Raw genomic sequence first — 72,089 nt, 5'->3', positions numbered from 1 at the left:
ACCCTGCGAATCTCCTTGCGAATGGCTGTGATCTTTGAGGCTGGTAGTCTCAGAGTGCAAGTCGTCGAGTCGATCTCGAAGCCGAGGAATTGTATAGTTTGGGCAGGGATCAGCTCCGACTTCTGTTGGTTTACCACGAAACCCAACGATTCCAGGAGGGACACTGACAGGCGAGTGTGTTGGCGTAGCCTGTGTTCGTCGGAGCAAAAGAGGAGAAGGTCGTCTAAGTAGAGGAGAAGGTCGTCTAAGTAGAGGAGAAGGTCGTCTCACGCCCCTGGATCTTAGGTGGGCCACCACTGGCTTCAGGAGTTTGGTGAAGCACCATGGGGCTGAGCTGAGCCCGAAAGGGAGGCAAGTGAACTGCCAAGGGCGTCCGTGCCAGAGGAAACGTAGGAGTGCTCGACATCCTGGGTGTACCGGGACTGACAGGTAGGCGTCTTTTAGATCGAGCCTGGTGAACCAGTCGTGACTTCGAAGGAGGTCTCGTAGGAGGTGGATGCCTTCCATCTTGAAGTGGTGGTAGACCACATATGCGTTGAGGGCGCGTAGATTGATGACGGGGCGGTATTCTCCTGACTTCTTCCGAACCAGGAAGATGTTGCTGAAGAAACCACCCCTGTCGTGGGCCGGCTGGATAGCCCCTCTGTCTCGGAGCTCGCGTAGCTCCGCGTTGACAAGGTTGTGGTCGGAGGCTGACATGTGGATGGGGCGAGGGGGCTGAACCTGAAAGGGAGTCCCCGCTAGGTCTATGATATAACCCTGTACAGTTTGTAGAATCCATGTGTCTGAGCAAAGGGCGGCCCAATTCTGGAAAGAAAGGGAAATACGGCCCGCAGTGCGGGTACATGGTAACAGTGGAGGAATATGGGTTTTTACCTGCGGCAAAGCGGGAACGTCCGCGTCCGCGGGGTCCGCGACCTCTATCTGAGCCTCTTGAGAAGGGTTGTTGCCGGTAGTCCCTTGTCGGGTAAAATGGTGTTGGCTGGGTGCGGGGGCCTGAAGGCCAAAATCGGCTGGCAGCACGGCCCCGTTGCCGGCCAGCCCTTCCAAAAACCCCTCTGGTGGGGTTGCTTCGGAAAACTTTGTGCATGGATGACTGCGCCTTATTGAGGGAGGTGAACACGTTTACGTGTTTATTGAGTTCCTTGAGGAACGGTTCACCGAAAAGTTTCCCTTGTGCCTGGGGCCCAATCTCCTTTGTGCCAAGGTCTGCCAGTTTGCCGTTAATACGGTACAACGCTGCTTTTCGCCTCTCCGAAGAGAGCGTAACATTGGTGTTTCCGATGAAACAAAAACACCGTTGTGCCCATTCACGAACATCATGTGCCCATTCCCTGATGTCCTCGGAGGAGAAGGAGTCGGCTTTTGCGTAGGCGTCATCCGCCAGATACATAATGCGTGCCAGGGGGCCTACGGAATCCAGCAGGTTATCTTGGGCACCCCATAGGCCTTTCTCTACCCCACGGCGGGGGTCTCTACCACTACGCATCATGAAGGTCGACATGACCTTATCGAATTCCGGGGTCTGAGCGACTTTATCCGGCAGGGAAGGGCGTGGGCATTCAGACCTGAGTCGGCTGCGGACCTCTTTCTCAAGAGGTTTGCGAAGCCACAGGTGCATGAACCTGGCAAGGTGTTCTGGAGGCGACCAATCACCCGATCTGGGGTGCCGTATGTTACGGGGGTCGAACATCGCTTGACCCGAGGGGTCCAAAATAGTGTCTGAGTCACGAGGTTCTGCGTCCGCAGTGTCCTCGGTACCTCCAGACTGGGCAGCACCCAGGAGGGTCTCTCGCATGAAAGCGGAGACAGACTTCTCATCCGAGCCCCAAGCGTCGTAGTCCGAGTCAGAAACATCAGCCTGCCACTCATCCAGGACTGCCATGGACTGGGCAGGGTCCTGCTCTTCATCCGAAGAGTATTCCTGACGCGGGGCCGGGGTGTGTAATTTAGAGGGCTTGCGTTTGGCAGGTGCCTTACCCTTAGTCGATTTTGGTGTGAAACCTTCGCCTTTGTCATGGCGCTTTTTAGGGCGGGGATCGTCCCTTGACTGGTGGTCGGATAATTCAGATTCCGATTCGTGGCGGGAACGTCTGCGTTTTGGCACGTCAGGAGCCGTGGCTCGGGTCTTAGAGAGTGCCTTCTCCACAGAGGCAGCGACAGCTGCGTTAATCATGGCCTGAAAGTCCACAGGGAGGTTCTGGGAATCTTCCATGACAAGGGTAGGCAAGTACGTCACTGAGGGCACAGTAAAAAACGGGCACCCAGGTCTTGGCAATAGGCTTAGGGTCAGATTTGGTATAATGGTGGGAACAAGCCCAGAATAACCCCAGCAGGGTATGATAGTGACCTTATAAACTGGGGCTCACCCAGTTAGAGAGAACTGCGACAGCTAGTCTCCCAGTAAGCAGCGTATTTATAATGGGGGCTCACCCCGGTTGCACAGGGTTGGGACCCTTAAGTGCAGGTCACAGTAATAATAAACAGGCAGCAGCACTGACCTGACTGACCCAGCCACAGTATATCTTGATAGAAGATGATGAGACAGCAAACAAACAGCATATAGAGGTGCTTGAGCAGGTAATCCTTCTGTCAGACACAAAGGGTGTGAAAACCGCAGTGCAGGCTGCAATAGCAGGTGAACACAGGCACACTGAGTCCCTAATGAGGTGCACGAGGCAAGACTAAGATGGCCGCGAAATTCTCGCGAGATTCGCGATCCAAAATGGCGGCCGCGAGGTAGGCCGCAAAGCCGGGGACTAAATTAATAAGGCTGGCCGCTGATGGAAGCGGGCCGGCGCGGAACCGGTCGCGAACGATACCGGCCGCAAGGAGGGAGCCCCTTTAAAACATTAATGCTCTTACGGTGTTCTATGCTTCCGCGTTTTAATGGGCTTTAACCTCTTAAGGACCAAACTTCTGGAATAAAAGGGAATCATGACATGTCACACATGTCATGTGTCCTTAAGGGGTTAAAGCTGTTGCAATGGCATAGAATGCCATAACGGCTTTTGGCCCAGCAGCTCCAGGATACTCCCCTTACCCCTGGTAAATCAGGCCCCCCTGAGCCATATGATAGCTCTAACAAGGCAGAGGGGGGGAGGGGGGGGAGGTAATGTTTTACTTGGTAGACTCCAATGAACACAAATATTAGTGTTTCAAAAAAGTAAAACATATCACAGCGATGATAATGTCAGTGAAAGTTACGTTTTTCGCACACAAATGGCACTTTCACTGATGATATCATGTTGTGTTGTGGACGTTTTACTGGTTTGAAACACTGATATTTGTGTTTAGTTATGTACCGAACTGTTCACTGGCGAATAGTTCCTGGCGAACATAGCGTGTTCGCCACGGCAGGCGAACACATGCGCGGTTCGATCCGCCCCCTATTCGTCATAATTGACTAAACTTTGACCCTGTGCCTCACAGTCAGCAGACACATTCCAGACAATCAGCAGCAGACCCTCCCTTCCAGACCATCCCACCTCCTGTACAGCATCCATTTTAGATTCATTTTGAAGCTGCATTCTTAGATAGAGGAGAGAAAGTGTAGCTGCTGCTCATTTGATAGGGAAATATATAGCTAGGCTAGTGTATTCAGTGTCCACTACAGTCCTGAAGGACTTATCTGATCTCTGCTGTAAGGACAGCACCCCAAAAAGCCCTTTTTAGGGCTAGAACATCAGTCTGCTTTTTTTTTTTGTGTAATCTAATTGCAGTTGCCTTCCTGCCAGCTTCTGTGTCAGGCTCACTGTGGATACTGTGCCCACTTGCCCAGTGCCACCACTCATATCTGGTGTCACAATAGCTTGCATTTAAAAACACTTTTTTTCACTTTTATAGATTGAATAGCAGTTAGTTGTCTGTAAGCGTCTGTGTGTCAGGCCAACAGCGTGTACTCTGCCAGTGCACAGTGCCACTCATATCTGGTGGCACAATAGCGTGCATTTAAAAACCCAAAAACTTTTTTTTCACTGTTATAGATTGAATAGCAGTTCTTGTCTTCAAGCGGGTGTGTCAGGCCTACAGCGTGTACTCTGCCAACCTCTGCAAGTGCACATTGTCACTCATATCTGGTGTCACAATAGCGTGCATTCAAAACCCAAAAACCTTTTTCACTGTTATAGATTGAATAGCAGTTACTTGTCTGCAAGCGGATGTCAGGCCTACAGCGTGTACTCTGCCAACCTCTGCCAGTGCACATTGCCACTCATATCTGGTCTCACAGTAGCTTGCACGCATAGTACCACTAAATGACAGGCAGAGGCAGGCCACCCCGCAGGGGTCGTGGTCGTGGTGCTGTGATTCCCTTTTGCCCTAGAATAATGCCCAATTTTCAGAGGCCACGTACCCTGAACGAAAAGTTCTGAGGACATAGTTGACTGGCTAACACAGGACACCCAATCTTCTACAGCTTCCGCTCGGAACCTTGACGCACCATCCTCCTCCAGCTTAGCTTCGGGCCCCTCTCAAGATACCACTCACCCGCCTGCCGCCACCACCAACACTAGCACCACAGCCGCTTCACTTTATCTGTCAGAGAAGTTATTTACACATCCGTTTGAAGAAATGAGTGATGCACAATCATTATTGCCAGAGGATGTAGATAACAGGGATATGTCTCAGTCAGGCAGCATTACACACATGATGATGTTGTACCCACTGCTGCTTCCTTTGCTGAGTTGTCAGATACAAGTGAAGCGGTTGATGATGACGATGCGTCCATGGATGTCACGTGGGTGCCCGCTCGGCAAGAAGAAGAACAGGGCGAAAGTTCAGATGGGGAGACAGAGAGGAGGAGGAGACGAGTTGGAAGCAGGGGAGGTCGTCGCATGGAGCTAGTGGCACAGTCAGACAGCATGCATCGGCACCCGGGGTCAGCCCGACAGCACGCCAATCAATGCATGCTGTGTCCACCACCAGAATGCCGTCATTGCAGAGCTCAGCAGTGTGGCATTTTTTTGTGTGTCTGCCTCTGACAACAATGATTCCATTTGCAACCTGTGCCAAAAGAAACTGAGTCGTGGGAAGTCCAACACCCACCTAGGTACAACTGCTTTGCGTGGGCACATGATCGCACATCACAAACGCCTATGGGATCAACACATGAGTACAAGCAGCACACAAACTCAAAGCTGCCATCCTCATCCTGGTCCAGCATCTTCAGCCACGTCAACCACTGCTGTCCTCCTTGCCCCCTCTCAACCATCCGCCACTCCGTCTCTCGCCTTGAGCAGTTCCCGCTCATCTGCCCACAGTCAGGTGTCTGTCAAGGACATATTTAAGTGTAAGAAGCCAATGTCAGAAAGTCCCCCCCTTGCCCAGCGTCTGACAGCTGGCTTGTCTGAACTATTAGCCCGCCAGCTTTTACCATACAAGCTGGTGGAGTCTGAGGCGTTCAAAAAATGTGTGGCTATTGGGACACTGCAGTGGAAGGTACCCGGACGAAATTTCTTTTCACCAAAGGCAATCCCCAACCTGTACTCGATTGTGCAAAAGGAAGTAATGGCATGTCTGGCACACAGTGTTGGAGCAAGGGTCCATCTGACCACTGATACCTGGTCTGCAAAGCATGGTCAGGGCAGGTATATCACCTACACTGCGCATTGGGTAAACCTGCTGACGGCTGCGAAGCATGGAATGCGTGGCTCTGCAGAGGAGTTGGTGACACCGCCACGACTTGCAGGCAGGCCTGCTGCCACCTCCTCTACTCCTCCTACTCCATCCTCTTCCATAACCTCCTCGGCTGAGTCCTCTTCTGCTGCTGCGTCTTGCTCCACATCAACGGCACCCCCCCAACTCCCCAGGTCCTATTCCACATCCCGGATATGGCAGTGTCACGCCGTCTTGGGTTTGTCTTGCTTGAAAGCAGAGAGTCACACTGGACAAGCACTCCTGTCCGCCCTGAACGCACAGGGGGAAAAGTGGCTGACTCCGCAGCAACTGGATATCGGCAAAGTGGTTTGTGACAACGGAACAAATTTGTTGGCGGCATTGAAGTTGGGCAAGTTGACACATGTGTCGTGCATGGCACATGTGTGTAATCTGATCATACAACGCTTTATGCATAAGTTTACAGGACGTCCCGAAGCAGGCCAGGAAGGTGTGTGGCCATTTCAGGCGTTCCTACACGGCCATGGCGCACTTTGCAGATATCCAGTGGCGAAACAACATGCCTGTGAGGCGTTTGATTTGCGACAGCCCGACACGTTGGAATTCAACACTCCTAATGTTCGACCGCCTGCTCCAACAAGAAAAAGCCATTAATGAATATTTGTATGACAGGGGTGCTAGGACAGCCTCTGGGGAGCTGGGAATTGTTTTGCCACGTTACTGGATGCTCATGCACAATGGCTGTAGGCTCATGCATCCTTTTGAGGAGGTGACAAACCTAGTCAGTCGCACCGAAGGCACCATCAGCGACATCATACCATTTGTTTTCTTCCTGGAGCGTGCCCTGCGAAGAGTGCTGGATCAGGCCGTAGATGAGCGTGAAGAGGAAGAGTTGTGGTCACCATCACCACCAGAAACAGCCTTATCAGCATTGCTTGCTGGACCTGCGGCAACGCTGGAAGAGGATTGTGAGGAAGAGGAGTCAGAGGAGGAATGTGGCTTTGAGGAGGAGGAGGAAGACCAACCACAACAGGCATCCCAGGGTGCTCGTTGTCACCTATCTGGTACCCGTGGTGTTGTACGTGGCTGGGGGGAAGAACATACCTTCATTGAGATCACTGAGGAGGAGGAATGGGAAATGAGTAGCTCGGCATCCAACCTTGTGCAAATGGGGTCTTCATGCTGTCGTGCCTGTTGAGGGACCCTCGTATAAAAAGGCTGAAGGAGAACGACCTGTACTGGGTGTCCCCTGTCCTGTACTAGACCCCCGGTATAAGCAGAAAGTGGCTGAAATGTTACCAAATTACAACAAGTCGGAAAGGATGCAGCATTTGAAAAATAAATTAAAAAGTATGCTTTACACAGCATATAAGGGTGATGTCACAGCACAACGGGAATCTAAAAGGGGAAGAGGTGAAAGTAATACTCCTCCTCCCACGACCATGACGGCAAGGACAGGACGCTTTAAAGACGTGTTGTTGATGGAGGACATGCGGAGCATTTTAAGTCCTATGCATCGCCACAGCCCTTCGGGATCCACCCTCAGAGAACGACTCGACCGACAGGTAGCAGACTACCTCGCCTTAACTGCAGATATCAACACTCTGAAGAGCGATGAACCCCTTGACTACTGGGTGTGCAGGCTTGACCTGTGGCCTGAGCTATCCCAATTTGCGATAGAACTTCTGGCCTGCCCCGCTTCAAGTGTCCTGTCAGAAAGGACCTTCAGTGCAGCAGGAGGTATTGTCACTGAGAAGAGAAGTTGCCTAGGTCAAAAAAGTCTAGATTACCTCACATTTATTAAGATGAATGAGGGATGGATCCCGAAGGGACTGACAGTGGGCGATACATTCGACTAAAAAAGGCCTGATGAGATGAGCTGCCTTGGGCTAAAAATGGTGACCCTATGTAGGAGGAACAGTCCCTATTCTGCTCTGTGTCAGTGTGTATCAGGGTCCCTGAGGACAGGTGTCAATCCATATCTGCCAAGTGACCCTATGTAAGGGGAACAGTCCCTATTCTGCTGTGTGTCAGTGTGTATCAGGGTCTCTGAGGACCGGTGTCAATCCATATGTCAAGGTGTCAATATGTCATATGTCAGGTGTCAATCCATATCCATTGTGATTTAGGAATGTTAGGTGATTTATGCCCTTTATGGATTAAAACCAGACTCTGCATCAACTGTGTAATTTTCCATGGGAGTTTTGCCATGGATCCCCTTCCGGCATGCCACAGTCCAGGTGTTAGTCCCCTTGAAACAACTTTTCCATCACTATTGTGGCCGGAAAGAGTCCCTGTGGTTTTTCAAAATTCGCCTGCCCATTGAAGTCTATGGCGGTTCGCCTGGTTCGCCGGTTCGCGAACGTTTGCGGAAGTTGCTGTTCGCGAACCGAAAATGTTATGTTCGCGACATCACTACGTCTACATGACCACAGGCACAGGGTTCCATCCATCAGTAGCTCTTACATCAGTCTCCAGAGCATTAAAGATTTGGATGGAAAATTTGGAGGAAGACATTTAAAAGGGCAGAAGTCGATCCTCTCTTCTTGTCAGCCTTAGAGACATGAAGTTAGCAGTGGACTTTACTTTTGAATCCTCAGTAGACATGGTTAGAGCCTTGGCTAGAAACATGGCTCTCTCCGTTTCAGCTACTAGAGCACTGTGGCTCAGATCCTTGTCAGGCCGATGCATCATCCAAATATAGTCTGTGTGTACTACCTTTCCATGGAGATATATTATTTGGAAATAATCTAGATCAATGCATAAAAAGGCTGCGGAAGGAAGAAGAGCTTTTCTTCCACAAGACCATAAACTGAGAGGATCCTTTTGTTTCAAAAGATATTTAGATTATTCATCCTTTTGGGACACAAGATCATACAGACAAGGAAGAGATTATGGGAAAACCCAGCCATGGAGAGGCGGACAGTCCTCCATCAGAGGTGGAAATTCTAGAGGCTCTTCATTCTGCAAGAATCCACGATCATTCTGATGAGTTTCCTTCCCAGTCAGGAGGAGCACGCTTACTACTATTCAAAAAGGCATAGGAGCAATCCACAAGAGACAAATGGGTACTGGATATTATTGGAAGAAGATATTGTATAGAATTCTCCAGAATTCCTCCAAGTCACTCTTTTCAAAAGACAAAATGGCCAGAAAGAGAAACATGAAAAAGCCTTAAAAACATGTATTACAACCCCCCAGGAAGAAGGTGTTATCACTCAAGTCCCTTGGGATCAACAAACTCTTGGACTCTATTCCCATTTATTCCTCACCAAAAAAGCCTCAGGAGGATGGAGACCGATACTAGACTTACACAGATTAAACAAGTTACTGAACATCTGCAGGTTCAAGATGGAATTCATACAGTCTATCATAAAGGCAGTGTTTTCACACCAATGGTTAATATCAATAGACTTTTCAGATGCCTATTTTCACATCCCCATTGCCACAGAACATCAAAAGTACCTCAGATTTGTGGTGGAAGGAGGACATTTTCAATTTCTGGCCCTTCCATTTGGCCTCAGTACGGCACCACGAACATTCTCCAAAGTCTTGATTGTTCCAATAGCAGAACTCAGAAAAAAGGGTATAGCCATTTACCACTATCTAGAGGACATCTTAATTGTGGCAGAAAACAAAGATACCCTACTGATTCATGGTCAGATCTGCATACAATACCTTCAATGTCATGGATGTAAGATCAACAGAGCCAAAAGTCAACCAACTCCATCTCAGAACATGATTTACGTGGGAGCCATGTTCAACACCTTCAATGGCACAGTTCAACTGTCACCAGATAGAGGTACAAGACTTATCAAGAAGGTCAGAGAGATGTTGGCATCCAGTGTAACCTCGGCAGAAAAGAGCTTACATTTTATGGGTTCCATTTCCTCCGCTTTAGGTCTGGCAAGGTGGGCACAGTGGAGAATGAGAAATTTTCAGGACAATTTCCTGCGCCAATTTAGATCAAGAGATCTACTACAACCCATCAACATTCCTCCTCAGGTTCACCAGTCCCTGTTGTGGTGGCTACACAAAAAGTTTCTATTCAGAGGATTTCCCCTGGGAAACATTCATTGGACTGTGATAACCATAGATGCCAGCCAACGGGGATGGGGAGCCCATCTTCAAAGCAATTTTGTTCAAGGGAAATGGACATTTTCAGCAGAAAACACTCCTTCCAACCACCTGGAACCGATGGCAGTATACAAAGGTCTGAAGTATTTCCAACCAGCAGTATTTCCAACATCTTCTCCACAAATGGGTCAAAATAAGAAAAGACAACGCAACAGTAGTAGCGTATATATCTGTCACCCAAACCTCCTGCTAGATTTTAACCTCACAAGAAGAGGGACCTTTGTAGTTCTATAGCACTATGTAGCATTGTGTATTTAATTTTCTATGGTATGCATTTTGATAAGCCTCAGCTCGTCAATAGCCTTGTTATATAGTACAGAGCTGCATTACTAAATAAAAAATAAAAAAACACGTAAAGAGAGTAAAGATAAAATAAGCTTATTGGTAATGTAGTTCTGTCTCATTGTCCTAATTTTAAACTGTTTGCTGAAACAAGGTTTATGATAAGCATGGACCTAGTGTTACTGTCACATGCAGAGAAGACATTGAAATCTGACAAGCTTTTTATCCATCTGCTTAAATTGCTTTGTAGAAGCCGCTCTGACTCCCCATCCAGATGTCTTTCAGCACCACTGAGCTGAACAGCAACTTCTGCACATGGCAAGCCAATGAGAGGGAACCCCTCCTCCCCCTCTCCCAATTCTCACCCCCTCCTGTCTTCATGGATCTGATGAAACCTTTTTAAGACAGGCTTGCAGCAAGGAGCGAGCATCTGGGCAGTGTTTAATAAGAAAGTGGAAAGAGTAAACAGGAGCAGTGATCAGATTAAAATGTTAACACTACATTTATTAAAAAGTCTGCACAGGAAGGGGAAATAGTATTGATGTTAAAAAAGGGTGCTGTAGGTGAAGAGAACAACAGACATTTGTTATGCAGTGAGCGCAGAGAGAGGGTTAGAAAAGGCAAAGAAAGAAAGGAGAGGCACTGGTGTAGTAGATAGGAGAGAGGGCTGTCAAGGTTAATACTCCCCAACACGCAAACTAGAGAACAATAAAGGCAAGCACAGGCAGACGTATTACCGGACCTTAAAGTGGCCGGACTTAACATAGGAATAAGAGATAAGAATGGTCAGGAAAATAGAGGTACGGGTAAGCGAAATAGACAGAGCCAAAAGTTGAGGGAGCCAGAAACGAGAATAACCAAATAACAAGCTGAAGTCGGAAACCAAAGAAAGACAACTAATCAGAACGCACTCTCTGGCTATAATAAATCATGACAGGGCAAGGAAGTGATGTCAGAAGGAGGTTAATATAGGGCAAGGTGTTCTATATTATTCTGATAGGCACGGACAGAAATGAGGCAGGATATAAATAGATAGTAGCAATAGGCTACTATCACTTTAAATGCTAAGGTCACGTCACCCCTGTTGGCTACCGCGTGCGCGCATGCACGTCCTCGCATGCCTTCCTAGACGCGCCCCTGGAGGCATGCTTGTGCGACGCCAGCCAGAGATCAGCGCCGCCTGGCAGGAGAGGACGGACGGCGGGACGGGACGCCACGGGACACGAGGTATGACAAGGGCATACAGCACCTAGTCAAGCCTGACCATGAGTAACCTGTACACAAATATGGAGAAGAGGAGTAGAGTTATAATCAATAAGCTTCAGAGAATTAGGAAAAAATATGCAGGCGTACAGTTAGATAAGTGACAAAATAATGTGTAAGACTGTGTAACAAATTAAACTCCTTTCGCTACAATACAAGAATATACAGAGCCATTGTAAGTTTTTTTTATTGTAAATCCATTAAAAGCCATTTAAACATGATGCAGACAAGCAAAAAAAATAAATAAAAATAAAGCAGCCATTATCTAATGTTTTTCACCCTACAGAGTTTAACCATAGACAGTCTTTGAGTCCAGAAGCGTGAAACGCATTAGGGTAATATGGCATAGTCCCTATGTCTATGTTGTTTACTGATGCAACTTCACATCACATTGTAGGTTATTTTTTTATTTTAATGTGTAAGACTGTGCCTGGATGGAAGCGTGAATGTGTAAGTAAAGTGTTGGTAAAGTGCATCAAAGTGGGTGTGGAGAAAGAGTTTGTCCATGGCAGGCTCACGGAAACTGAGCAGGCTTCAGAAAATAAATGAAAACATAAACTGCAGAGACAGTAGGAAAATTAACATGCATTAGTGGGTGAGTGAATGTGCAAAGACTATGTATGAGATAATACGAGTGGGTGTAAAATATGCTCATGCATGTTCAGTGAGAGAATGAGAGAACAATTTAGCATTTCTGAGAATGAAAATGAGTTGTGAATGTCTGACAGCACCAATATGTAAATATATGTGTGTGCCTGAGAAAGAATACAAAGACGAGGAATGTGTGTGAGTATAACGGCCATCAGTTTTTGTGGGCGAGAAAATGAGGCATCATTGAAAAGGACTGCTGGACGATGGAATCATGGGAAAAATTAATGTCTTAGATTGAAATGGAAGCATTGGTGAGACCACTAAATACATATATAAATATATATGTTATATCTACTGTTTTGAGCTCTAATTGATATATGGATCATAAATCTAGCCATAGAGAAACCAGCGCGCACTCCGTTCACATCACATAACTACAGGCACATGTATGTAATGCAATCTTTAATAATTATATTGCCATTTGTTTTTGGATTGCGGATGAGTTCCTTAAATCTATTTCTCCTAAATCCACAGTTATGATCCTGGGGACAGTGAAAGATACCATTGTATTCAATGCAAGAAAGAATAACAGGAATTTGATTTTATTTGAAGACCGGGCCGTAGAAAATGAAGGAATAAGGAGTGACGCTGAAACACAGTGAATGCTCACATGAACTCTGCTGACTTCTGCTTAATAGTTCGTTATGGTAACGAGGGAGTTTCCAGGGAGAATGTGAAGACAGCTCACGCAGCATGATTTTCCTGATGCTTCACACACATTGCAGACTCTGATCTCCTTAGTTAGAACACAGATGCCTAGATAAGGCTTAAAACTTGCTTGGATGTAGCTGCTGTTTATTCTACAGGTCATGCAGCAACACAGATCATTGTAAAGCTTTTGGCTTTATTTGGCAAAAGGATTTGCTCTGCTCACCTGTAACCACTTATACTCCACTGCAGTAGGCTGATGCTAAATCCATAAAACACTTATTTACAGGTACACGAGTACCCAGTAGTAAAGTGGGTCCACAATACTTCAGCAATCCAGATCATAAAATAATTTGTAGATTAACATGCGCCTTTGCCGCATTACTTTTGAGGAAGCATTTGAAAGAAAAATCGAATCTCTCATTACCTGGGAAGAGCATGAAACCACATTTTGCAGTTTCTTCATTGGGTCATGTAGAACTAAATTTTTTAATTCTGTCCTCAATTCATTACAGTTTATTATTTAATAGAAGAGATCACAAGGTCCATAAACAATACCATATAAGACTCAAATATGAGATCATGTTTTATTTGGAATGGCAACAAAGTGACACTAAGTAGTTCATAATAAATGCAATTAAACTCTTATTTAGATGTAAACTACAGCCTCAACATTAAAATCACTGGCAGGTGAAGTGGCCCAACATGGCTTAAATTGTTACAATGGCACATGCCAAAGGGTGGGATGTCTTGGGCAACAAGTGAACACTCAGTGGCCACCCTTTTACCCCGCCCATTGACTTCCTGCTTCACTGGACACCTCTGTTAGGGGGTATGGATTTACCTGAAAGATGAAAGCATGAATTAGAGAGAGATTAGCATATTTTAAGAGAATTTGAGTTTTCTTATAGCTGCATCCTATGGGTTTTGCTCTGGAAACATCTCCACCAGATACATAACACTTGAGAGGTATGTTGAGTGCCCTAATTTAATTAATACATAACCTTTAATATTACACTTAAAATAGATGTGGAAATCGCCACCATAAAGGTGAATAAACTTCTCAAATGCTATCTATTAGATGAACCGGTGTTTCAAGGTAAAGCCCATATCTATAGACAACAAAAAAGTATCAAAAAAATGAAAAGTTTCCCTGGTAGGGTGAATAAAAGAGGACCTGTTCAAAAGTTTTCAGTGTCCTCAATACAGAAATCTATTGCGCAAAAAAAATTTTTTTGCCCAATTGAGAGATATAAGTAAGATTGTATGCTAGAGCCTCCTAGATAACGGCAGCAATACAGTTACTTATTCATACTGACATATAGGCTAATATAGTGCACAAGTGCAGCTTCAATCTAAATGACTAGGTGATGGTGAAAGGCTGAGACCTCCTAAATGGAGATCGCTAATCTTCCCAGAGCTTAGTGTAACACCTAATCAACAATGTATCAATGCTAACATAGTTAGTAATAGGCAGCCTTGAATGGTGCCTAGTGAGAGCCTTATATGTAAATATATGACGGGGTTCCGTCACGATCAACAGTAAACCCCAACAAGAACATTATTTGTACATGAAAAATAAAAGACTAACAGCTAAATAGCAAGGACGTGTACACAGAACCGGCAGGATAGCCAATAAACGGTGAAGTGATGTGGCTAGTTCATAACAGGGAGAACTCAGCCGTTGGTCCTTGCCCCTCCAAGAGGAAACTGGAAGTCAGCTCGAGATCCGAAGTGCCACATAAACCGTAGTACGGGAGAGTTTGGTGTAGCAGCAAATAGCGGTAGCAGAGGATCATCGAGAAGCCCCTGACACGCGCGTTTCGCCCGCAGCTCATCAGAGGGGAGCCGATGTGCGGGAACTGAACCGATATTTAAAGGTAGGTGACGTGAAATCATTGGTGGAGTTCACGGAAACGTCATACGTTATTAGCATATCATGGTCAGGCTGAAGAATGATGTAACTGAAAGGGATTAGAATGGAACCAATTAACCCCTTGTGGGTGTAAAAATTCGGAGACTCAGATCACGGAACGAGAATACTTATAAGCCTGACGGTGAAGTAAACCCGGTCATGTCATTACTGCAGGTGATGTGCAAGCGGGAATTAAAATATTATGGCCCGTCCTGGGTATAGGTGTGATACAGAATGGGCAATATTAAACAACTGCTATTGTGCAGTAAAGGACGAGTACACTGATAGAGACTTTAGTGGACACAACAAGTAAGAACACTGAGATGCTTATATGTTGAAAGGGTCCAATCATAGCAAAGAAATATGCCAATTTAAGCTGGGTGGATGTCTGAATAAGTCGGGCATGTCGTAGATATGTAAAAGTCTCAATGAGAGAGTGCCGGACAGACTTTTGATGATGTAGTCACTGGTATTATCCTGTCCTGTGAGTAAGTGTCACCTCCATTGATCGAACAGACCGTGAATGACCTCAACACGGAACAAGATGTGTAGGGTGTGGAGAATCAAGCAGACTAGTGGATAAATGGGGTGAAGTTGAATTCTTCATTCATACCCCCTGGGGTTAGAGTTCTGAACTCATAGATCCATTTGGACTCTTTTTGGAGGAGGGTTAAGTTGAAGTTAGCTTTCCTAGAGTTCAAAGTGACTTTCTCTAAGGCTTGGAAGGATAAGTGGTTAGAATTGCCATCGTGAAAGTGGCGAACATGATTCGCTACAGGAGTACTTACATAGTTACATAGTTACATAGTTACATAGCTGAAAAGAGACTTGCGTCCATCAAGTTCAGCCTTCCTCACATATGTTTTTTGCTGTTGATCCAAAAGAAGGCAAAAAAAAAAAGTTTACTTAAATTAAGATTGGTAACAGAGTTGACATGCTGGAGAATACGTCTCCTAAATTCCTGATACGTTTTCCCAATGTATTGGGTACCATATGAACATGTTATCACATAGATGACTCGGGTAGTGCTACAGTTAATAATGTGGTTCACTTTAAATTCTTTTGAAGTTTGACTGCATCTCACCATTTTCGAGGTTTTGATGAATTGGCAAGCCTTACAATGGCCGCATTTGTGAGTCCCCATTGGTGCAGTCAGACAATTTTTTGTGGGTGTCTTTCTTTCCAAATGGCTGTGTACCAATAGGTCTCTAAGGTTTCTTGATCTACGTGCCGTGATGTTTGGATAAGGAACTAAGTTGGTATCTAGATCCTTGTCGTATTGCAAAATTGGCCAGTGTCGAGTAAAGATGTCTTTAATGGGTTGCCAATTGGCATCGAAAGTGCCGATGCATCTGATCATTTGGTTTGTGGAAGTAGGTCTTGTAGACCTGAGGCTGGTGCTTCTTTCTTGTGTTAGAGCTCTTTGGAAAGCTTTTTTAAGGATCCGGTTAGGATATCCTTTGTTTTTAAACCGGATTTGTAGTTTGTTGGCCTCAGATCTGAAAGACTCATCACTAGAGCAATTTCTTCTTGCTCTCAGGTACTGGCCATATGGAATCCCGGCCTTAAGCCGGTGCGGATGGAAACTTTGCCAATGTAAAAGGCTGTTCGATGCAGTACTTTTTCTGAAAAGTTCAGTGTCAACTGTTCCATCGAGGTTGAGTAGGAGCCTAAGGTCTAGGAATTCCAACTGTGTCTCGTGGATCACATATGTCAGTTTGAGTCCAATTCGATTGTCATTGAGCTCATTTACCATGTTAATGAAAGTTGGGATAGAGCCAGTCCAGAACAACAAGATATCGTCGATGTATCTAATCCATTTGTGGATATACTGATGGTACTGACTGATATCTTTAAGTGTTGTTTCTTCCCACCACCCTAGATATAGGTTCGCATAGCTGGGGGCACAAGCTGTGCCCATCGCAGTGCCAACTAGTTGCAAGTAGTAGGTGCCGTCAAAAACAAAATAATTATGGGTTAGGACGAACTCCAAAATTTCTAGTATGAATTCAATTTGATCTGAATTATATTTGCTGGATTTGAGTAAAAAGTAAGATGTAGCACACAGGCCTATTTCGTGTGGGATGTTGTTATACAATGATACAACATCTAAACTTGTGAGTAGAGTGTATGGTGGGACCACTAGGTTTTCCAACATTAGCAGTGCTTGTTTGGTGTCCTGTACGTGTGATTCCAAATTAATGACAAAAGGCTCTCACTAGGCACCATTCAAGGCTGCCTATTACTAACTATGTTAGCATTGATACATTGTTGATTAGGTGTTACACTAAGCTCTGGGAAGATTAGCGATCTCCATTTAGGAGGTCTCAGCCTTTCACCATCACCTAGTCATTTAGATTGAAGCTGCACTTGTGCACTATATAAGCCTATATGTCAGTATGAATAAGTAACTGTATTGCTGCCGTTATCTAGGAGGCTCTAGCATACTATCTTACTTATATCTCTCAATTGGGCAAAAAAATGTTTTTTGCGCAATAGATTTCTGTATTGAGGACACTGAAAACTTTTGAACAGGTCCTCTTTTATTCACCCTACCAGGGAAACTTTTCATTTTTTTGATACTTTTTTGTTGTCTATAGATATGGGCTTTACCGGTACATCTAATAGATAGCATTTGAGAAGTTTATTAACCTTTATGGTGGCGATTTCCACATCTATTTTAAGTGTAATATTAAAGGTTATGTATTAATTAAATTAGGGCACTCAACCTCCTCTCTCCTTCTCATACTACTTTGGTAGTTCCCCTAGGGTTAACCCCTTTCCTTTTGAGTGCTCCTTTCAGGCTTCCAGTTCTCTCCCGTTTGTTCACTTGAGAGGTATGATTCCGTACTTGGGCCCCTCATAATTGTCAGCACCAGGCCCACTGGGCTCTTAATCTGGCCCTGACTGTAAATTGCATTTTCAGTTGCATTTGGGGAAACCTCTTGAAGCATTCATTGTGTTGACCTATTTCAATTCCTTTTGTTTGATTTGTTCATTGCAAACAGCTGAACGTCTGTATATTTTGGCAATAAACCTGATTTTATTAAAGACATGGAGGCTCATTTTATGCATTCTATTTTATTCCCTCAGCAGCAAAACAATTGAGAAAAAATGAAGTAATTTAACAAATAACATTATATCAGGTTACAGGTGTTCATACAAAGGAAGCTGTCACAGTCTGTTCTTCCTCTTTCTTGCTGCTCCCACAGACAGCTAAGTGCCGACACTTTGGGGACCTTCCTGGGTTCCCTTTGCCCCTCTGCTTCCTGGGTTCCCTGACCACGGCTTCGTGGCCGCTTTCAGGAGATGACGGTGAACCTGGCAGTCTCCCCTCACTCAAGAGAGCCGCCGCGTTTGTACTGCTCAGCTACACAGGGTTTTTCCCCTGCATCTGCCTCCCATGGCGTCTGAGCAGCCATGAGCTATGTGCGCTCGCAGCCTTTGTGGGGTGAGGAGCTGGAAACAGCCATTGGAGGTCACACCCCTTGTTTGGTATCTCGCCTTCCCTCGCTGACTGACGGCTCAAGGCTCCTCTGGCAGGGCATACACCGGAGACTAATTAACTGTGAGTCGGGGTTACTCAACCCTGCTTGTTTCCTTTACCACTCACTAGTACTTTGGGTTTCTGTACCTAGTATCACTATGCAGTCTAGAAGTGACAATATAGAAAGGACTGGTATGCCCAGTATTGATCTCGTCCAGCCTCTTGCGGTTGATGACTTGTGCCTTATGGCCTATAATGAATTCCAGGCTATCCTGGACACGACTATGGCCACTTCCATCAACAAAGGGCTGGCCTTGGCCATTGGGGCTATGTCATCATCTTTTCCCAAAACACTGATGCAGGCCCCCTCCACTACTAACACTCAAGCCGCCATTGCAGGCGTTATGGCCCGCAACATGAAGGCTAAGAGTAAAGAACTCAGCCTAATACAATGGATTCGCCCTCGGCGATCACAGATGGCACATTACCCCCACGCAAAAGAGCCACTGGCCGGGCAAAACCGGACAGATTATGGAAGCGTGCCCTAGAAGATTGGTCGGACTCCAACCAGAGTGAGGAGGAGGTTTATGATGCCCCTGACTACCGCTCCTATGATGAGCCAGTTTACGAGTTAGAGGAGTAATTTGACCTTGGAGTCCAGGAGGGTCTGACCTCCACGGCACTGGGGTTGGTGGCTGCTCTATCATGGTGCCCCCGCCCTATAATGCCTGATGCGGCTTGTAAAACTTTGGAAGTTGACCCCCAGATTTCCCAATTTTTATGGAAAACAGGCTGGAAGCCCAAGAAGGGCTTGGAGTTCTCACTTAAGAATTGTCAGGATAAGATCCTGGAAATAACTGGTCCAGCGTCCAAGCTCTACGAGCTCTTAGAGTCCGCCAAGGCAGGGGAGACTGCCATGGACATTGGCATGGCTATCGGGTGGGTACAGTGCCTGATTTGGCTGTTGGGTAATGCCAACACAGCTATGGTGGCAGAACACCGCAAGGCCACATTACTGAAGATTGACCCTAAATTTGTCAATATGGCCATTAACGAGCCTGGCTTGGCTGCAAAGGGCATGCTGTTTGGGGATTTGTTCGTTAGGGACCTAGGCATGTTCATGAAGACTTTCACGGCAATTGACAAGGCACATTCCAAGTTGAAACAGGTGTTCGCACCCGAGGTTTTAGAAAGGGGCTGGGAGATCCAGGAGCCATCCACCCGGCCAAGGCTATCGTGGACAGTTTAGAGCCCCCAGAGGTTCCTCTCACTTCGAGATATTCCCCAGAGTATAACCCATCTCCATTTTTCCCCTCAAGAGGACGGCCATGGCACGGATCTCAAGAGGAGCTACGTCGGTACAAGGGCCCTATGGTAAGTGTAATGTTTACCCCTTCCTCCCAGGTAAGGGTGGGTGGCAGACTGGCTCAGTTTTCCCATGTGTGGCATATAATTACATCAGACCGGTGGATCCTCCAGACTGTACAGGGTTACCAATTAGGCGTAGTGTCCACTCCCATACAACACACGGCCCCAAGGGAGTTATCCCTTCCAGGCAATCACGCTACTCTGATTTTCCTAGAAATCCTAGAACTAGATGCCAAGGATGCAATCCAAGAGGTTCCGTTAAGCCACCAAGGATTTACAAGCACTCTAGTCCTGATGCCCAAGAAAGGGGGCGTCCAGAGATAAATCTCCACCCTTTGAATGCTTTTCTTTGGTATCAGCAGTTCAAAATGGAGGGCATTCGCTGCTTCAGGGATCTACTCCTACAGGCAGGCTGGATGGTCAAATTGAACCTTCGCGACGCGTATCTAACAATACCCATCGCGGAGAGCACAGAGATTTGCTACATTTTACTTGGCAAGAAAGGAGATGGCGCTTCTCATGTCTACCATTAGGCCTCTCATCGGCACCCTGGTGCTTCACCAAAGTTATGAAACCAGTGATAGCCTTTCTCAGATCATGAGGGCTCAGAATGATCATATACCTGGATGACATCCTACTCCTCGCCAGCTCACTGTCCCTGCTACTTACCCATTTAGATTAGACACTACACCGACTACAAAACTTGGGCTTCCTCATCAACTGGGAGAAGACGGTTTTGGACCCCACGCAAGGTCCATTCCATTCAACAGACTCTCTGTCAAGGCCATCAAGATGGAGATCAAGCAAACACTATGGGACCCAGACTTATCAGTGCAGCAACTAGCACAAGTGATAGGCCTGCTCGCTTCATCCATCCAAGCGATTTTTCCAGGGTCGTTACACTATTAAGCACTACAGAAACTCAAAGGTTCCTACCTACTCACGGACCACACATACAAAACGTGCCTCACTCTCGATGTGGACTCCAGGCAGGAATTGTCTTGGTGGCTCGCCCACATGGATGCTTGGAATGGCCGGGCGATATTCGGTGTGGCACAAGTCTTGATTATAGAGTCGGATGCTAGCTAACAATTAGTTAAGGATGGTCTCAATTAATTCCATAAGAAGAAAAACTAAATCTATATATCTAAATAAATACGTCCATATTCAATAATGGCAACCATTGGCCGAAAATCTCCATCAACCATCACTGTCTTGAACAATGGTAATACATTCCCAGAATGCTCTAGTATATCTGAAATTGGATGAAATGTTCATAATAGATTAATTTAGACAGCAAGTAAAATACCCTTTTTTCTATATTCACGTGTTTTTCTTCTCCGTGGAATTAATTGAAAACATCCTTAGCTAATTAATTATATAGTTTGTTTTCATATTTATGTGCAGCTTATGTGAAAATAGTGCGTGTCCATTGTCCATTTCCGTATGATAATGTATATGAATGAATATGGTGGATTCCGAGCTGCTTGTTATAAGCGCTCTATTGGTTTGAATTTAATTTGCGTGTCGCATGCGTGAGTGACAGACCTGAGGTCCGCTGGATGGTGCATGTGCAGACAAGATGATTACAAATCTGCACATAGGCGCTGCTGCGTTATACTGCGCATGTACGGACGTATGCGTGGACTCCATAGTTTATGTATGTGGATTGCGTCTTTGGAATGCCACGCTCATTCCGATTGTCCAAATTTGGCGGTATTAATTCCTCTCAATTACATTCCAACGGTGAGTTACTACCAATTATTTATTTATATTTAATTATTTATTTATCCTTATTTGAAATTTTCCCTTTAAATCTTCCATTGGTTTATGGTTATTCTGCAACAACTGTCACTGCCTTTTTTTAATTACACATTTTTCAATTACACATTTGTTAATGATTGTCTGATTAAATGTATTGCTGTGCCTATAAATTTGCTGTGATATATGTATTTGATAGCTTGACAAAGACCGCAAGGTCGAAACGTTGCTGTGGGTTCTAATAGGTTTGCCTTTTCTGAACCTGGAGTGCCTGAACCATCTTTATACTATATGCGATTGTCATTGGAACCTGGTGCTTGGTCCTGGTTTAGTTGCACACTGGCTCAGATTGATGGAAGTGAGTGCAGTTCCCTATGTATGTTGAAAATGTTTTTTTTAATGACACGGAGGCAAGTGTTATTCCCTCCTGCCCATCCCGTGGAGGGTGTATAAGTCTATTTATTTTCATTGGTCCAGGTATACGGTAAGTCACATATGGATTGGTTGAGTTTATTTCATGTATTGACTAGTTAGGATTTGAAGGGGGATTGGTTGTCTGTAGAAGGTTTATTAAGTAGATCTTTGAATGTAGATGATTTGTGATATTCAGATAGTTTGAAGATGAGATTTTACTATATATTTATTTTTTCTCTAACAGCCTGAATGGCATATATGGATTGTTACATTGCTTCCTCTTGGTTATATTCATTAAGTCTTCGGAAGGTCGCAGGAAGAAAGAGGAAGAACAGGAAGTGACAGCTTCCTTTGTATGAACACCTGTAAACTGATTGGCTGTCCTGTTCACATGCAGATTTATAATGTTATTTGTTAAATTGCTTCGTTTTTTCTCTCAATTGTTTTGCTGCTGAGGGAATAAAATAGAAAGAGAATGCATAATACTCACCTCTGTGTCATTAATAAAATCATGACTTTGTAAATAGTAAAATCTTGGAATTTTCAATGGTGGTTGAATAATTTTTATTACAACTGTATGTCCCTGGACAGCTCGTCACCGAATAGCGCCCTGATTGGTGGTCGGGGACTATGATATATCAAATCAAAGATTCACTGGGTCGCAGCACACTGTTAATAATCATCAGAAACCATTCCTGAAATTTAAAAAGTGAATCAAACGTTAGGTCAATATCCAATTTCAGTGGCAGTTAAATCACATGCAACTAATATCTAAATAAAGGTTTGTAACAAGAAAATCAACAATAACAAACATTTGCCCAAATGAAGTTCAAGATACATATAAAAAACAGGATCTCATGATACCCTGCGACCCCGAGCACGATACCCACCATGCCGGACTAAGGACTACACCGTCTGTATACAAATTAATGGTACCGGGTGACAGTCTGCAGTTAATATTTTATTTTGCCAGCTCCCATCCTGGTGGACAGAGCGGGACTTAATTTGTATACATCCCGTTATTATTTGTTATGCTATACGCACACACTTTGCTGTCCCGATCACTACCTAGGGCACCTCTCACGCCCATATGACACCTGACACTTGAGAGCTGATCACCACTCACTAACTCTCCCGCGCTCAGTACTCTGAGCCAGCCACAGGTGCACTCTACAATCACTCCTGACTTACACTATTCTGACACCCTCACAGCTGTGGGACAAGCTCTGTATTTGAGCGGCACAGTATCACTCGTTGAGACACATAACACACCTGAACTTACTATGATGCTACCTGTCGACCAATATTTTATAAAAAATGTGCATGTTTATTCTTTCCCTTAAATGTAAAGCCTGAAAAGTTGCTAGAAGTCTGCCGTTGGGGTACCTTGAGCCAAAATTTACTCACCTAATGCACTGCAAAAATAAAAAATAAATAAAAAACCAGGATCTCCGTATAAAATACCTGGAATTTCTGATCTGCAACAACAACAACACACTTGATTTGGACATACAACAAGAAATATGTGACAGAACACTATTGGAAACTAGTTCTTTTCACGTTTGCTATCCTCCTGTAGAGGATAACAAAGGTGAAATAACACAAAACTCTACAACACCAACTCTTTCACAAGACATTTTCAAAATGTGCCAAAAAGACAAACTTTTAAAAACTACAGATTTCCCCAAAGTTGGACAAAACCAAGAAAATTCACAAGAATTAGCAGATTTTTGAGTCTTGGATATTTAGAACAGCTGAACTACTGTATTTTCACAAGTAACAAATCATAGTATTGCTTTAAAAAAAATCAAACATTGATTTACCCCAAAGCTTCTTGGAAAATCCATAATAAATCTTGAATCTTGAAAAAATATATATAAAATATTTAAAGATGATTCTTTGCACAAGGAGAAATACATGTCTGTATGGAAAAAGAGAATTAAATATCAAAGCAACTATTCAGGAATAGAGATCACTCTGGAGTAATGTAAAGAAGTCATCCCTATCATCAAGAAAGCTAGAAATATATACTCTAGAATAATTACATTATTTATAATGTCCCAGAATTACTTCCCATAGGAAGACACAGACCACTCTTTCTGCTTTATCAGATGTGTGGATGAAAATGTGGATTATAGGACAATGGAGGAAATGTGACTTGGAGATGTGGGAAGAAATGTGGCTCAGGAAATTATCGATGAAATGTGGCAGGGGAGATGAAGGAGGGATATAACTGAGGAAGGAAATGCATCTCAAATATTAGGAATAAAATCTGTCTTGAAGGGTAAGACAAGAAATGTTTCTAAATGAGGTAAAAATAAATTGCTGAGTGGTAAGTACAGTACATGTACTTGGCAAACTAAGAATGGAAATGGAAGCTAATATATACCACTTGAGGGCTGTTGTTGACTCAGCTATGAGTTACTGAGCACCTTTTGTCTAAATACTGTTCTTTTTTCCCCTTAACCCACAAACTGACTTTGTCCCCTGCTGAGGCCCTCCGTATAATTAGAAGCGTAATTATGCTTCCTCTAATGCAAATTTGACATATTTCACTCATTAACTGACAAAGTAACATCCGTTTTAGACACTTTCAAATAGGCACATCTGTTCTTATCAGAGTAACTTGTAATATTCTAAAGCTCATAAAATATTTGTATCTAACAGAATGATGTGCTCATACTTTTAAATGCCCTGAAACCGACGTTTGCTTTCACGGGAAATGACTAATTTATATCATCCCAAATAACTAAAATCTGTGATCTGACACATCATTGTTTAATTTCTAGCAGGGCTATATAAATCGCTGTTATATCAGTACAACATACTGCACTTTCTACACATAGTCCTTAAATAGATAAACTATACTTGGAATGACCTGTCTAAACTAATCAATATGGTTCCACTTTATCTGATTGCCTCTTTGACCCTTAATCCTGCATCATATCTGCATAAAAGAAGTATTTTTGACAATTCATTATCTGAACATTTATAGAAACAATATGCCTATCTATCACTCAGTATGTGGATAAATAAATCTAAGGATCTAGGATTCCACTGAGTTGTCTGATTTTAGAATGATTTGGGCTCAATAGGTTACCTCCTCCCCACTGTATATCCTATCATCCATATGCAGTTCTGTAGCCTTTATTTCCTCCTGGATTCCCAATATGTAATAAATAATCTACCTTATTTTTGATTATTTTTGCAAGTCTCGTTATTTTAACATAAACATGGAATTATGTTTCATTTTATATACTATATGCCTCTGGAAAAGCAAAATGTATATGAACTGTATTCTTTTTTGTTTTGTGTTTTAAGACTCTGCACTTGTAGATACGATCAATGTGTCTTTATATCTTGTCTTTTTTTATTTCTTCTATTTCAATGTATCAAAAAACCTAACAACTTATTTGACAAATCAAATGAAAATTATTTACATCTTACTGTCTCTTTCCCTTCTCCCTTTCCCTATCCCTTAGTTTGATGGTCCAAACTAAGGTCCACGGTTGCTGATGACGGCACACATGGGCATAATTTAGCATGTGTGCATTCTCAAAAATTCTTAATAGTAATTCGTAATGAAAATAAAAACATTTTATTCATTTGAAAAATTAGGTAGAAGGTAACTTAAATGTGTCACAGCAAATTAATCTAATCTTAGATGAGTAGTTTCCAATCTTTTTTATTGATACATACACTTCAAGTTACTCATTCTCAAAGTCTTGTGTGTGTTGGAGGGTGGAGGTTGAACATGTTGCAAAATGATGCCAGATATGCAATTTACTAGCTGACATACCTTTGCAGCAATGTCAATCAGTACCATGTTCAAACAAGAGCACATAATCTCCACAGAAACTGCAACACCATTTGGTATTTCTAAATAGGGCTACAGCTCTAAAAAGCTAAAAAAAAAAAAATTCTCTCTCTGGTTAAATGCTATGTTTAGTAAGACAATGCATGATGTCCCACTAAGCCATTGATTTCATATATTTGGATACGTTTGGTCAAATCATCACAATCTGTAGCCAAATAATTGATCTACAAAAATCCCCATAGATATTTTTTTTTTAAATTCTTTATTTATCTTTACATTTGTAAACGTGCACGCAAGCTGCCCACAGATCTTTATGTAAGCTTTAAAACTAGGATGGATCACATGACACAAACAGTAATCATTAATGTATATAACGGTCAATGACCCAGTAAAACATATTAAGAACTGTGAGTACATATATGCTGTACATATGGCATTGCTGGTTACGTGATCACCATTTTCAGTTCATGCTGTCTGGCTAGAGGTGGACACATTGTCCGTAAACATATTTAAGTGGGCAATTGTAAAGGGTGTGGGAAAGGGTACATCTGTTGTGGCTAGTGAGCAACCCAACTTTGGTGCCTGTGTGAAGGGGAACGAGGGTAGGGGAGGTTATACTGTGTTAAACTTTATGTAACTATGTACAACCCACGGAACGGTAAGGCGACTTGTGAGGGTGAGTGTGAGATAGCATTAAGACAAAAAATGTGCATAAATTATTTGAATGATTGTGATCATTTGAAAAGCTTATCCAAAAATATTAAATTGAAACCTGAGGTAGCTCTGCCAGTTTAATTAACCTTATCAGTGCTGCAGCAGCGCTCTTTGCTTCTTAATATGTTTTACTGGTCATTGACCATTATATACATTAATGATTACTGTTTGTGTCATGTAATTCTATTCTCTCCTATGTGACACTTAAAGTGACATTACAAGTAATATGTACCGTATATACTCGAGTATAAGCCGACCCGAATATAAGCCGAGGCCCCTAATTTTACCCCAAAAAACTGGGAAAACTTATTGACTCGAGTATAAGACTAGGGTGGGAAATGCAGCAGCTACTGGTAAATTTCTAAATAAAATTAGATCCTAAAAAAATTATATTTATTGAATATTTATTTACAGTGTGTGTATATAATGAATGCAGTGTGTGTGTGTATGAATGCAGTGTGTGTATGAGTACAGCGTGTGTGTATGAGTGCAGTGTGTGTGTATGAGTGAGTGTGTGTGTATATGAGTGCAGTGTGTATGAGTGAAGTGTGTGCATGAATGCAGTGTGTGTGTATATGAGTGCAGTGTGTGTGTATGAGTGCAGTGTGTGTATGAATGCAGTGTGTGTGTGTGTATGAATGCAGTGTGTGTGTATGAGTGCAGTGTGTGTGTGTTGCAGAGCATTGGTGGGGGGTGGGCAATTCTATTATTATTATTTTTTTATTATTTTAATAATTTTTTATTATTATTTTTATTTTATTTTATTTAATTATTCTTTTTTATTATTATTATTTAATTATTTTTCGTCCCCCCTCCCTGCTTGTTAGCTGGCAAGGAAAGGGGGCTCTCACTCCCTGGTGGTCCAGCGGATGGGCACTGTGTAGGAGGGGGCTGGCAGGAAGCTCTTACTTACCTCTCCTGCAGCTCCTGTCAGCTCCCTCCTCCTCCGCGCCGGTCCGTTCAGCACCTCTGTCAGCTCCCAGTGTAAGTCTTGCGAGAGCCGCACTATGACCCCACGGCTCTCGCGAGACTTACACTGGGAGCCGACAGAGGTGCTGAACGGATGGGCGCGGAGGAGGAGGGAGCTGACAGGAGCTGCAGGAGAGGTAAGTAAACGCTCTGCAACCCCCGCAGCCCCCAGTCTGTATTATGGCAATGTAAATTGCCATAATACAGACAATTGACTCGAGTATAAGCCGAGTTGGGGTTTTTCAGCACAAAAAATGTGCCAAAAAATTTGGCTTATGCTCGAGTATATACGGTACATGGTCTGTGCATGTAATAAGAGAGACAGCTCATTCACACTAAGAGAGATGACCTATTTTCAATACAAATAAAATATTAATTTTAAAAATGTGGGGCCCATTAGAGGTCAATAATACTAGAGTATCCTCAGCATATAGCCTCTCCTATTCCCCCACCTAGTGGTCTTTCAGGTGAAAGTTAATGTGTTAATAAAGCTCCTATCAGTAAGAGCACTGTGATCACAGCATGTAATGGCTGTCTGAGAGTGATAGGACGGAGATTGCAGTCAGCATGTTTAGTTAATGCCACATTTGTGTAGAAATCGTGTTGCTTTTTCATAACGTTAAATGTACAGAATATCACCACTGGTTATTGGCAATCGGCCCGAAAGGCGAACAATAATTTGTATCTGCGTTGGCTCTAGAAAAATTATATCAGTCGATCCCCAGTTAAAAGGGCCAGGAGGTGAATGTAGCAATTCGATATAGAGATGCCCAATATCCTGATTCAGAACCTCATAAGTTTTTTTTTAAATCCTTAAAGGATAATATCATTACTCTCCCCTTTAGGGACAACTGATTGATCCTTCTCCACGGTCATTCACTAAAAAGGCATATTTAAAATACCTCTTTTAGGTATATACAAGATAGTTTGTGATCTCTCTGTGGCATAATGAAACAATAACGCTGTTAGCGAGAGGATCGCCTTGTTCTTAAGTATATTTAGCATTTTCTAAATAATTAATGGTTAGTTTACTGATAGTATATTATATTATTATTTTTATTATTATTTTATTATTTATATAGTGCCAGCTAATTCCATAGTGCTGTATGTATCTTTATCTTATTATTCTCAGTAGATCTAAAGGAGGTGTATTTACAGATCCCTTAATTGTAAACACCAGAAGGGGATAACCTCTTAATATATATCTAGAGAAATTAATGCCCAGTCCCAATGTAAGAAATATTGGAGTGTACATCTGTATGATTGACCTTTGGGCTTTTAATATAAAATATATAAAAGAAGAGAGGTATAGAGGTTACAAGGGGCATCTAAATCAGGAAAAAGAAGGTTAATTATTTTCAGATGGGACATTTGGTGTTGGAATTTCTCGGACCAAAAGTCTGTGATCTTACTGTTAACAAAACAAAGCTCCTGTGATTTAAGGCAAGATATGGGACAGGTCATGGGCCCAAGATTATTTGCGGTCGATGGAGGGGAAACACAGAGAAAATCTGTATAAAGTAGGCTCAAAATTAGGTTCTGTGGGGAGTTCCAAGGAGATCAGCCCTTGGGAGCAACTGTTGCTCTTTTCTTTTCATCTGACCATGTGAGTGGAGGTAGCATAAGGGACAGAGGGAACTAAATAAAAATAATGAAAATCTTGTTTTATTATATTATGTTATTTCTAGGGCCCATGTACTAATACAATGTTTTTATGTTTTTACTTATGATAAAACTGTAACGTATTTTTACATACACTTGTCTGTGTTTTTTATTTGTCCACATTGCTTAAAGAATTACCTTGTAAGAGTGGTTAATAATGACCCCCAAGTGGCTAGGGATCCCCATCCCCCTAATGATCTGTTAGATAAAACACAGATTGTTTTATGACATTTGAGCAGAGTTTATTTTCTCTGATAGACAGATTTTAATAATTCAACCCTGATAGCACATACTATGTAAACGTTAATATAAAACAAAAATAACCTGCCCTCACAAATGCATATGTAGATGAGCTCTGATATAAAAATCAGAAATACAAATATTTAATCCAAACATATTGGTCTTAAAAGCAACACTTGAGTATGAACATATAGACAAATATATATTCTCTTGAGGAAACAGTCTGGTTAATTGAAGGGAGTAATTTGGAGCAATCTTACTTCAAATTTAGGGAGTAAGATCAAGGGGATTATGGAAAAAGTATGCATAAATAGTATGTTGGTGATGTCTGTGTTTATCCTTACTTTACTAATAAATAAAATTGACTATTTTGGTATCAATTGATTTACTATGTGGATTTGTTTTCTACAATAATTTGCTTTAATGTGTGTGGCTGTGGTTTATACCTACTGTTCTATGTTTCTGCAGGCTAGGGAATGAAGGGATTACCGGGAATGTCATTGTACATTTAATTAATTACACACATTAATGGTGAGATTCAGGACAGATTCAAGCCCTGGAATACATAAACAAACATACATGTAAGCAAAGGAATGAGCTGCAAACTACAGAATGTGCATTGATGTTTCTGGGATTCAACTGGCCAGGTTTTGTAAGAAACATACTTAATTCAGGGGCAGATCCACAACCTTATCTCACCCCTCCCTGTCACAGGTGCCTTATTCCAAGGGTATATTTAACCTTGCCAGGAGGAAGTATTTCCCACATAAATTGATTAATCTCATAAGAGTAGACATTAGGTTGCTTTTGCAGGAACTGACAAAAATGGGGTACATTGACATTGTGGTAGGCTTATGCAATATATGATCATATACTGTTACTAAACCACCATTATGTTTTGCCTAGGTAAGATGTTTTAAAAAAATGTTTACATTCTGTGAGACTTGAAATTGCGGTTTAGTAGATGAGCGAGTGCTCTGAATTTTCAATGTTGTATGATTTGGCCCTTATAAGTATGCATGTTGAAGTGAGTGCAGCCCTCTTGGTTTTATATATATATATATATATATATATATTATTTTTTTTTTTATTCATACTGGTCCTTTGAGGGGAAAAAATGTGTGTTGAGAGATTCTGAAATACATGCACAATCAAGCTCACTGACAGACAATCTCACAGGCACACAAAGGCAAGCTTACTATGCACAGCTCACTGACAAACACACTCAAGATCATACTGATCACTACTGACAGCTCACTGGCACACATACACAAGCCTACTACACAGAGCTCAGCACAGAGGATTTACTACACACAACTCACTACAGAAAGCTCACTGATACACACACAAGCTCACTACTTACAGCTCATTACAAAAAGCTTACTATATACAAGCACACTGATATACACACACAAGATCCCACAGCTCACTGCAGACAACTCACTGACATGCACAAAAGCTCACTACAGAAAGTTTGATACATACAGCTCACTCCACACAAGCTCACTGAAACACACACAAGCTCACTACAGAAAGCTCACTACACACAAGCTAACTGACACACACACACATATTACACACTGCCCACTACATATAAGCTCACTGACTCACACACACAGCTCACTACAAACAGCTTACTAGTACACAAAAGCTCACTACATACACCAGATCACTACCACTCACCCCTAACTGTGGACAACTGGATGTTGCCTCACTGACCTCTTTCATAGAATTTCCTACCAACTAGTTCACCTGGTTGGGGATGGGGGGCCGAGCTAAGGTGCTGGTGTGTGCTCTGCATGCTTCTATTTGGAGAAGCTGTCAGGAGCTCCAATGAGTTATCCCCCAATCCTTTATGGCCACAGAGGGGAGTGGTTGAGGGTTGAAGTAAATTTGGAAGCAGCTGCCGAAGCCATACAAACACCGGTGGTTGTGACATATAGAACATCTATCATGCACAGGCAAATAAAAGGTTTAACTCCACATATAGGCTTAATTCTCGAAGGGCACTTGTCCCGATGTCAAACTTTAGGCACATTATTCTTTCTACTTTTAGTAAAGCAGAAACCCCCAACATTTTCGTGTTTATAAGCTGTTGTTGGTGATACAACATTCTCTGTCTAGACCTGATTTTATAAACAAGGTATTTCCTGATATATGTTTACAAACATTCATATTTCATTTCAATTAAATTGTTATGCCGACAAGTGTATCTGAGCACTATCTTACCTTCAAGGGTTAGATCATTTTTGAATAGTTTAACTTCAAACTTGAACTGTGGATCTGGACAGGTCTGGGTACTATATTATAGTGTAACTTAGTGAGAAAGTATCAACTCTTTTGACCTGTTGAGATGGGGGGGTGGAGCTACATGTTTGTTTGTCTGGGTTTTTGGGGCGGAAAAACATGTATCGACAATCATTAAAAAATATCTGGATTTTGTAGTGTCCATTTAAAATTTGTTTATGTTTATTCCTTATTTCTGCATATCAGATATTACATGTCTCGGCTATCTGAATAGACCCTCATTACGTTCACTATTTGATTCTGGAAAATTTTCATTAGTTGTAACTTCTGCTTCTTTATCACGTCTGCACAGTGTAAAATTATGTCCATGTATTTTACTATAAGAAAATACTTGTTTTTGACATCTGAAGTAATAACTCTACACTATAGCCACTCAGGCTACTTCATCTCAATGAAGTGGTCTGGGTGCCATGCTTCTGTAGTTTTGACCGTGCAACTGAAAACATTGCCGTTCTGCAGTAATGAGGGCAAGGGCTGAAAAGGTTAGTTAATCTCACCCTTCAAGCCATCATATGGCATGGGGTATGGCCGCAGAAACCATAAGAGGCATAGGACGCCACCTTAGGGCAAACTAGCAAGGTGTATGTGACTGGCAGGAGGTGAATCTACAGTGGTCCCCCTTCTGCCTGTCACTCCATGTAGCATGGCCGCACGGGCCACAGTTAAGGATCTTCTTTATCCTCTACACAGGCTGACAGGAAGCTGTTCACTGTTATCCTCTACAATGATCCACACGACAATGCTACAACAGAGGCAAGTGACACACAAACTGGGATAGATAAAGTGACACACAAAATTAACATGCTCAGCAATCGCATGTTTCAGTCAGTTTGTTACTAGATTTCGGCATAGTTTTATAGTTAAGGAATTCTGTCGGCCCAAATCAGACGAATTGCAGTTCAGGCCGAAACAAATATACAGGTCTATTATTGCATTAATGATAGCGCTACACGAGAGAAGACTGCAAAACTGAACCAAAGGTGATGGTAACACCACAGGTAATAGTGATCAAATGGCAGCACCACTGTCCTGTTTATATATATTTACTTTACTGAGGAACACAGCTTGACAGTTCAGTGTATTAGAATGTGGATGCTTCTGTTGCTATGGAACATATGGAAAATGTGCAACAGACCCTTGAGGATGTGAATTCTATGGTAAAGGATAAGAAGAAGAGACACAAAGTAACCCTTTAGATTGAAGCAGAATGTGAGAATTCACTTATCTTTTAATTTCATAATTATTAGCCAGATCAGTGAATTACTATTTTAATTAAATATTTTCTGCTCTTTGAAAACCATTTCAATCAGTGGCGTACCTACCATGGATTGAGGGGCCCGGCCTGCAGCCACAACCCCTGTGATCGTGGGCCGCCTGGATACCTTCTTGGGGTTGTCTGGCAGGAGAGGAGAGCTGTGCTGCTCCCCTCCTGCCTGTGTGTAGTGTGTCCGAGCAGTCTGTCAGGGATGTATGGATTGGGAGGTAGATGTATGGGGGGGCCCAGGGCAACTTTCACACCAGGGCCCCGTGGTTTCTAGTTACTTTACTGAGGAACACAGCTTGACTCTGATTTCAATATTTCACATACGCAACAAGAGATCAGATCAGCTAGATATCCACATCCAACAGGCTTTACAGCAAATATTACATTTCTTTGTTTCCGAAAAACAACATATGCTCCAGTATGTGATTGACTGTTAGAGAGATTGTGGACTTGAATACCATTGTTGGAATACTAATGAAGGGTCATGTGGGTATTGACCTTCAAACAGAAAATTGTATGAAGAAATCATTCCTTTACGTAGATATATTTGCCTAGTACAGTGTATAATATTTAATATTACTACTTACCCAATGAGAACAGATTGACAATCATAGATCAAATGGATGGGTCTTAAGCATTTGTATACCAATTATTTATTTATTGCATGAATATTTACCTGTGTGCAGTGGTTAATTTTATGTTATAGATTTTGATGTTTGCCTGCTATAATGTCAGTAGAGTGAGACTCCTAAGGGAGAACAAAGGGCTGCCCTTACAAGAGGAATCAATATACATTTCCATACATATTTAAAGGGGTGCTTACACCATTTAAAACATTAAAAATTACCTATAACTGGTGTCAATCTTTTTATGTTATGATCAGTGTAGCCGAGCTCCAATACCCTGACTAGGTATCTCTGCTGATTCCTCCTCGAAGCTATTAGAAGCGCTGCACAGTGATCATAAAGTTCTGAGAATGAACTGTTTTTTATTATACCAAACTCTGCTTTTTATGCACTGGCCCCCAGCATGGGGTCTCCATACAGAATAGTACAAACCCCTCCCAGGCATCTGTGTCTGGGCGATAACTGAGTCAAAAGAATGGTAACACAATTATCTCTTACAGGAAGCAATACAAATCAATACAAAATACCCCAAAAATATATTCAAACTGTACAGGAACCCCACAAGTCTTATATCCCCAAATAGCCCGGATCCGAGCGCCCAAGTTGTCCAAATAGAGCTCAGATCCATTTGGTGAAACAGAATCACAATTCGGGTAAAGTTCTGACTGGCCAGCCATGAGGTGGTAGCCCAAAACAGTTCCAGGGGAAAATAGGCTGTGTCCGGTCAACTTTCGGGGGATCCTGTGCGAACATCGATGCAGGCTCCCCCTGGCTCTTAGGTAGCAAATGCTCACCCTGGTCAGTAGTCTATTCCTCCCTAACAGCATTCTCCTAACTTATATGTGAGTGGAACAGGCAGTGGTACTGGTTTCCCGGGAGTAGTGGGATCACATATACAAAATGAGCTCCAGTCGCTTGACGACCATGTACCGCTGCCTGCATTCGGGAGACAAAATGGCCGCCATTCTCTAGAATACGTGTGTTCGGTCATACAAGTGGCGACCACCCAGGTAGAGTACTTGAGATAATGGGTTTCTTTGAAGTAAATGAGCCAGAGCACCACCGAAGAAGCCCAAGGACTGTTTCCCCCAGGAGATCAAGTAAGGGAAAATTTTCAAAGTCTTCATAGGCAGACCCCTGCCTATGAAGACTTTGAAAATATGACCGCCATGTCCTCCGTCCTTTTGTGTTGGGGTTTGAGCATGTTAACGTGCAGCATGCATCTTCCCCCAGTACCAGAGCAAGGGTGATCACGTAGGTGGTATCGCACTTTTGTTCTACCACCTGGTATGGGCCCTGCCAGGTGGCCTGTAGTAGTAGTTCAAAACCAAACCCTATTTGAAAGCTACGTCCCCTGGCTCCACTATCATACCATGTGCACTGGTTTTTCTGTGTCGCCTGGATGTTGGTTTGTACAGCCTGCGTCAATTCCTCCACACGATTGTGGGAATCTAGCACATAGGTTAGGATAGGGGTACCGTCCTGACCTACTGACCCCTCCCAGTGTTCCCGGGATAAAATCAAGCGGTTCCCCTACTCTCCTCCCGAACAGGTATTACCTCCCTGTATGTGAAGAAGAGGTGCGGAAGGAATCTTTACTAATCCTGGTTAGTGGCTGCAAAGGTTCAGAGCATTTGCTTTAATGTGCCGTTGAACCTTTCGCATAGGCCATTCATCTGGGGGGGGTGACAAACTCCCCCTTTTTAAGTGAGTTTGCCACGAGTTCTTGGAGGAGCCTGCTTGCCAGCCTCCTGCGCACAGACTATGGACCTTGTAAAATGCGATATAAAAATCTCCGTTTGTGTATTTGGACTATATGCTTCGGGAACCGAACAGCCGGACGAACCGGAGACCACCCTGGAGCTTGTTAAGCCTAATTGCTACTTTGTAACAATTTCCACCTCAGTGTTCTAAGTGTTCGTCTGGTTGGCCGCAATTCCTATGGACGACAACAAGGTGGTGGCCATCTTGTTCGCATGAACGCAGGCAGCGGTGTTTGGAACTATTCATGGAACTATTTTCAGATACTGAAACTCTCAAACACCGCTGGACTTCCATGATCGCCTGCGTTCGGTTCGACATATTGACTATGTTCGATAGTTTGTTTGTTTTTAAACTACTGAACTAGACCGACCACAAGCCCTGATTCTCTGGAACTGTTTTGGGCATGGGACCATGCATGCCATGCCAGGAAAACAAACTCGTGTTAATAGGTCCCCACCACCCTCATGGCCCCCCTCCCGCCGGGCTCTAGGGGGAGGAAGGGGTTAAAGGCTTACCTTACTCCAGCGCCGGGCTCCCTCAGCGCTGGGGACTCTCCTACCTTTTCTGCCGAATGCGCATGCGCGGCAAGAGCCACGCACGCATTCAGTCAGTCCATAGGAAAGCATTTCTCAATGCTTTCCTATGGATGCTGGCGTCTTCTCACTGTGAAAATCACAGTGAGAAGCGCAGAAGCACCTCTAGCAGCTGTCAATGAAAGGACTGTCAATAGGTTTTGGGCTTGGGCCCTGATGTCAGCAGGTGTTCATCGGCTTTGCGGGCTGCTTCGGTTAAGGTAGTGGGAATCCTGTCCCGTACCCATTCTTGTATCTCAGAGTTTAGTCCATTATAAAATTGTTCCAGCTTGTATCCAGGCTAGGGTGACCCAATGTATTCAGCACGTCCATTCGACATGAGAGTCTCGTTCTTGTACTTTTTCACGAACTGTTGTCTGTACGCTTCGGAAGTGATCTCATACCGGGTCAAGATAACTTCTTTAACATGACCATCATTTCTGAGATCTTTGTCTGGAACAGCCCGATATGCCGTGACGCTCTGCCGGAAAACTTACTGGCAGCTTCCAGTCGAATTCCGTTTCTTTGGTTGTGGAGATGTAAGAAGCGCTAAGGGACTGATCGCCCTCCATTAGCTCTGTGATAAGTGTAGCTTTGGTCTTATTGCTTGCTCCGATATTTCCTTCAGTGTCATTTGCTTCAAAGCAGTATAATCCATCTCCATTCATGGTCCATTCAAAGACTTGGTTTGCAATTAAGCAGCTGCTTCCTTCTACTGCGAGGCTTGCATCCCCCCGCTGCCACCTCTTGTAGCGGAGCTCAATTACCCTGACTAGGTATATTCATTGTTTCCTCCTCAAAGCTATAAGAAGCGCTGCTCAGTGATCATAACTCTTATCCCTAGAAACTAGACAACACATAGTTCTGGGAGTCAACTGGTGTTTATTATACCACACTTGGCTTTTTATGCACAGACTCTCAGCATGGGGTCTCCATACAGAATAGTACAAACCCCTCCCAGGCATCTCTGTATCTGGAAGATAATTGAGTCAAAAGAATGGTAACTCAATTATCTCTCAGTTACAGGAAACAATACAAAACTATATAAAATACCCCAAAAATAGGCAGCAGCTTGTCAACTTTTGGGGGTCCCTGTGTGAACACTGACGCAGGCTGCCCTTGGCTCTTAGGTAGAGAATGCTGCCCCTGGTCAGTAGTCTATTCTGTAACGTTACTTACCCGGTCCGTGTGCCAGGAGGGGTCCTCTGATCGAGCCGCAAGTGGCTCTTGCAGCGTTGCGAGCAGAGTACTTAAAGGGGAAATGGGAGCCTAACCTTGTGGTCAGCTCCCATTGGCCCACATCATTCACACATGTTTTGGGGCACAGGTATTACATGGACCAATCAAATTAAACAAAGACTTATTTAAACTTATCTGGCCCTAGATTCTGTGCCCTATTGTGGTTTCTGTTCCCAGTACCCTTTAATGCATTTCTTGTGTTATTGTATTGTATTCTTGTATTGACCTTGGCTTTGTTTTCTGACTCTGAGTTTTTCTTTAACCCTTGCCTGTCTCGTTTGCCCATCTGACTATTAATGTGTACCTGACTCTGGCTAGTTCTTGTTTTCGCTGTCTCTCCGTTACCCAGTGTGACAGACCCATCCATATGGACTAAAAATACTGTGTTCATCTGTTTTGACGTTTGCATGAATTTCCCCGTTCGTATGCTTGGATTAAGGGAATGCATTTGTTTGCCGACCGCAACTACCGAACGGACGGCCACCCAGGAGAGAAGTGTGCTGCTCGTTACCCTATTGATCCCAATTAGAACGTTGAGGTTAACCGCACTTCTCAATTAAGACCGAAGACAGGGTGGTTGTCGTTCATATGTAGACCACGAGGCGGCGGCCATTTTAACTATACGAAAGCCCAGCGGTGTTCGATGATTATTTCAAGGAACTCAAAACGGACACTTTTGAAACCGAACACCGCTGGAGCCATCGACCTCCCCTTCTCAATCGACAGGGGTATCCAAACACCGGCTGTTCGGGAGATTTAACACACGAATGGACTTAACCCAGATAGCCGTCCCATGGAGTCGATCGCATACCGAAGGACTATAACCAACTTTGACTCCATGGCGATTGAACTATGCGTATGGGATCTGAGCGCTATTCGCCAATAATATGCACTCAGATCCAGGCTATCTGGGGATGTGTTATACGAATGCAATATGTTCGGCAGTTAGAAAGTTATGTATTTTAATGTATTTTATAACTTTGAGTTAAAATGGCGATGTGCCTCTTCTCGTGGAGATAATTGAATTACTTCCCAATTATCTCCCGAGCAGAGGGGAGGAAACTGTGATGCATGCTGGGAATATTGTGGGGATGTATGTCTGAAATGTCCCCATGTCCTTCTGTTATTCCAGTCTCCCATTTGGTCCCCTAGGGGAGTGTCCACCAAGTGGGAGACCTGCATAAATATGGGCAGGTAGCCCACAGTAAACTCAGTTCGTGTTTTACCCTCAAATGGAGCTTGGTCTCGTTATTGGGGGGATTTTATTACCGGCGACTAGAGACTGCTTATGGGGATTATATGGCGCTTAGAACCTATTGCCGTTCGGCTGTAAGTGGCGATTCGTATGATTGGAGCTCGAGAAGGGAGAAAGCCGTACAGGTACCGTTCGAGAGTTTGAAGGATTCCCTAACTGGCGGTTCGCATGGTTATACTGTATACGCTACCAGACTACAGTATTGTGACCGGGGAACATCCACTAAACGGCGGTATGTGCATTTATCACTGGAGGTACCGTAACAACTGGTGGCAAGCGACGGGATGACCCTCATCGCCCAGAGAGACCATTACAACCAGGATTAAATGGAGGTACAATACCAGAGGCTGAAAAGAGCTACCTTGAAAGATTTATTGGAGCAAAGAGGCGGACAAGCCAGTAACCTCAGGAAGAGGGAAATTATTGCACTACTGTTAGAAATGGACAGAGTACCAGAGGCAGAGTGAACCAATGGGCCCAGCACAGCTGATAGAACCCCCGAGGAGGCAAGCTTTGACCGGGCGGTAAGAATCAGGCTGGCCCATTATGGTCCCAATCCGTCTACAGAGATCGTCACCCAGGTCATAGCCACTGTGGAGGCCAACCTGCTACGCCAAAGCGGTGCTGCAGCAGCCCCAGTTACAGCAAACCAGGGGGAAAGAAAGAAAGTGCCATTTACAGCATTTAAGCCTTTTGTGGAGGCAGAAGGAGAGATTGACGGGTACCTTGCTGATTTTGAGCGGCAATGTGCCCTACACAAGGTACCCCTGGAAGACTGGGTTACTATATTGTCCGGCAAGTTATCCAGCCGGGCCAGTGAGGCTTTTCGGGCCATTCCTGATGAGGAGATCGGGGATTATGGGGCCGTGAAGGAAGCTTTGCTCTCCAGGTATGCTGCTACACCGGAGGCATACCGGAGGCGATTCAGAGATACAGTTAAATCAGCTGGGGATTCTTATGTGGAATGGGCATGTAAAGTGCACTGCACCGCTGCCCACTGGCTGGCAGGGTGCCAAGCTGTATCCGGGGAAGAGGTGCTGCAAATGTTCCTGTTGGAACACTGCTTTGAAAAGTTATCTACAGGCGTTAGAGAGTTTGTAAGGGACCGTAAACCCTCCACTCTGCATGAAGCAGCTCGCCTGGCAGACGAGTACACGGATGCCCGTAAACTGGACAGTGCTATGGCAAAGGCTCCTATCAAAGTGGAGTACCGACCAGCAGCACCTCCAGCAGCTACCGTCTACCAACCCCCGATGAACCGGCCGTCAGCACCTCCTCCCCCTCATCAGTATCAGCAGCCATCCCGGTTCAATTCACGGGATTATTCCCAACCCATCAGGTGTTTTTTATGCAAGCAACTGGGGCACGAGCGACCAGAGTGCCCAATGAATAGTGCTAACCAGGCCCAGTCCTGGTGGAAACCAGCTGGCGGAAATCCACGACCACCTCTCCCGGCTGCTCACTGTGTAGAGGAGGAGGAATGCTGGGGCATCCTGCATGAGGCCGATCCTGTCCAAGCTGCCCACCGAGATAACAGACAGCACCACCGGCAATGTGTCAAGGTCAATGGGAAGGAGGTCAGTGGTCTACGAGACACCGGTGCAACCATGACATTGCTTCAGAAGCACCTAGTGTCCGAGGCCCAACATACTGGAGACATGGTAGCAGTGCGAGTAGCCGGAGGTGCTGTGTTTCGCCTACCCGTTGCCCGGGTACATTTGGACTGGGGAGCGGGAGCTAGACACGTGAACGTGGGGGTCATGAAGGATTTACCAGCGGATGTCCTCCTTGGCAATGACTTGGCACCCCTTGTTTCAGCCTTTGCTCCCATGGGTCCCGCTGAAGTGGACGCTGTCACGACCCGTGCCCAGACCCGTGCCGCCGTGACCGGCCCACCTGCTGCTTAGACCCAGGTAAGACTCTCTACCCCGACTTGTACCTTAGACCAAGCCCCTTTAGACTGGGATACCCCAGAGATGTATGGGAGGGAGACCAAGACTGACCCGACTTTAGCAAAGTACAGAGTCAGGGCCGATTCGGGGGGAGAAGGGGTGGATGGAGAGCATTACGAGTGGGTGGGGGATAGGCTGTACAGGATCCCTAAACCGTCCCGGAAACCGAATACCCCTCTGCAGAATCCCGCATAGCCGTTGACATTGTGGGACCACTGGCCAGGGCTAGCCCCTCCGGTAAGAAATACATTCTTACCGTGGTGGACTATGCCACACGTTATCCAGAGGCAGTAGCGCTGTCTAATATAGAGGCAGAGACGGTTGCTGATGCCTTGGTTAAAATTTTCACTAGGGTCGGGTTCCCTCGGGAGATCCTCTCTGATCAGGGAACTCAGTCCACCGCTGTGCTCACCCAGCAGCTGTGGAAGGTGTGCGGCATCAAACCGCTGCTCAGCTCACCTTATCACCCACAGACTAACGGTCTCTGAGAACGATTTAATGGCACCCTCAAACAGATGCTGGCACCCTCAAACCTTTACTGACACTTGCAGAGACTGGGAGCGATTCCTGCCTCATCTGCTATTTGCATACAGAGAGGTGGCCCAGGAATCTACTGGGTTCTCCCCCTTTGAGTTACTCTATGGGAGAAGGATCCGTGGACCCCTAGATCTCATTAGAGGACACTGGGAGGGGGAGACAGAGCAAGAAGGGACCCCCATAGTACCATATGTCCTGGAACTCCGGGACCGCATGGAGAAATTATCCCTGATGGTAAGGGAGAATCTCCAGACGGCCCAGGGGAGACAGAAGCGGTGGTACGATCGGGGTGCCCGACAGCGGGTCTTCCAGGTTGGGCAGAAGGTTCTAGTGCTCAAGCCTGTGAAGACAAACAAGATGCAAGCATCTTGGCAGGGCCCGTATAAAGTGTTAGCTCAGGTATGTGATACTACCTGTCTTATAGCCAGCTGTACAGATGAAAGGATTCAGCGATCCTTTCATGTGAACATGCTGAAGGAGTATCAGGAGCGACCAGAGGATGTTGCGGCAGTCTGCGCCCCAGCTACTGACGACCCCGAGAACTTACCTTTACCTGACCTGTTAGAGAAGGATCCCCAGACTGACCTTACTAGTCTTGTGCAGCTAGGAGACTGACTAAACCCGGCAGAGAAGGTACAGGCAAGACAGCTTCTGTGGGAGAAGCAGGCAACGTTCTCCCGAGAACCCGGGTACACCACCCTAGCTGTGCACAAGGTCGAGACACCCGGACAGAACCCCCTACGACAACCCCCATACCGTATCCCTGAAGCAGTCCGAGAAGGAATGCGGAAGGAGATACAAGAGATGACCCGGCTGGGGGTAATAGAGCACTCAGACAGCCCTTGGGCCTCGCCTGTAGTCCTGGTGCCTAAGAAGGATGGGACCACCCGGTTCTGTGTGGATTACAGGCGGCTCAACGAGCGGACCACCACTGACGCCTACCCGATGCCCCGGGTAGATGAGTTATTAGACCGCATTGCCAGGGGGGGCTATCTGACCACCATTGACCTGTGCAAAGGCTATTGGCAGATCCCCCTGGCCGAGGATGCTATCCCTAAGTCGGCATTCGTCACCCCATTTGGCCTGTACCAGTTTAAGGTTATGCCATTTGGGATGAAGAATGCTCCGGCTACCTTCCAGCGTATGGTGGATCGGCTCCTCGATGGCTTCCAGGAATTTGCATGTGCATACCTGGATGACATTGCGGTCTACAGTGAGTCCTGGGAAGATCATTTAGTACACGTGGGGGTGGTGCTGGACAAAATTCAGGCCGTAGGCCTGACCTTGAAGCCAGACAAGTGCCATTTAGGCATGGCAGAAGTGCAGTACTTGGGTCATAGGGTAGGATGCAGGAGCCAGCGACCAGAGCCGGCCAAGGTAGAGGCGGTAGCTAACTGGCCCACACCTATTACCAAGACCCAAGTACTGGCCTTCCTGGGGACGGCAGGGTATTACCGACGTTTTGTCCCCGACTACAGTACGGTTGCCAAGCCCTTGACTGACCTGACTAAGAAGAATTTACCTAAGCAGGTCCTGTGGTCTCCAGTTTGTGAAGCCGCGTTTCAGGCCCTGAAGCAAGCTCTTGTGAATGCCCCTGTCCTGGCTGCCCCAGTCCCTAACAAACGTTTTCTTGTACATACAGATGCTTCCATGTATGGACTGGGGGCTGTGCTGAGCCAGGTCGGGGAAGATGGAAGAGAGATGGAGTTACTACCCCAAGAAGTGAGTTATGCGGCAGTGGAAAAAGAGTGTTTGGCCCTGGTCTGGGCATTGAAGAAACTGAGCCCTTATCTGTACGGACAAGAATTTTCTCTCATAACAGACCACAATCCCCTTGTCTGGCTTAACCGGGTCTCAGGAGACAATGGCAGGCTGCTGAGGTGGAGTTTGGCACTACAGACTTACAACTTCACCATCATGTACCGACACGGTAAGCAGAATGGGAATGCGGATGGGTTATCCCAGCAAACAGACACCCCTATTTCTTCTAAGTCCGGTCATCCCCAATTTGACCCGCCAAAGGGTCAAGCCGGGTCTGCCGGAGTGTTCCACAAGGGGGGAGCCGTGTGACAGACCCATCCATATGGACTAAAAATACTGTGTTCGTCTGTTTTGCCGTTTGCATGAATTTCCCCGTTCGTATGCTTGAATTAAGGGAATGCATTTGTTTGCCGACCGCAACTACCGAACGGACGTCCACCCAGGAGAGAAGTGTGCTGCTCGTTAACCTATTGATCCCAATTAGAACGTTGAGGTTAACCGCAGCCACTTCTCAATTAAGACCGAAGACAGGGTGGTCATCGTTCGTATGTCGACCACGAGGCGGCGGCCATTTTAACTATACGAAAATGGCTGGAGCCATCGACCTCCCCTTCTCAATCGACAGGGGTATACGAACACCGGCTGTTCGGGAGATTTAACACACGAATGGACTTAACCCAGATAGCCGCCCCATGGAGTCGATCGCATACCGAAGGACTATAACCAACTTTGACTCCATGGCGATTGAACTATGCGTATGGGATCTGAGCGCTATTCGCCAATAATATGCACTCAGATCCAGGCTATCTGGGGATGTGTTATACGAATGCAATATGTTCGGCAGTTAGAAAGTTATGTATTTTAATGTATTTTATAACTTTGAGTTAAAATGGCGATGTGCCTCTGCTCGTGGAGATAATTGAATTACTTCCCAATTATCTCCCGAGCAGAGGGGAGGAAACTGTGATGCATGCTGGGAATATTGTGGGGATGTATGTCTGAAATGTCCCCATGTTCTTCTGTTATTCCAGTCTCCCATTTGGTCCCCTCGGGGAGTGTCCACCAAGTGGGAGACCTGCATAAATACGGGCAGGTAGCCCACAGTAAACTCAGTTCGTGTTTTACCCTCAAACGGAGCTTGGTCTCGTTATTGGGGGGAGTTTATTAGGGAAGACTAGAGACTGCTTATGGGGATTATATGCCGCTTAGAACCTATTGCCGTTCGGCTGTAAGTGGCGATTCGTATGATTGGAGCTCGAGAAGGGAGAAAGCCGTACACGTACCGTTCGAGAGTTTGAAGGATTCCCTAACTGGCGGTTCGCATGGTTATACTGTATACGCTACCAGACTACAGTATTGTGACCGGGGAACATCCACTAAACGGCGGTTTGTGCATTTATCACTGGAGGTACCGTAACACCCAGACCTTGGCTTGTATTTCAACTACTCTTTACTCTATCTAACGTTTAAGTTATACATAGTGCATTACAAAAGGGCCATGGACCCAGTGGTGTATCCTGGTTTTGTGCTGAGGACAAATCTCAGGCGCCCTCCTTCCCACCCCCCCACCCAACCCTTCCCCATGCCCCGCCTTCTAAATACACACACACACACACACACACACATTCACTGACAGATACGCATACATTAGCTAACAGAAACACACACACTCACTAACAGACACACTCACACTCACTAACAGACATACACACACTCACACTCACTAACAGACATGCATACACTCACACACTAACAGACACACTCACGCTCACTGACATACACACACACTCACACACTAACAGACACACTCACTAACAGACATACACACACACACACTAACAGACTGACACACACACTAACAGACACACTCACACTCACTAACAGACACACTCACACTCACTAACAGACAGACATACACACACTCACACACACACTCACACTCACTAACAGACATACACACACAGACAGACACACACTCACTAACAGACATACACACACACTCACACACTAACAGACTGACACACACTAACAGACACACTCACACTCACTAACAGACAGACATACACACACACACACACACACTCACTCACTAACAGACACACACACACACTCACACACTAACAGACACACTTACACTCACTAACAGACAGACATATACACACAAAGACACACACACACTCCTTTTGCTCAGAGATGAGTATTTCATTGTCCTTTTTATCTGCCTCCCACCCCCAGACTAATGGTGCTGCTGAGCTGTGTGTATCTGTGTGTCAAAGTATGTGTATCTCTGTTTGTATGTGCTGGTGTGTGTCAAGGTGTGAGTGTCTGTGTGTGTATGTTCCAGTGTGTGTATCTGTGTGTCAGAGTGTGTGTGTGTGTGTGTGTGTATCTATCAGACACACAGATACACACACACTGGCACATAGTGGCACACAGATACACACACTGACACACAGTAAAAACAGAATATAGAACAACCTATAGGGAGGCACATATCCACATAATAGTGGCCATAAAAAACACAACTGAGGAGTTGATGGCATTCAGGATGCACAGGCAACAAACGGAAAACCGATTCAACATCCATTTCTTCCAGCAAAGCCCCAGGGCCCGCCGCCCTTATCATGTGGATCACCACATTGATCGATGCGTAAGACACATGACAGAGCTCAGCCGAAATCTCATCATTCACCAAATTCCCATGAGAGTACGACAAGTGATGAATCAGGCCTCCTAATGGAAACACACACAAGTTAGCCAAGGGAGGATCACTAAAAGGCCTGGGAATCCTCAGCTATCTGGGAAAGACACCATTGGCAGGCAAACCTGGCCACCTATTTTAGGTATATAGATTACCTTTTTTTTTTTTTTTTAATCTGGGAATGCACAGAAGACAGCTTGATTTCTTTCACCAATAATCTTCATAACAATAATATTTAGATTTAAATATTTTTATTAAGAACGGACAAATACAAACTAAAGTCTGTGTCAACACAGCTATAGATAAATCAAGCTGCCACTACAAACCTTGGCTTCGAATGTGCCCCTAAAAGCCAATTTTTACACCTCAGAAGAAACTGCTCTCAATTAGAAGATTTTAATGAACAAGCAAATTTAAAAAAAAAAAACAATTGTTGAAAAAAACTACCCACCAGCCAAATTAAATTATACTATAGATATAATAACAAAAAAAAGAAAGCAAAGTTCTTCTAATATATGAAGACAAAAGTACTAAAAATTTAATATTATCCTCGGAAAAGTAAACAACCACTTCCTCAACTGAAATTGTTCCCTCTGCTCAGAGTGAGAGCTGGCTAAATGAGCGGAGGGAACAATTCCAGTTGAGGTAGTGGTTGTTTACTTTTCCGAGGACGAGTGGGACTGTTTAAATCAAGAAGAGAAGAAGCTTTACAGGGTTCTAACAAGAAGGACCAGATCCTCGGTTCTCTAGGTGTCCATTCATATGTTTTACTCTGTGAATTATTTGTTGGCATAAAGAGGACCGAACAAGGGAGCAGCAAGTAACTGGGAACAAACATATCCTTGGGTGGGGATTATACCACCAACGCCATATACACTAGAGCAAGTTCATACACAATCACAATATACACAATTCACAATCTGTCACAATATACGTGCTAGCACACACCCTTCCCCATAACGGCCATCCATCCCATTAGGGTAACGCCGGCCGCTGTACCGGCCGCCATCTAACGATGCCCCACATTGTTACTATTATGTGAGCCAACATCGTCATGGACGTGCCGGCACACACCGCAATGCCCCCTCTAATGGCCAACCACGGCTGCAACTTAAGCTCCCAACGCCATTCCCAATATGGCCACTGGCATATATGGCCGCCAACAATAATATGGCCGCCATCTAATATATTACCCATGCTGCCAAAGAAGTTCCCAACGCCACTCCTAATATGACTGCTAGCATATATGGCCGCCAACCAAAATATGGCCTCCGTCTAATATATTACCCATGCTGTCATGTGAATTTACTTATACAAGCCTTTAAACCCTTCGTTTTTAAATTGTTTTATAACAAAAAGCATTTAATTTAAGTACTAAATTTTAAAATATGTCTTTCTTTCTTTTTTTATGTCAACTATGTATAAGTAAATTTTTAATTGGCAAACCTAATTTTGGTGCCAGTTTTAACCATTTTAGCCCTATATAAACTCCAACTGCCAGGTTGTATACTACTCTATACACTTAAAGAAGCCTTAGGCGAAATGCGTTTGGATATTTTAATATTGTGTATTAATTAAAGATTTTTGTCACTATCTCTTCTTTTACACTGATTTTATGGCCTGGCATTTTACTTTTCCTGTACTCCAAGCAATCCTAGGTGGGGATCAGATCACCAATGCTGATATCATAGAGCAGTTTGCCTGCTCTATCCTTGTAAGTACATTTTTATTCATTTTATCTATTGATAATTTTATATTGAGAGCACTATTAGTTGTCTTTCTATTCCTCTCCTGAGTTTTGGATATTTCTCCTCAGGGGGACACTTGCTGCATATCCTATAAGTGGGGATTATACCGATGTATACCCATTACACTAGAGCTGGCTATCGCTCGCCTAATTGTGAGTGTACTACCATTATTTCTACTTACAACATATCTCTAATCACATTTTTGTCTTTTACATATGCATAAGGAGCGTTCGGATTAATTGACTTATCGTTTCAACTGAGGATCTTTCATTTTTCTATCAAGTACTTTATATTGACTCTCATCTATGATTTATAGTCACCTATACAAGAGGATTTCTTACTAGGACTATCTCTACTTTTGATATTATCTGTATGTATATTTTTTATCTTTGGCGCAACCTTTCCTTGTCTTGAATGGTATAAAGTAGCACGATCCCCACTCTGGGATATATAGGTGATGCAGATCCTCTCCGTATATATAAAAGAGAGAAAATAAATCAAAGAATAGTGCACACCGTAAAATGGGAGTGTAAAAACAAATTAAAAACCTATTTACATGGAGCAAATCAATAGGGTTTTCTCAATCCAAAAGGCGAAGGTGGCGGCCCCTTTGGCATCGCGTAAAGAAAGGAGAGGAGAGCTTCTTACGGGTGCAGTAACTTATTCTTTGCATCAGAAATGTGCAAGAGTGCTCTGAACACCAGCAACATCAATATCTTTTAACACCTTGAGCACTGTGAAACCGTAAACACCATAAGCACCGTGAAAACTGTGATAGGACATTGTCAGGATTACAAGTTGATCCAGCATGCAGTACTGTGTCACACCTAGGACTAAGGATAACGTATACATTTAAAAAAAAAAAACAATGTGTGAGCGCTATAGAATATAACGCATACAGTCTGGCAGCACTCAACCACAGTGATACAAAAGTATACACAGAATACAGACAAATGTTTACCAAAAAGAGCGCTAAACTGATAGCAGGTCTGTAAATACAAAAACACATAAAATAGTGCAGACTATATGGACCACAAAAAACACAATATAGGGATGTGGGGGGAAAAACTCACATTTACCAGAACCCTGTCACCCCTGGCTCTGGGTTTGCAATGCTCCACTTGAGAGGGAAGACTCCCACACTGAATAGACTCCAAGTGGTGTGTTCACTGGAAGTTGGTAGTACTGTGCAATATAGGACAGAGAGAGGCAGGACCTCTAATTGAATAGTATCTCATTCAATTGATTAATAAAACAAGGTTAAAAACTCTTACTTAGCAAGTGGTGGGTTATATTGCCATAGCTACCCACATAAAAGCATGAAAACAGCAAGCGAAAAGTTTGTAGACAGTCACGTCCGGGTTTCGTCCGTCCCGATCACGTGATCACTTCCGGGTCCGCCTCTCCAGTGACGTATGTGTGTCGCGTTTCGCCTGCCTACCCAGGCTTCCTCTGACCACGTCATGGTCATCCAGTCTCTTCTTTTAAGTGTCTCACCCCTACCCTTCTGTTCATTCATTGGTCCGGGGGCGTGGTTTCCTCATGGGTGATTCACTTGATTCCTCCTTTGTGGGAGTGTAAATCAGGAGCTAGTGTTCCACCTACTCTTGTAGATGAATGCTTAATCTAGCAAATAAAAACATTCAATTAGGGGCTAATGTCTAACCTACTATTGCATATAAGTACTTAGTTTGACAAATAAAATCATCCATTTGTTGCCTTCCATACTGAAGCCCTATTAACCTGGGAGTATTAAGAAGCTGTGGTCCGAAGTTCAAGATAAATTCACATTTTGTATTTAAACATACATTGTAAGTTCCTATAACTCCAGATATATATAGTGGATGAGAGATAAAAAAAAAAACCAAAAAAAATAACATCTAGGGCTCCACAAATCACAATAATAAATTAAGCATAAAGATCAGTACTTTGTAAAAAAAAAAAAAAAAAATTAAATAAGAATCCCTCTGTATTATAATTAAAAAATGAATATTGCTGGATTCAAATAAGCAAAAAGATTTGAGGGGATATTAGCTTCCATAGCATCATACTTTGTTTTTGCAGATGGTACAGTAACCCGGGCAGTATAAAAATATGTTTATTCTTAGTGACAGTAGTGCCAAAGTAAGGCTACTTAAAATCAGTAAACATCTCCATATAGCTTTAATTTAGGGGAGGAAATCTTGCTCAACCCAAATGGATAAGGAGCAAGGAGATATTTATGCATTCATATTCATTCCCATATCATCATACTATATTCCTTCCATGATACAGCATTCATGGTAGAACAATGGTACAGAGGGATACTCTTAAAGTAACAGAAATATCAAAATTAGGTACATTCAGACCAAATAAAAACATCTCCATAATACATTAGGCCAGACTTATAAGGAGTGAAAACTACAAACATATACATAAGTATGAATAGACCTACGGTTATACTGTTATTCTGAGGGAGAAGGACAAAGAAAATTTTAATGCCAGAGAAAATTTTAAGACTTCATAACAAATAAAAAAATAATACAAAAATAATTTTAAAAAAATAATAAAAAACAAAAGGACATTTTAGACTGCAGGAATCAATCGTAAATTATAAAACATGGCAGATCTCAAATTCCCCATTCAAACCTCTAGGGAATAGCGACTTTAACTTAAACACCCATTTTATCTCTTGTTTTGCTATTTTTTTTATCCAAATCTTCACCTCTCCAGTTCCTATTAACCTTTTCAATCACAATGAACTGCAATTTAGTTGGATCTCCTTGGTGTTGGTGTATAAGTGTATGCAGTGTGTGTGTCAGTGTAGTGTATGCAGTGTGTGTGTTGTATTAGTGTATGCAGTGTGTGTCAGTGTAGTGTATGCAGTGTGTGTGTTGTATTAGTGTATGCAGTGTGTGTGTCAGTGTAGTGTATGCAGTGTGTGTGTTGTATTAGTGTATGCAGTGTGTGTGTCAGTGTAGTGTACGTAGTGTGTGTGTTGTATTAGTGTATGCAGTGTGTGTCAGTGTAGTGTACGTAGTGTGTGTGTTGTATTAGTGTATGCAGTGTGTGTCCGTGTAGTGTATGCAGTGTGTGTGTTGTATTAGTGTATGCAGTGTATGTGTCAGTGTAGTGTATGCAGTGTGTGTGTTGTATTAGTGTATGCAGACGGTGTGTCAGTGTAGTGAATGCAGAGTGTGTGTTAGGGTAGTGTATGCAGAGTGTGTGTCAGTGTATGAATGCAGAATGTGTGTGTACTGAGTGCGTGTCAATATAGTGGATGCAGAGTGTGTGTTAGGGTAGTGGATGCAGAGTGTGTGTCAGGATAGTGTATGTAGAGTGTGTGTCAGTGAAGTGAATGCAGTGTGTGTGTCAGTGTAGTGTATGCAGAGTGTGTGTTGTACTAGTGTATGCAGTGTCTGTGTTTGTGTAGTGGATGTAGTGTGTGTGTATTAGATGCAGTGTCTGTGTATAAAGGATGCACAGTGTTTGAATGTGTGGTGGATGTTGTATGAGTATAGTGAATGAAGAATATGTGTGTAGTGGATGCTGTGTGTATTTTGAGTGCAGACTGTGTGTCAGTGTAGTGAATGCAAAGTTTGTCAGTGTAGTGTATGCAGAGTGTGTGTTAGGGTAGTGTATGCAGAGTGTGTGTCAGTGTAGTGAATACAGTGTGTGTTGCACTAGTGTATGCAGTGTGTGTGTTGTATTAGTGTATGCAGTGTGTGTTGTACTCGTGTATGTAGTGTGTGTCAGTGTAGTGTATGCAGTGTGTGTGTCAGTGTAGTGTATGCAGAGTGTGTGTTGTACTAGTGTATGCAGTGTATGTAGTGGATGCAGTGTCTGTGTTTGTGTAGTGGATGCAGTGTGTGTGTATTAGATGCAGTGTCTGTGTATAATGAATGAGTATTGAATGCTGTGAGTATTTTGAGTGCAGACTGTGTGTCAGTGTAGTGAATGCAAAGTGTGTCAGCGTAGTGGATGCAGAATGTGTCTTAGGGTAGTGTATGAAGAGTGTGTGTCAGTGTAGTGAATACAATGTGTGTTGTACTAGTGTATGCAGTGTGTGTGTTGTATCAGTGTATGTAGTGTGTGTGTGTTGTATTAGTGTATGCAGTGTGTGTGTTGTACTAGTGTATGTAGTTTGTGTATTGTATTAGTGTATGTGTTGTACTAGTGTATGCAGTGTGTGTGTTGTATTAGTGTATGCAGTGTGTGTCAGTGTAGTGTATGCTGTGTGTGTGTCAGTGTAGTGTATGCAGTGTGTGTGTTGTATTAGTGTATGCAGTGTGTGTCAGTCTAGTGTATGCAGTTTGTGTGTTGTATAAGTGTATGCAGTGTATGCAGTGTCTGTGTTTGTGTAGTGGATGCAGTGTGTGTGTATTAGATGCAGTGTCTGTGTATAATGAATGAGTATTGGATGCTGTGAGTATTTTCTGTGCAGACTATGTGTCAGTGTAGTGAATGCAAAGTGTGTCAGCATAGTGGATGCAGAATGTGTGTTAGGGTAGTGTATGCAGAGTGTGTGTCAGTGTAGTGAATACAGTGTGTGTTGTACTAGTGTATGAAGTGTGTGTGTTGTATTAGTGCATGTAGTGTGTGTGTGTGTTGTATTAGTGTATGCAGTGTGTGTGTTGTACTAGCGTATGTAGTGTGTGTATTGTATTAGTGTATGTGTTGTACTAGTGTATGCAGTGTGTGTGTTTTATTAGTGTATGCAGTGTGTGTCAGTGTAGTGTATGCAGTTTGTGTGTTGTATTACTGTATGCAGTGTGTGTCAGTGTAGTGTATGCAGTGTGTGTGTGTTGTATTAGTGTATGCAGTGTGTGTGTCAGTGTAGTCTATGCAGAGTGTGTGTTGTACTAGTGTATGCAGTGTATGTAGTGGATGCAGTGTCTGTGTTTGTGTAGTGGATGCAGTGTGTGTGTTGTATTAGTGTATGTAGTGTGTGTGTCAGTGTAGTGTATTCAGTGTGTGTGTTGTATTAGTGTATGCAGTGTGTGTGCCAGTGTAGTGTATGCAGTGTGTGTGTTGTATTAGTGTATGCAGTGTGTGTCAGTGTAGTGTGTGCAGTGTGTGTGTTGTATTAGTGTATGCAGTGTGTGTCAGTGTAGTGTATGTAGTGTGTGTGTTGTATTAGTGTATGCAGTGTATGTGTCAGTCTAGTGTAACAATATTTGAGAGAAATAGGCCTTTTATGCACATAGAAAAATTCTTAGATTTTTGAGTTCAGCTCATGAAAAATGGGGGCAAAAACAAAAGTGTTGCGTTTATAATTTTGTTCAGTGTATGTCAGTATGTTTGTGTGTATGTATCAGTATGTCCATCAGTGTATATTTTTGTTTAAATATGTCTTGCACCTCTCTACTTTAGTTCCCCCACTGCGTCAGGGAGAAATTTGTGATTGCACCACATGGAGTAGGGGCTGGTGGAGGAGCAGGGTACAGGGGAAATGCTTTGTCCTGGGTCCTATTAATATTATAGACGGCTCTGCACATGTCTATTCCTAAGCTTAAGATAAATAATATGTTTCCTTAAACATTTACTTATGTAGTCTAATGAGGAACAGTTGCGTAATAAGAATGCTGAGAAAACGAGAGATAACACTAGATATAACCTCAGGTGTGAAAGTAGACTATACAGCAAAATACCACTATGATATGAAATGGATGTCAAACATAAAAATAGGGAACTTGTGATTATATTGTTATTTCCTTCAGCACTGCAGACATAGCACTTTTACTTCTGGCTAAGGAGCTACTTAGCTATGACCCAGAGAGGAGTCTAGAGACGAAAGGCAGAATCCCACTATTTTCTCTGGCAGCTAGTGTGCACTCAACTCCTGCATCTTCTCCACCTTGTCATAGTCCTCTATCTGCATTTTTATTGACTCATCCAACTGACACGTGTGCCGGCTATACCTGGCACAAGTAGCTCACCCAATGTCATTGTTATCATCACCACTATCACCACCAACAATACCACCACCGTCAACATAACCAGTGCCACCACCATTAACATTTCTATTAGCATTAATCAGCCAAATGCTAGTTTACAGGCTATTGCTGCAAGAACTTCCACTGCCACCAATACAAATATACCCACAAAACTACAGCAACCGCAAGGCGAATGGTTAAGGCTAATATTTACAGCAAAGCAAAGTTCTTCCAAGAAGGCCGACTTGCAAAATGCAAATTGTGAGGCAAGGAAGGGAGTAGGGGAGAGTGAAGGGTCACCTCACTAGTGGCATTATTAATCGAAGACACCACAAGCCTATATTACTAAGGGAAAAAGTAGAAGAAGTACTAGACAGCAGGGCCATTGGTGCTGCATCTGATGCCGCTTCACCAATTACCAACAGCTATATCTCCTCCACCACTACTATCAGCACTCTCAATCCCTACTCCCAGTGCCACTTACACCCATTTTGTTTTACTGATTAGGAATTGTTTTAATGATTTTTTGGGGGGTGACTAATTCTTTGATTTGCATTGTGCCACTGTTTGTGAACTGCAAATTGTAAGCTTCTTCCCACAGTACAGTGTGTGGCAGTTTACTGTACAAGTAAACCCTGCCTGAATTTAATCTGTTAAGTCTATTTTTCAACTCTTTATAGAAGAGAAAAAATAATTCTCAAATATGGTGGTGGTGTTTGTTTTAACATTTTCAAATGCTTTTTATTTTAGTGGTTTGGTTTCACCCTGCCTGGCTGCGTACAGCAGTGTGGCTATGTCTGTAATCTCTGCATATGCAGTTGGTGTAAGATGATCGAGCACTGTTTCTTCCACAAAGAAGGACGGTCACTTATGCTACTGACCGGATGTGTGGAAAAGTTTTATTCTTCTTAAGGTAGACGGGGTGAGTGGGTCATAAATTGCACACTGACTTTTGACTTTAATTTATTTTAAAAATCCCATGTTTTAATATTAAATTACTCCTGCTGCTGCTCCCCCCTTTTTAAATGCCTTTGGAGTAGGACATGCAGTACAGAATCCCAAATGTGTGGTGTACCCCCAGATCCTGGTCAATTGTAAGACATACTTTCAGGCTTGAACACATTTTTATGCCAAATGTGATTTCTTTTTTTTCTTCTTTTTTTTTGTGTGGGTAAAGCCAATTAATTAGTTCTGGGATCCAGCAGTGAGCAGATCTGATCATCACTGTAGGGCAGATCAAACAATACAGACAGGTATATTTTATTACAGGCTATCGAAACAGTAATTTTCAGAAACCACTAGCTCTTATCAGCTTCAGCACAGTGATAATAATAATGATAATTATATTACTTTTCTCTTTTCTTGACTCATAGGGTAATGTGAGTCTGTGATTCTTGTTGCCTTGGACTCTGGAGAACAGCAACACCTGGCAACTCTCATGAACTCTGAACTCTCAATAATGTGTACTCCTCCTAGTGCACAAAAAGGGAAAAATCGTTCTCAATAATATTCCAAGTGTCATTTGTCATTTTCTTGTAACTTTTAATCATCTAATATTATTACAATATTCCCTCAAATCTAGATTTTTTTTCACATGTTGTAACGGCACCCCGGGCATAAAAGGGGGTTAAAAGCCGTTTAGTAGATCTTCCCTTTCAGAGACACAGGCACAGCTACTGTAGACACCAATACACCAAACCGGAGAAGCATGTGAATGCTCTCAAACATACGAATGCTGTAAACAGCCGAATAGGAAAAACCATACGAATAGGTTTACACTTCTAGCAGTCAAAAAGGAACAGCATACAGTAAATCCCCCCAAGAACGAGACAAAGCTCTGTGTTGAGGGTCAAGCAGTGAACAGACAGAGCTGTGGGTTTATGGTTCTTATATACACATTAGTACCACCCACAGGGTTTTGGAAAACAACCAATAAACACGTACAATACACTCAGACACTCCCACACAAAATCCTCCCCTCTGCCTGTGATACAATTACCTTACACAATGGGTAATGTAATTATCACAGACAGAGAAATACAGTTTTTCCACATTATTCATAACTTTAAAAGTATGCATCACATTCACATAAAACTTACATTTTCAGAATCAGCATACTCCAAATACAAATCATACAAATTGGTCCAGTGGTTCAAAAGATAGATCGTAGTCCTTTGTGACCAAATGAAGCATGGCTTTTCTGCCCAAAACCAGAGTCTTCTATCCTGGAGATAATTGGGAAGTAATCCAATTATCTCCAAGGACAGAGGCAAAACTCCATTAAGCACATGGCAGTAAAAAGACAGTAAAATACAATAAAATACACAAGGTTACATTTATTACATGAAATACAGACATGCAACATATCCCCAGATAGCTTAGGTCTGAGCACACATTATTACTGAATGGCGCTCAAACCACACACATACAGTTCAATTGCCATGGAGCCAAAGTCTTTCCCATAGTCTTTCATTATACGGATGGGCTCCATGGCATAGCTATCTGGGGTATCACCGCTCAAACAGGGCAAGCACCGAATGATCCGGCTTTCGTGTCTTTGCAGGGGAAAATCAAGCGTTTCAACATGGGGCCATAGTCTAAAGGCAGCAGGTGGGCAACCAGGCTCCTCCAATGCACAGTGGCGAGATTGGTCTCGTCACACATGTAGTTAAAATATAATTTTCCTTACATACACAGAGCTAGTACTACACTGCCATTTCTATCAGATCAGGTCAACTGTTACACCACCGGCACCTTCTGGTACCTTGATACCTTTTGCAAATTTATGGCTCGGCATGCACGAGTGTGCATAAATTCAAACCACTCTCTCCTGCAAAGCAGCCATTGATTGATTTCTTATCAGTTCTTTCTAAATTTACGTCTGTTTAGTGTATTAACACAGAATAATGGAAAGTGCTATTGTGTTCTGCAACTGAAATATGTTGAAAATTAACACCTCATGTACAATATATTAAAATTCATGTACTCATAATCCAAAAACAGGGTGAAAGAATGAGACACTGATGTATTAAGAGAGTTTATTCAAATTCTGTGTCATTAATTGATACTTGGCCTATTTGTTGTACACCTGCATTTACCAGCTGTAAACTTGTCGTGTTTAGCCACAAAAATTAGTTCCATTAAGTTCCATCCCTGAAAAGGCAGTGTTTACATTAAAAAGCCAACAGGGACAGACTATAGACACCAGAACAACTACAATTAGCTGTAGTTGTTCTGGTGACTATAGTGTTCCTTTAAATATGTTGCTGATCCTCTTTTGTTCTACTCTTGTGTTTTGTTTTGTTTTGATTTGTTTTTGTTTTTTTTAGATTTATAGGGCTGCTAAATTGCCCAAAACAATAAGCACCCTATTTGGCATAAATAACTTTGTATATTTATATCTATACAATTTAGTGATTCCCTTCCAGTTCCCAATAGTTCCTACCTGTCTTTTACTATATGTTACAATTCTCTGTAGCTCTTTCTGTTGTGCAGCTAGAACATCATCCTTTACATAGAACTAAAGGAATTTTATTGAGCCAGGAATACAAACATGTATTTCTGACCCTATAGTGTTAGAAACACAATCGAGCCCCCCTGGCCCACCCTTACGCCCCTAAATATAGTAAAATATTACTTTTATTCCAGTTTGCTGCTGTTTGCTCTGCCCCTGATCTGTCTGCTTGGCTGACATCATCAGAAGTGGTGATCTGAGCCAATCACAATGCTTTCCCATAGGAAAGCATTGGATTGGCACAGATTGTCAAGAAGGCAGACGAGGGGCAGAGCCAGCACAAGTCAAACACAGCCCTGGCCAATCATCATCTCCTCATAGAGATGCATTGAATCAATGCATCTCTATGAGGAAAGTTCAGTGTCTTCATGCAGAGGGTGGGGACACTGAATGTCCACCACTGCCCCAGGAAGCACCTCTAGTAGCTATATGAGGAGAGGCCAGTGAGGCTATCCCTAGGCTGTAATGTAAACACTGCCTTTTATTTAAAAAGACAATGTTTACTGCAAAAAGCCTGAAGTGGATGATTATACTCACCAGAAAAAATACAATAAGCTGTAGTTGTTCTGGTGACTATATTGTCCCTTAAGTATAAACAAAACATGATGTCATGCTCAATGCAGTTCATACAGGGCTAAACATTGGGTTTGTCCAACTAACACATAAAAAACATAGATGTCATGCTGAAAAGCAATATACAATGCATTAGAAAAAATGTCTAGATATGATGAAAAAAAACCACAAAGAATATATCTTCAACAGTGTAATACACCACATATTATGTTTCTAGTAGAGTAAAAAATATAAAGGTTAAAAACATGAAACTTATCATATAGTGTAGCGGAGGTACGATATTCTCCAGGTTATCTCCGCTTATAATCCAAGTGAGACTCAGGAACAAAGCAATTATAAATCCACAGGCAAGGTTTCCAGCAGGTAAAGTAATACAGCAGTATCCCAACAGCAATCCCAATAACTGGACGACACACAGTTTCAGGAGCAGAACTGACAATCTTTATTCCACAGTGCCTTATAAAGCATGCTCCCATGCAAGGGAGGAGTTTTCCACAATTAGTACAGTACCCAATCTGGGAATAGTAACCTCCCACACCTCTCCTCCCCTCAGCTTACATCATAATTCCCTTTACACTGTACTCAGATTCCCCCAGTTCCAGGATGTACCCCTAAACTTAGGGGTACCCCTTTAAATGGCACCTGAAATCCCTTGATAGCCCTGATCTGGGTGAGTAACAAACTCAAAAATCATCCAGATCGGACCAGGGGTTCGGGAGTTAGGAGCAGGCAAAGATTTGACCGACCGCATGGGTAAAGTATCCGAAACCAGTTCCATGCATTTTGGCCCTGCGGTCGGTCACAGACAAGGGAATAAAACATATGAATTGCCTGGGTTAGGGAGCCTAAGGAGGATTTGAATGAATCCCCTAGTTCGTGGGGTTCTTTCTACCGAACGGCAGGCCGTTCGGTAGTTTCCACACGAACTACTGGAAGTCTGGAGGTCTCAGCGGTATTTGCCTAGTCGAGTGTCCGATTTGGGTTCCAGACACTCGACGGCAAAACACCGCTGTTCGGGAGTTTGCAAAATGGCCGCCACCACGTGTTCGTTTCCCGAATGGCGGCCATCCGGAGACAAAGGACCTACCGCATAGCTCATCAATTACCCGTTTGCAACATTGTTGCCACGGGTAATTGAAGGCACACTTCACACAGGGGAAGTCTGGTTGTTCGGTAATTTCATTCCTCTACTTTATTCGAATGATTCTACCGAACAATCAGAGGAATACACTTCTTTTAAACACGTATAAAACTGGCAGGTTATACGAATACAGTTATTCACACGAACTTTGTAGGACAGCCCAGGGCCATCCGCTACATATAGTTCTAAAACACGGAGCACGTTAACTTGGCAAATAAGGAGAAAATAATTGAAAGAAATAAAAATACCATAAGTAGCCAAATATGATTTGCACTCCTTGAATAGAGTCTAATGTTTAAGTGCATTGTCTTATAACTTTTCGTAGTAGTAGTGTTGTTAGTGTTCGATTGTCCTAATGCAAAGCTTTCGATTGTAGCTTAAATGTTTTAATTAAGCTAAAGTCGAGGGATGCACTCTAAGTGGGCTCCCGACTATGTGGCCGAATTTCAGGACCATTAACCCAGTTACAAGGCTGAACCTGCTACCACAGTAACCCAACTGCTCGCTGGACAACAGATACCAAGCCTGAAATTATTGTTCCCCGTGAACCTGGTACGCTACGTTACGGCCTACTCGTGGAAGGCCTTGTGCGAGGCAACCTTCCTCTGAGTGCAGCATTAATCCTATAGGGATGTTGGTCCCAGTCATTATTTTATTTTATTAATTATGTTTTAATGAGCATTTTATTTTTTTATTGTCTGTAGTTCACTCAGCAAACCGGCTCACTACCAACATAGTGTTTATGACTAGTCTATCTGTTCAGAGCCAGCACATTTTTCTTATTTATTGAAACGCCACTTAAACACATGTACAATACGTAGTTAAACATGTTTAATTTGATATTGCTCTATATGTCTACATAGTATAGTGTGCATTCCAATCACGTCATACCGCTGCATTAGACTTTTGTACCTAAACTGAATTTACTAACCCTTAAAACTGGTTCTGTTCCACTCAAGACCTCATTGTGCAAAATGTATGCAATGTTTATTAAGCTGTTTTACTCTCTTATTGTTCCTTATTGGGCATTTGCCATAGTTACATATAAACATCCAGTGGGGTATATCTCTTTTGTACCTGCCTTACAGTTCTATGCTAAAACATTCTTGATTTACTCATGCTTCACCCTACTAGAATTGTAAACCTGAAGTTTATTTTTTCCTGATTTTCAAAAACGTGCAGTACTTGTGACATCCCTTACTTTGTCTACTCCTTTTTATTGGCATGTATACTCATGTGAACTGTCTTGGTACTCATGTTCATTATGCAATGTACTACGAAAAATAAAGAATGTAAAAAAAAAAAAATAATTAAGCTAAAGTCTATGTAATAAGGAAACGATCATAAGTCAGTGTTTTGGTGTAAAAGATGAGGTATCACACAGGAGCATAACTCACTGTTAATCCTGGTTTATCAATGTCTCATTTTTCTACCCCGTGTGATGCCATGCATCACTGTGGCATCCTATGCAGTGATTCTGCATCCCAGTGTCATTTGATACACCTTTTTTCATGCAACATTTTATGAATACACATTCCTATTCACGCCTCACCTTCTGTTCCCCATTTTATCACTTTCTGTATGTGTGCTATTTTGCTTTGGTTTAGACAAAGCAAGGTCCATAAAGATGTGGTTCGATGAGTTTGATGTAGAAGAACTTTACTGGCCCGCACAGAGCCCCGACCTTATCTCCATCGAAAACCTTTGAGATGAACTGGAATAGAGTTTGCAAGCCAGGCCTTCTCATCCAACATCAGTGCCTGACCTCACAAATGCTATACTGGATGAATGGGCAAAAGTATAGACAAAAAATCAAAAAAGGGAGCAGGCTGCGCCACATATGAATGTTGACTAAACAAGTGTGTGAACACAATATATCAAGGTAAAATTGCTTAAATAAGAATATGGTATAACAAGTCCAGAGGAGAAAGTCCTTATGGTACTAATATAAAACCTGCTGGAAATAGTATTCTTGGAGGTCAATCTGTTGTCCTCCTTGCTGAATAAATAATCAGGTATTTTAGTAGAGATAAGGCATTTTAAGGACAGAGCCTTCAATTAGCTAATAATGCTTTGAGCAGAACAACCCCCTCTCTCAGATAAAACTGGGGACATCTCTTTGGACATTTACGATACAGTTGGCGTATTAAATAAATGGAATCAAATATAGTGCTCTCTGCTTTGAATAGTGGTACTACAAAAAAAAATGCAATCAAATCTACTTGAGTTTTTGGGAGCATTATTTGCTCTGTGCAATCAGCATGGGTGGTATGATCCCCACCAAGGATATATGTAGGAAGATTTGGAGAAAAGTGCTAGTGTTGGAGAGGTTCTTCTGGAAGTATTATATGGATGCAGGATCAAGATAAAATAAATAGAAATATTTTCTTTTTGAATAGTAAAAACAATATTTATTGTACCACACAAACTAAAGAAATCAGATTAAAAAAGTCCTTGTATTCAATCACAACACGTTTCACCCATAGACTTTTTCAAGTGATAGTGTAGTCAAGTTCAAATTGTCTTTTCATTCTTTTTCAATCATTGGCGAATGGTGCAGCGAGATCTGAAATAGAAGTAATTCTCATCTTTCAAACCCTCACATGGCGTGATACATGGTATACATGTTTGTGTTCCTAATGCTATAGTGTTCCTTTAAACCCAAAATAGGACAACAACGAAAATATGACAAGCATGCCCTGAATAAAATAGGACTTACAGACATGACCTCCTTGACTTATAATTGAGGTCTTCTTTTGTGTTCTTCTAGCACTATCCATGTTTGGTTAATTTGTGACCTATGTATTTTCATACTTACCCTGGCAGAACCGAGTGCATATGATGTAAATGTACATAGCTCTAATGTACATACATTTTGAAATACATAAAGTAGCAGATTCACATCATATATTATTAAACTGCAGTTGCTTGGAAACAACTAGTGGAAAAGGACTCTGGGAAACGGCAATTAACCTCCAGAGTGCTATATTCCAATTGCAAATGTAAATATTATACAATTTTCAGTGCTTTTAGTTTATTTGTTAATAATAATTTATTAAGGCCTCTAGCGTCATAACCACAGGGTTACATTTTAATTTTTGTTGAACATGTTTTTATTGAAGTATTGAGTGCATACAAAATGAAAGATGCAATGTGCGTGATTAACACATTATTTAATGCAATGATGCATGAATCATCAGATGTCATCGGAAATTTTGTTTTTCCCCAAAATAAATGTGTGGGAAACAGTAAAAAGGCTGAATAAAGAGTGGGAGGAAAATTAGGGATAGGATGTGAGAAATAAACTATGATCAAAGAGAGCATCCTAAATTGAGTCACTGCCCCCTTTTAGTATGTATTTTTAACACCTTTTATACCTTTATGTCTTGTTACTCTTTCTTTCTTACTCTTTTGCCAAGTCTGGTCTTCATAGTTCATTTCCTGGTGTGTTTCTCTAAATGTAAACAAAAAAAAACAACTAATGACCAGTTTAAGCCCTTAAGGACTGAGCCAAATGTACACATTGTGATCAAAACCAAACGTAACAAAACCTGGAATTTGACTATATGTCTCTTCAACCGTAATTTACCTCCTTCATCCAGTCTTTTTTAGAAGCCACTTGGTCACAAACACTGGCCAAAGTTAGTGTTAATGTTTGTTTGTGTGTGAAAAATGCAAAATACTAATTTGAACGCCAATTTTGGCCAGTGTTTGCGACAATTTTGGCCAGTGTTTGTGACTAAGTGGCTTCTAACAAAGACTGGACATACCCCATTTGCAATACCTTGAGTTGTCTACTATTGCAAATGGTATGCCATCAGGGGGGTAATTTTTAATTCCTGAGCTACCGTACGGTCTCAAAGGCAACCTGGCGAATTATAATGTGAAAAAACTGAAACGCAAGCCATTTGACTCTGTAACTTTTAAAAACACCATAAAACCTGTACATGAGGGGTACTGTTATACTCACAACAATTATATCGTCAGTGTAAGTGCCATGTGTGTGTGAAAAATGAAAAAAAATGTCACTTTAACTGACGATATCATCGTTGTAATACATTTTACTGTTTTGAAACACTAATATTTGTGTTCAGCGAAGTCTTCCGAGTAAAACAGTACCCCCCATGTATAGGTATGGTGTCTTGGAAAATTACAGGGTTAAATATAGCAACCTGTGTTTATTATAGAAACATAGAATGTGACGGCAGATAAGAACCATTCGGCCCATCTAGTATGCCCAGTTTTCTAAATACTTTCATTAGTCCCTGGCCTTATCTTATAGTTAGGATAGCCTTATGCCTATCCCACGCATGCTTAAACTCCTTTACTGTGTTAACCTCTGCCACTTCAGCTGGGAGGCTATTCCATGCATCCACTACCCTCTCAGTAAAGTAATGCTTCCTGATATTATTTTTAAACCTTTGTCCCTCTAATTTAAGACTATGTCCTCTTGTTGTGGTAATTTTTCTTCTTTTAAATATAGTCTCCTCCTTTACTGTGTTGATTCCCTTTATGTATTTAAATGTTTCTATCATATCCCCCCTGTCTCGTCTTTCCTCCAAGCTATACATGTTAAGATCCTTTAACCTTTCCTGGTAAGTTTTATCCTGCAATCCATGAACCAGTTTAGTAGCCCTTCTTTGAACTCTCTCTAAGGTATCAATATCCTTCTGAAGATAGGGTCTCCAGTACTGTGTACAGTACTCCAAGTGAGGTCTCACCAGTGTTCTGTACAATGGCATGAGCACTTCCCTCTTTCTACTGCTAATACCTCTCCCTATACAACCAAGCATTCTGCTAGCATTTCCTGCTGCTCTATTACATTGTCTGCCTACCTTTAAGTCATCAGAAATAATCACCCCTAAATCCCTTTCCTCAGATGTTGAGGTTAGGACTCTATCAAATATTCTGTACTCTGCCCTTGGGTTTTTACGTCCAAGATGCATTATCTTGCACTTATCCACATTAAATGTCAGTTGCCACAACTCTGACCATTTTTCTAGTTTACCTAAATCATTAGCCATTTGGCTTATCCCTCCTGGAACATCAACCCTGTTAAATATCTTAGTATCATCCGCAAAAAGACACACCTTACCATCAAGACCTTCTGCAATATCACTAATAAAAATATTAAAGAGAATGGGTCCAAGTACAGATCCCTGAGGTACCCCACTGGTGACAAGCCCAAGCTTCGAATATACTCCATTGACTACAACCCTCTGTTGCCTGTCACTCAGCCACTGCCTTACCCATTCAACAATATTGGAATCCAAACTCAAAGATTGTAGTTTATTGATAAGCCTTCTATGTGCAACAGTGTCAAAAGCCTTACTGAAATCTAGGTAAGCAATGTCTACTGCACCACCCTGATCTATAATTTTAATTACCCAATCAAAAAAATCAATAAGATTAGTTTGGCATGATCTCCCTGAAGTAAACCCATGTTGTCTCTGATCTTGAAATCCATGTGTTTTTAGATGTTCAACAATCCTATCCTTTAACATGGTTTCCATCACTTTCCCCACTACTGAAGTAAGGCTTACTGGCCTATAGTTGCCCGACTCCTCCCTATTACCTTTCTTGTGAATGGTCACAACATTCGCTAACTTCCAATCTTCTGGGACTACTCCTGTTATCAATAATTGGTTAAATAAATCTGTTAATGGTTTTGCTAGTACACCACTAAGCTCTTTTAATAGCTTTGGGTGTATTCCATCTGGTCCCATTGACTTATTTGTCTTTACTTTTGACAGTTGAAATAGAACCTCTTCCTCTGTAAACTCACGTGTAATAAATGACTCATTTATCCTTTTTCTTAACTGAGGTCCCTTTCCTTCATTTTCATCTGTAAATACCGAACAAAAATATTCATTGAGGCAGTCAGCTAGACCTTTATCCTCATCTACATACCTTCCTTCTTTTGTTTTTAATCTAACTAATCCTTGTTTTACTTTTCTTTTCTCATTTAGGTATCTAAAAAAAGTTTTGTCCCCCTTTTTTACTGACTGTGCTATTTTCTCTTCTGTGTGTGATTTGGAAGCTCTTATAACTTGCTTAGCCTCTTTCTGCCTAATCTTATAGGTCATTCTGTCTTCCTCACTCTGGGTTTTTTTATAATTACTAAATGCTAACTTTTTGTTTTTTACTATTTTGGCCACATCTGCGGAGTACCACAGTGGTTTCTTGAATTTTTTGCTTTTACTGACAAGCCTAATGCAATTTTCTGTTGCCTTCAGTAGTGCAACTTTTAAATAATACAATTTCTTTTGGACTCCATTTAAATTGCTCCAGTCTGATAATGACTCCTTTACACATATTCTAATTTTAGAAAAGTCTGTTTTTCTAAAGTCTAAAACTTTTGTTTTTGTGTGGTGTGACTCAGTCACTGTTCTTATATTAAACCACACTGACTGATGATCACTGGATCCTAAACTTTCACCTACAGTAATATCTGATACCAAATCTCCATTTGTTAACACTAAATCTAGTATGGCCTCTTTACGAGTTGGCTCCTCAACGACTTGTTTTAGAGACAATCCCAGTAGGGAGTTTAGAATATGTGTGCTCCTGGCACAAGTAGCTATTTTTGTTTTCCAATTCACATCAGGAAGATTAAAGTCACCCATGATGATAACTTCCCCCTTCATTGTCATTTTAGCTATTTCTTCAACTAGTAGATTATCTAACTCTTCAATTTGTCCTGGGGGCCTATAAATCACACCTACACGAGTTACTGTGTGATTACCAAATTCTAACGTAACCCAAACGGACTCTATGTTCGCCTCACTAACCTTTATTAGGCTAGATTTTATGCTATCCTTTACATACAGGGCCCCCTTTCTTGCCTTCCCTGTCTTTTCTATATAAAGAGTACCCTGGTATTGCTATGTCCCAGTCATTTTTCTCATTATACCATGTCTCAGTAACAGCGACTAAATCTACATTATCAGTTGCCATTATTGCCACAAGTTCATGGATCTTATTCCCTAAACTGCGAGCATTTGTAGACATGACTCTAAGCTTATCATTTTTTAACACACTTGCTACAGGCACCTTCTGTCCTTGTTTGGGGGGACAATTGGATTGATGTTTTATCACCCTTTTGCCCCCCCCCTAGTTTAAATACATCCTAGCAAAACCTCTGAACTGCTCACTGAGAACATTTGTTCCCTTTTGAGAAAGATGCAAACCATCTTTTTGTACAGTTTATTTCCATTCCAAACAGAGCTACCATGAGCAATATTATACATTATCCTCCCATAGCCAGTAACCTGTGTTTATTATACATTATCTCCCCCATAGCCAGTAACCTGTGTTTATTATACATTATCCCCCACAACCAGTAACCTGTGTTTATTATACATTATCCCCCCACAACCAGTAATCTGTGTTTATTATACATTATCCCCCCTTAGCCAGTAACCTGTGTTTATTATACATTATCCTCCCCATAGCCAGTAACCTGTGTTTATTATACATTATACCCCCATAGCCAGTAACCTGTGCTTATTATACATTATCTCCCCCATAGCCAGTAACCTGTGTTTATTATACATTATCCTCCCATAGCCAGTAACCTGTGTTTATTATACATTATCTCCCCCATAGCCAGTAACCTGTGTTTATTATACATTATCCCCCACAACCAGTAACCTGTGTTTATTATACATTATCCCCCCACAACCAGTAATCTGTGTTTATTATACATTATCCCCCCTTAGCCAGTAACCTGTGTTTATTATACATTATCCTCCCCATAGCCAGTAACCTGTGTTTATTATACATTATCCCCCCATAGCCAGTAACCTGTGCTTATTATACATTATCTCCCCCATAGCCAGTAACCTGTGTTTATTATACATTATCCTCCCATAGCCAGTAACCTGTGTTTATTATACATTATCTCCCCCATAGCCAGTAACCTGTGTTTATTATCCATTATCCCAACACAACCAGTAACCTGTGTGTATTATACATTATCCCCCCACAACCAGTAACCTGTGTTTATTATCCATTATCCTCCCCATAGCCAGTAACCTGTGTTTATTATACATTATCCCCCCACAACCAGTAACCTGTGTTTATTATACATTATCCCCCCACAACCAGTAATCTGTGTTTATTATACATTATCCCCCCTTAGCCAGTAACCTGTGTTTATTGTACATCAACGTCCTCCTCGCCAGTAACCTGTGTTTATTATACATTATCCCCCACAACCAGTAACCTGTGTTTATTATACATTATCCCCCCACAACCAGTAATCTGTGTTTATTATACATTATCCCCCCTTAGCCAGTAACCTGTGTTTATTATACATTATCCTCCCCATAGCCAGTAACCTGTGTTTATTATACATTATCCCCCCATAGCCAGTAACCTGTGCTTATTATACATTATCTCCCCCATAGCCAGTAACCTGTGTTTATTATACATTATCCTCCCATAGCCAGTAACCTGTGTTTATTATACATTATCTCCCCCATAGCCAGTAACCTGTGTTTATTATCCATTATCCCAACACAACCAGTAACCTGTGTGTATTATACATTATCCCCCCACAACCAGTAACCTGTGTTTATTATCCATTATCCTCCCCATAGCCAGTAACCTGTGTTTATTATACATTATCCCCCCACAACCAGTAACCTGTGTTTATTATACATTATCCCCCCACAACCAGTAATCTGTGTTTATTATACATTATCCCCCCTTAGCCAGTAACCTGTGTTTATTGTACATCATCCTCCCCATAGCCAGTAACCTGTGTTTATTATACATTATCCCCCATAGCCAGTAACCTGTGCTTATTATACATTATCTCCCCCATAGCCAGTAACCTGTGTTTATTATACATTATCCTCCTATAGCCAGTAACATGTGTTTATTATACATTATCCTCCCATAGCCAGTAACCTGTGTTTATTATACATTATCCTCCTATAGCCAGTAACCTGTGTTTATTATACATTATCCTCCCATAGCCAGTAACCTGTGTTTATTATACATTATCCCACCACAACCAGTAACCTGTGTGTATTATACATTATCCCCCCACAACCAGTAACCTGTGTGTATTATACATTATCCCCCCACAACCAGTAACCTGTGTTTATTATCCATTATCCTCCCCATAGCCAGTAACCTGTGTTTATTATACATTATCCCCCATAGCCAGTAACCTGTGTTTATTATACATTATCCCACCACAACCAGTAACCTGTGTGTATTATACATTATCCCCCCACAACCAGTAACCTGTGTTTATTATCCATTATCCTCCCCATAGCCAGTAACCTGTGTTTATTATACATTATCCCCCATAGCCAGTAACCTGTGTTTATTATACATTATCCCCCCATAGCCAGTAACCTGTATTTATTATACATTATCCCCCCACAACCAGTAACCTGTGTTTATTATACATTATCCCCCACAACCAGTAACCTGTGTTTATTATACATTATCCCCCCCTATAGCCAGTAACCTGTGTTTATTATACAGTATCCTCCCCATAGCCAGTAACCTGTGTTTATTATACATTATCCCCCCATAGCCAGTAACCTGTGTTTATTTTACATTATCCTCCCATAGCCAGTAACCTGTGTTTATTATACATTATCCCTCCCATAGCCAGTAACCTGTGCTTATTATACATTTTCCTCCCATAGCCAGTAACCTGTGTTTATTATACATTATCCTCCCATAGCCAGTAACCTGTGTTTATTATACATTATCCCCCATGGTCATTTATCGTTGGACCTAGGCAGCATGATGTCTTAGGCCGGCCCAGCGAGTGAGTGATTGAGTGAATAATATCATATATATGTTCAGAAACCTATTAGTAATATATGTAAATCGGGTTCATGCAAAGAGGGTGAAAAGGTATTAAAGAAAAACACACTTATTGCATCAAATTTACAAAGCCAAACTTTTAAAAGCTTTCCTCATTTCTTTCTCGGGATGAGGAATATATCGGTTGTAGACCAGATATGATTGGCTTCTTCAGCGTGTGCTCTGCAGACCTGTGCCAGCGTGCTTTGACAGTTGCCAATCATATCTGGTGTCTCTTTAGCGTGCTTTTACAAAGAAAAAAGGTTTCCAGTGTAAGCTAATAGCAGACAGTCAGTGTCCTTCAAGCGGCTCTGTCAGGCCTTCCTTCAGCGTGTGCCCTGCACAACCCTGCCAGCGTACTTTGACAGTTGCCACTCATATCTGGTGTCTCTATAGCGTGCTTTTACAACCAAAATTTTGTTTCCACTGTAATAGAAGAGCAGTTGCCTGCCTGCCAGCTTCTGTGTGAGGTTCACATTGGATACTGTGCCTACTTGCCCAGTGCCACCACTCATATCTGTTTTAACAATTGGTTAAGCTTTACATTTAAAATAAAAAAATTTTTTCACTGTAATAGAAGAGCAGTTAGTTGTCTGCAAGCGTCTGGGTGTCAGGCCTACTTCAGCGTGTGCTCTGCAGACCTGTGCCAGCGTGCTTTGACAGTTGCCACTCATATCTTGTGTCTCTATAGCGTGCTTTTACAACCAACATTTTGTTTCCACTGTAATAGAAGAGCAGTTGCCTGCCTGCCAGCTTCTGTGTGAGGTTCACATTGGATACTGTGCCTACTTGCCCAGTGCCACCACTCATATCTGTTTTAACAATTGGTTAAGCTTTACATTTAAAATAAATATTTTTTTTTCACTGTAATAGAAGAGCAGTTAGTTGTCTGCAAGCGTCGGGGTGTCAGGCCTACTTCAGCGTGTGCTCTGCAGACCTGTGCCAGCGTGCTTTGACAGTTGCCACTCATATCTTGTGTCTCTATAGCGTGCTTTTACAACCAAAATTTTGTTTCCACTGTAATAGAAGAGCAGTTGCCTGCCGTCCAGCTTCTGTGTGAGGTTCACATTGGATACTGTGCCTACTTGCCCAGTGCCACCACTCATATCTGTTTTAACAATTGGTTAAGCTTTACATTTAAAATAAATATTTTTTTTTCACTGTAATAGAAGAGCAGTTAGTTGTCTGCAAGCGTCTAGGTGTCAGGCCTACTTCAGCGTGTGCTCTGCAGACCTGTGCCAGCGTGCTTTGACAGTTGCCAATCATATCTGGTGTCTCTTTAGCGTGCTTTTACAAAGAAAAAAGGTTTCCAGTGTAAGCTAATAGCAGACAGTCAGTGTCCTTCAAGCGGCTCTGTCAGGCCTTCCTTCAGCGTGTGCCCTGCACAACCCTGCCAGCGTACTTTGACAGTTGCCACTCATATCTGGTGTCTCTATAGCGTGCTTTTACAACCAAAATTTTGTTTCCACTGTAATAGAAGAGCAGTTGCCTGCCTGCCAGCTTCTGTGTGAGGTTCACATTGGATACTGTGCCTACTTGCCCAGTGCCACCACTCATATCTGTTTTAACAATTGGTTAAGCTTTACATTTAAAATAAATAATTTGTTTTCACTGTAATAGAAGAGCAGTTGCCTGCCTGCCAGCTTCTGTGTCAGGTTGGATGCCTTGCCCATTTGCACAGTCAGTGCCACCACTCATATCTGTTTTAACAATAGCTTAAGCTTTAGATTTTAAAGAAATCATTTTTTTTCACTGTAATAGAAGATCAGTTAGTTGTCTGCAAGCGTCTGGGTGTCAGGCCTACTTCAGCGTGTGCTCTGTAGACCTGTTCCAGCGTGCTTTGACAGTTGCCAATCATATTTGGTGTCTCTATAGCGTGCTTTTAAAACCAAAATTTGTTTTTCACTGTTATAGATTGAATAGCAGTTACTTGTCTTCAAGCGGCTCTGTCAGTCCTTCCTTCAGCGTGTGCTCTGCAGAACTGTTCCAGTGCACATTGCCAATCATATCTGGTCTCACAGTAGCTTGCACGCATAGTACCACTAATCCCCCAAAAAATGACAGGCAGAGGCAGGCCACCCCGCAGGGGCCGTCGTGGTCGTGGTGCTGTGATTCCCTTTTGCCCTAGAATAATGCCCAGTTTTCAGAAGCCACGTACCCTGAACTTGAAAAGTTCTGAGGACTTAGTTGACTGGCTAACACAGGACACCCAATCTTGTACAGCCTCCGCTCGGAACCTTGATGCACCATCCTCCTCCAGCTTAGCTTCAGGCACCTCTCAAGATACCACTCACCCGCCTGCCGCCACCACCAAAACTAGCACCACAGCCGCTTTACTTGGTATGTCAGAGGAGTTATTCACACACCCGTTTGAAGAAATGAGTGATGCGCAACCATTATTGCTAGAGGATGTAGATAACAGGGATATGTCTCAGGCAGGCAGCATTAAACACATGGAGGTACGGTGTGATGATGATGATGTTGTACCCGCTGCTGCTTCCTTTTCTGAGTTGTCAGATACAAGCGAAGCGGTTGATGATGACGATGCGTCCATGGATGTCACGTGGGTGCCCGCTCGGCAAGAAGAAGAACAGGGCGAAAGTTCAGATGGGGAGACAGAGAGGAGGAGGAGACGCAAGGGGGGGGTCGTCGCAAGGAGCTTGTGGCACAGTCAGACAGCATGCATCGGCACCCGGGGTCAGCCCGACAGCACGCCAATCAACGCATGCTGTGTCCACCACCAGAATGCCGTCATTGCAGAGCTCAGCAGTGTGGCATTTTTTTTGTGTGTCTGCCTCTGACAACAGCGATGCCATTTGCAACCTGTGCCAAAGGAAACTGAGTCGTGGGAGGTCCAACACCCACCTAGGTACAACTGCTTTGCGTAGGCACATGATCTCACATCACAAACGCCTATGGGATCAACACATGAGTACAAGCAGCACGCCTACTCTAAGCCGCCATCCTCCTCCTGGTCCAGCATCTTCAGCCACGTCAACCACTGCTGTCCTTCTTGCCCCCTCTCAACCATCCGCCACTCCGTCTCCCGCCTTGAGCAGTTCCCGCTCATCTGCCCACAGTCATGTGTCTGTCAAGGACATGTTTGAGCGTAAGAAGCCAATGTCACCAAGTCACCCCCTTGCCCAGCGTTTGACAGCTGGCTTGTCCGAACTATTAGCCCGCCAGCTTTTACCATACAATCTGGCTGAGTCTGAGGCGTTCAAAAAATTTGTAGCTATTGGGACACCGCAGTGGAAGGTACCCGGCCGGAATTTCTTTTCACAAAAGGCAATCCCCAACTTGTACTCGATTGTGCAAAAGGTAGTCATGGCATGTCTGGCACACAGTGTTGGGGCAAGGGTCCATCTGACCACTGATACCTGGTCTGCAAAGCATGGTCAGGGCAGGTATATCACCTACACTGCGCATTGGGTAAACCTGCTGACGGCTGACAAGCAAGGAATGCGTGGCATTGCAGAGGAGTTGGTGACACCGCCACGAATTGCAGGCAGTCCTGCTGCCACCTCCTCTACTCCTCCTACTCCATCCTCTTCCATAACCTCCTCGGCTGAGTCCTCTTGTGCCGCTGCTTCTTGCTCCACATCAACGGCACCCCCCCAGGTCCCCAGGTACTATTCCACATCCCGGATACGGCAGTGTCACGCCGTCTTGGGTTTGACTTGCTTGAAAGCAGAGAGTCACACCGGACAAGCACTCCTGTCTGCCCTGAACGCACAGGTGGAAAAGTGGCTGACTCCGCAGCAACTGGATATCGGCAAAGTGGTGTGTGACAACGGAAAAAATTTGATAGCGGCATTGAAGTTGGGCAAGTTGACACATGTGCCGTGCATGGCACATGTGTGTAATCTGATCGTACAACGCTTTGTGCATAAGTACACAGGCTTACAGGACATCCTGAAGCAGGCCAGGAAGGTGTGTGGCCATTTCAGGCGTTCCTACACGGCCATGGCTCACTTTGCCGATATCCAGCGGCGAAACAACATGCCAGTGAGGCGCTTGATTTGCGACAGCCCTACACGTTGGAATTCAACACTCCTAATGTTCGACCACCTGCTCCAACAAGAAAAAGCTGTTAATGAATATTTGTATGACCGGGGTGCTAGGACAGCCTCTGGGGAGCTGAGAATTTTTTTGCCACGTTACTGGACGCTCATGCGCAATGCCTGTAGGCTCATGCGTCCTTTTGAGGAGGTGACAAACCTAGTCAGTCGCAGTTGTGTGTGTGCGTGTGTATGGCTGTCTGCCTGTGTGTGTGTGTGTGACAGGGTGAAGATTTCTTGCACATGGGTGTGACAGGGTGAAGATTTCTTGCACAGGGCGCCCAAAGGCCTAAGGCTGGCCCTGCGCATGGGTCAGTGGCTCTGCACCAGACTTCCCTCCAATTGATCAAAGTTAAAGGATTTCAAGTGGACTGATTACAA

The sequence above is a fragment of the Pelobates fuscus genome, chromosome 1, assembly GCF_036172605.1.
Source record: "Pelobates fuscus isolate aPelFus1 chromosome 1, aPelFus1.pri, whole genome shotgun sequence".
Classification (NCBI taxonomy): Eukaryota; Metazoa; Chordata; class Amphibia; order Anura; family Pelobatidae; genus Pelobates; species Pelobates fuscus.
The sequence above is the reverse complement of the archived record's forward strand: the minus strand, read 5'-3'. Positions refer to the sequence as shown.